The following is a 60,009-nucleotide window of genomic DNA, read 5'->3' as shown; positions in this document are numbered from 1 at the left end:
CTTCCTTTTTGTTTTATTGATGGTTTCTTTTGTTGTGAAAAAATTTTAAGTTTGATGTAATCCCATATGTTCATTTTTTCTTTTACTTCCCTAGCCCATGGGGATGTATCAGTAAAAATATTGCTCAGGGTAATGTCTGCAAATTTAGACCCTATATTTTCTTCTAGGATTTTTATGGTCTCAGGTCTTACATTTAAGTCTTTAATCCATTTTGAATTTGTTCTTGTATATGGCATAAGGAGGTGGTCCAGTTTCATTTTTTTTGCATGTGTTAGTCCAATTTTCCCAGCACCATTTAATAAATAGACTATCTTTATGCCACCGTTAATTCTTGCTTCCCTTGTCATAGACTAACTGCCCGTATATGCTTGGATTTAATTCTGGGCTCGCTATTCTGTTCCATTGATCTACATGCCTGTTTTTATGCCAGTACCATACTGTTTTGATTACTGTAGCCTTGTAGTACATTCTAATATCTGGAAGCGTGATCCCCAAGCCAGCTGCTTCCAGCCCTATTAACATTTCCTGCAATGCTGGCTTGGTGGTAATGAATTCCTTTAGCTTATTCTTTTCTGGGAAGCTCTTTATCTCTCCTTCAATTTTAAATGATAACCTTGCTGGATAAAGCAATCTAGGTTGTAGGCCTCTGTTTGTCATCATTTTGAAGACCTCCTGCCATTCCCTTCTGGCCTGCAGAGTTTCTGTAGAAAAGTCGGCTGATAATCCTATGAGGGTGCTTTTGTATGTAACTTGCTGCCTCTCCCTTGCTGCTTTTAGGATTCTGAATTTGTCTTTAACCCTGCCATTTTCACTATAATGTGTCTTGGTGTGGGTCTGTTTGGGATCATCTTGTTTGGAACTCTCTGCACTTCCTGTGCTTGTATGTCAATTTCCTTTGCCAGTTTAGGGAAGTTTTCAGACATTATTACTTCAAATATGTTCTCGATCCCTTGCTTCCTGTCTTCTCCTTCTGGTATTCCTATGATGCACATGTTGTTGCATTTGATGTTGTCGCCTAGCTCTCTTAAACTATTTTCAATGTTTTTTATTCTTTTTTCTTTTTGTTGTTCTGCTTGGATGATCTCTGCTATGTTGTCTTCTAAGTCACTGATTCGATCCTCTGCTTCATCTAATCTACTAGTAATTCCATCAAGTTTGTTATTTAATTCAGTAATTGAATTCTTTATTTCTACCTGGTTGTTTTTTCATGATTTCTCTATCCTTCTTTTCATTCTCATTAATTTCCTTGAGCATTCTAATAATCAGTGTTCTGAACTCTGTCTCCGATAGGTTGTTTACCTCTATTTCCTCTAATTCCACAGAGTCAGGAGGTTCCTTCTGTTCTTTTATTTGGGATGTGTTTCTTTGTTTCCCCATTCTGGCTTATTCTTTGTGTTTACCTCGATGAAATAGGTAGATCCCCTAGGTCTCTCAGTCTTTTCTGGGTAGACTTATGTGGTATATGTCCTTTATATTTGAATTGCTCAGACTCCCTTTTCTCTCGTGTGTGTATACCAGAGGTGTTCCTTGTGTTATGTGCCTTCTCCTGTTGAGGTCTAGTTTTGATTGCTTTCTGCTTGTCAGTAGGTGGGCTTGACTCCCAAGCTGACTAGCCATGAGGATTAGTTGTGTCCAAAGTTTATAAGCTGTTGTGTGAGGGTTGGCCCCTCTGATGAGGCTTGGCCCCTAGGGGCTCTTGTGCCTGTAGCAATTTCCCTTTGGGTGTGAATCTTGTAGGTCAGACCCTCTAATGCTCTGGTTTTATCTAAAGTTGGTCTCTGGGTGTGATGATTCTTGTGCTTCTTTGGCTGGGCCCCGCTGCAGAGTGTGCTTTAGGGTAAAACAGATCAACAAGCACAACCACAACAGCCACCAAAGGTAACCATATACTCTCTGATGTACAAAACAACCATCACCCTACACTCAACATGTACAGAAATATCAATCATACACAAGGAGAAAACAAATCAACAGAAACAAAACAACAATGAGAAAAGAAAAAAAAAGAAAAGGAACAAATAGCAGAACAAAATAAAATAAGATATAATAAACTAAAAAATAGAATGAACGTGAGAAACAAAATAGCAACACCCTTAAAACAACAACAACAACAGCAAGAAAAAAAAACTTGCAGAAAAAATGGAAAGGAGGCAAATCAAGCTGTGACAAGGAAGCAGGAAAGAAGGGAGAGAGAGAGGTTAGAAGAGAAGGAAAGAAAGAAAAAAGAGAAGTAAATATATATATATATATACACATATATATCTACACCCCCATATATATGGACATATGTATCCACATATATGCACCTTTATATATGCCTATATAAAAAACTGAAAATACTAATGAAATAGAAGAATCCAAAAACAACCAACACAAGCAATCAATGAGAAAAAAGCAACCCAAAACATCCAAGAGAACCCAATTAACAATAACAATATAACACACCAAAAGAGAAACCAAAACCGGAAACAAACAATCAAAAAAAGTATAAAAAAAGAAAAGTGAGAAAAAACAAGAAACAACCAGTGCCAATCTTGGCTGAAGTCCGCCAAGCTCTCCCCAGGTTTCCCTCTGCTATACACACACTCCTCTGTGTCTTGTCCGGGCAGACCCAGCCGCCTGACACCTAGAGTGAGCCTGGTAATGCAGGTCTATTTTAGATGAGTGGAGTTATGAGGTGTGATTGGTAGTTTTTTTACAAAGTCAGTGTTATTTCTGCTCCTGCCTATCCATAGGCACTCTGATTTCTGCACAGCCAGAGGACTGGATGTGCGTCTTTGGGTGCTGTTTTCACTGGGGCTGTTGGAGGGTAGGTGGTGGGGATTTCAGAGCTGCTGGTAGGCCTTCCTGTGTCTCAGCAGCCAAAGCTGTTCCGCTTCCCAACTGCCCAGGAGAGGTGGGGGCGGGGACAGCGAGTTTAGTAGCCCACTCCCACAGCCTCTTCTCATGCAAATTTCTCAACCCCCAGGGAGTTGAAGCACCTTTGTTCTGACTTACTCCTCTCTTGAGGGGTCAGCCTCAGGCTCTGTCAGGGAGAGGGCCTAGGTTTCTGAGGGAGGGTGGGGGTGTGCACTTATCTATGCAGTTTATTTTTCCTGTCTGAGAAAAAAGAGGAAAAAAGAAGAAAAAGGAAAAAAAAAAGGAAAAAGAAATAAACCTCCTCCAACGCTCCCGCAGAGCTCCTGCTGCTCTCCAGGAGCGCCCCCTGGCAAGGCAGCTCGTGTCTCCACAGCTGTGGGGTGCAGGCTGTGTCTCCACGCTTCTCACTTCCCTCTTCTCCTGCTCGCTGGTTTGAGGTTTCTACCTCAGAAACTGCGCACCCTGGGGCTCCTGTTGTACTCCTGGCAGGACTGTCGGCCCAGAGGCTGAGCCCTGCCCTGGTGCTGCAAGACACTCTACCTTGTGCTGGATTCCCACAGTTCCGCAGCTGCGGGCGGACTGTGCCTCTGCTCACATACTCCTCTCTGCATTCCGCTTCACGCCCAACCTGAGAATTCTGCCTTAGCGCGGGCTGGAGGTGCAGGGAGCGAGCCATGGAACACTCTCTGATCTGCTCTCGGAGACCCCGAGCCTCAGCAGCCGCGGGTGCGGGCTGCGCCTCCACGCGGTTTGCCTCCCTCTTCCCCCACTTGCCGGGTCTGCCCACCTTTAAGTACTCGTTGTGGGAGTCCCTTCGCTGCTCAGCGTGCTCAGTAGAGGTTTGTTTGCTGCACTCCAACTGTTCAAATTGCTGTGCTTTCCAGGGGAGAACTCGGGGAGTCCTCCTCACCGCAGCCATTTTTTCTGCCTCTGCAAGTTTCATATATACAGTAGTTCTTTTTCTTCACATGTTTCTTATCTCCATTCCCTCTTGCAGATTCAGACCTTTACTCTCTCCTCTTTTATGTTTTTGTTGTCATTAGTTATCCCTACTTATGCTGTGAATTGATTTGAGTTGCAGTAACAAGTTGTCTTTTTCTTCTCGTTTTCCTTTTTTTTTAATGTTTTTATCTTTTTTACCTTTTATGTTATTTTTAAGTGTATAGTGCCCTATTTTGTGTAGGGCTTGCCATTTCCTGCCTCTGTCTATTTGTAATGTTGCTCATAGTTTTGTATTCTTTTGGTTTTGTTTCAGGTTGAATAGCCTCCTTCAGTATTTCCTGTAACGCAGGTCATGTGTTAGAAATTCCCTAAGTTTCTGTATGTCTGGAAAGGTCTTTATTCCTCCTTTATATCTAAAGGGTATCTCTACTGGATATATTATTCTTGGCTCATAATCTCTGTCTTTCAATAGTTTGAATATTTGATTCCACTCTTTCCGGGCTTTGTAGAGTTTCTGCTGAAAAGTCTGATGATAATCTAATGGGCTTTCCCTTATAGATTACTGCTTTTTTTCTCCCTGGCTATTTTGAGAATTCTTTTTTTATCATTAATTTTTGACAACTTCAATACAATGTGCCTTGGAGAAGGCCTGTTAGGATTGAGGTAATTAGGTGTTATGTTTACTTCTGGGATTCAAGGATCCAGTTCTTTCCACAAGTTTGGGAAGTTCACATGGACTATTTGTTTGAATATACTCTCTGTTCCCTTTTCCTCCTCTTCTCCTTCTGGTATGCCCATTATTCTTATGTTGCTCTTTCTAATGGAGTCAGAAAGTTCTTGTAGAGTTCTTTCGTTTCTTTTAATGCTCAAGTCTCTCTCTTCTTCCATCTTCTATATCACTAATTCTTTCCTCCATCTGATTAGCTCTATTATCTAAGATGGCTATTTCATTCTTCATTTCTTTTATTGAGTTCTTCATCTCCAAAATTTCTTTTTTTAAAAAATTTTCAGTCTTTTTGGTAAAATATTCATGTTTTTTATTGATTTTGTTTCTGAGTTCATTAAACTGCCTGTCTGTGTTTTCTTGCATCTCACTGAGTATTTTCATAACTGCAATCTTGAATTCTCTGTCATTTAAATCACATATTTCCATGTCTCTAAGTTCATTTTTTGGAGAGTTTTCATTTTCTTTCTCAGCTGCCTTGTTTCCTTGGTTATTCGTGGCAATTAATGAGTTGTTCTTTCTCTTCTTGGACATCTACAGGAGTAGCTTCTTCTGCAGCAGGTTGATATGAAGAGGTCTTTCTTTTGCTTTCAAATAGTTGTTGCTGGAATATTTTGTTCTCTCTCCCACTGCAGCCTTTTATTTTCTCTTTCGCTGTACTGTTTTATTTTCTCTTGCGATGTTCCAGCTTCTCATGCGATGGAAGGTAGGCTTCTCTGTGAGCAGGTCGCCTGGGTCTCAGGGCACCGCCTCTGTGGGAGGATGTGCAGGGCAATAGAGGTCTGAGCTTCTGTAATCCCAATGCTGCCTGCAGCCCAGTGCAGAGCCTGGGTATCTCAGTGGCTGTGGTTGCCCCCGCAGGGATCTGCCAGAAAGGTGCATCAGGGTGGACCCTGGATGGACTCTTTGTGGCTCCGAGCAATGACTACTACCAGCCCATAGCTGTGTCTCCCCTACAGCTTTTTCCTTATTGCCACAATTAGTCGTGTTGTGCATTTGGGGCTGGTGGACCATCTCTCCAGTTCTCAGGGCTGTAGATACTCTATTCTTTAATCTCACACTGCTACTGTTTCTTCTGGACCCTGCTTCTAACACTGAGGGGTGGGGGGTGGGGTGGCAGGTCGGCGGGTGGAGGGGGAGGAAGCAGCCATGCTCCATGTCTTTGTTTTCTGTTTTCTCCTTGACAGTGAGGGCTTAAACTGCAGTTCTCACGTGAGATCTCGGCCCCAAACGCTCAGTTCAGCTCTGTTACATGCTGATCCCTCAGGAAGGACTGTGGGCCACAGGGAGTGTGCCTGCAGCCTGGATCCTTCCCTCTCCCAAGACTTCAGTGAGCTCCAGACTGCATCTTTTGGCCTACACTTCCCCCTTCCCTTCTCCCCTGCTTGCCAGATTTGCCCACCTTCAGGTGATTCGATGCACGGATCTCTCAGGCATGCTTGTGTGTTGCTTAAGTTATCCTTTGTCGAATTATAGCTGTTCAATTTGTTGTAACTTCCAAGGGAGATTTCAAGAAGCACTCCTCAGGTCTCCATTTCTGTGATGTTCATAGTGGACTCTTGTGATGCACCACACCAGATCCCTCAGCCTGCCCAATTTCAATGCAGCTGTGGTGGTCATGCATCATTGCTAACATCCCTCACATTTGAACATGCCACAAACATCTCTTTGGTTTGCCGCCTCAGACTTTCTCCAGAGCAGCAGAAGACTTCCTGTCCATGGGCTGGTGCAAATCAGAAGTGCTTGGGTATTCACACTACTTGTGAATAAATCACTTGTGCTTCCCAGGGTCACCTTTGTAAGCAACCACCTGTTCTAAGGCTCTGCTGTCAGGAGATCCCAAACTAAGATACTTAGTTTCTCTTATTTAATGTCATAATGACATATGAGGTAAGAGGTATTAGTCTCATTTTAAAGGCAAAGAAAGTAAAGTTTAATGAGATTAAAGTGTCTGGCTCAAGTTTACTAAGCAAATAAATGCTAAATTCAGGATTTAAATGCAAGCTTATATGAGCTCCAAATCATGTTCTCATTCCAGGAAACCACGCTGGGTGACCTTTTAAAAGCTACCTGATTGCGCTCGGTTTTAGTGTTCTCATTGGCAGGACCTATGCAGGCTTGCAGATTCAAGTGCCAACAAGGCAGTCAGGAAGTAAAGGAAGGCAGCTGGGTCTGCCTGGGCTGTGGCCAGTTGGAGGCCTGTGCCCTGTCCAAAGTCAGCAGCTGCCCCTCTGCCTCAGGCAGCTGAGCCTGTGCAGAAAAGCAGGCCCAGCACTGCTGCTTCTGCCACTTGCACAGAAAGCTAGACTCATGTGAAATCTCCCATGTTTTAAAGGGTGGCGACTAATTCAAATGTGTTTTATACCCTATTCAGACTGGAAAGGGGTACAAGGGAACTTGTAGGAGTAATGGAAATGTTGTGTATAATGATTGGGATGTATACACTGGCCAAAGCTCAAATTATGTTTAAAATAGGTGTATTTTATTAATGTTATAGCTCAATATGGTTAATTTTAAAAGAAAAAGGGAAAAAAGACCTCATGTGCAGCAATCAAAATAAGTTCTTTTGAGATTCTAGAATATTCTGTGTTTAATTACGTATAAAAAGAAGGTGGGAACAAAAATGGATCTTATTCTAGTACATAACTGAGGTTCAGTAAATAAAATCTGTCGCAAAGTTTGGCAAAGAAAAACAGCACCTCTTAGGACACATGAGCCACATCAGCATTCTGTTTCTTAGCCTCAGAATTATCCATGTGGATGAGTTTCTCTTCTTCTTTAGGATACTGGAGAAAACAATTGGATCACATATCTGCTCACCTCAGGTCTTATGCTCAGAACAATCCTGAATTCCGGGCCTTGATTTCTGAACCCAGGATGGGAAAGGTGGGTGGACTCTGAATGGAACTTCCACTCCACAGCGTCCCATGGGATCAGGCTGAAGTTACCCTTGACGGACTTCACCTGAAATTATACTTTGCTTGGTTTCTTTCCCTTTCCTGCCCTGCTTTCCACACTTCCTTACTGTTCTCCCCTGCAGGCACTGCCTTAATAAATCACTTGCACATGAGTGTTGTCTCACAGTCTGCTCCTGGGCACCTGACCTAAGACAGTAAACTGTGAACATCTCATGCTTTTAGATGCCACATGCTGTGGAGATTCTGATGGTCAGAGCTAAAATACCCAGAATAGTTTAGTCAAATTACATACTTAAAGCCTATGCTATATTAACAACAATAGTAGTCATAAGATTTAATCATTAAACAGTACACTCAGTGTCTGCATTGTGTTCATCATCTCTAGTCCTCAAAACAAACCCGCAGGGTAGGAGTATTACCATTGTGGCATTTTTAAAACATGGCCACAGATTCTTCGACAATCTTCCTTTCAAAGGAGGGAGTCTAGGCCCCTCACCTTGAATCTGGGTGGGCTTTTGACTGTTGGACTAAGAGAGTATGTCGGAAATGATGCCATGGGACTCCCAAGGGATGCTCTTTAGGTCATTGCTTCCCCTCGCTTGGCATGCTCACCTCCAACACTCCTTCTTGGAGCCCAGCCATCCAGCTATGAGAAGCCCAAGCCACATGGAGTGGCCACATGTAGGTGCACCCGCCTGCAACTCCAGATGAACCCAGTCCTTGAGTCAGCCCGACTCAGGAGCCAGGCAGATGAGTGACGAAACTGTAGGTCATTCCAGTCCCCAAACATAAAGCCATCTCTAGCCATTTGAGTCTTTCCAGCTAAGGCCTCAGACATGTGAAACAAAGACAAGCCACCCCTGCTGGGCCCCATCAGAATTCATGAACGTGATAAAATTGGGTTGTTTAATGAGACTGAGTTTGGAATTTTTTGGCACTACAGTAGATAATCAGAACAAACCTTATTTGACACCCAAGAAAACTGGCTCAGAGAGGTTTGGTGACTTGCCTAGTACCACACTGCTGGGTCTCAAAAGATTCTGGATTTGGAGCAGGTCTGTCAGATCCCAGGCCCCAGGCCCTTTCTCTGCCATTATAAAGAGGCACCTCTGTGAGGGGACCTGTTCCTCTGTTTGTCATGAGACTAGAAGGAACCTTTAAAAATCAGCATGTCTGCTCCTCTGCCATTAAATAGGCCAACATTGTCAAGTATTGCTCAATTTCCTTTGATAATCTATTTTGGTGGCTTATTTATTTATTTTTTTTACTTAATCCAGAAGTCTGCAAACTATGGTCTATGGGGCAAATCTGGTCCACCACCCAGTTTTGTAAATAAAGTTTGATTGTATCACAGCTATACTCATTCATTTACATTTTCTGTAGCTGCTTTTGTGCTACAATGGCAATGTTGAGTATTTATGACAGAGACCCTATGGCCCACAAAAGCTAAAACATTTACTATATGGTCGTTAAAGCATTTGGTGATCCCTGATTTGATCTGAGTCCCTCCCACTGCTTATAGAGAAAGCTGCTCAACTGTGATAGTTGGCCCTTGATTGCCAAGGCCTGACCCCAGGCCACCTTTTCCAACTGATGACATGTAGCCACATGGCTTGATTAAACTTAACATGTGTCTCGTATCAACAGTATAAATTTGGATCTTTCTTTCTTATCCATTCTGGCAGTCTCTGCTCTTTGATTGGGGTAATTATTTAGTTCCTTTATAATTAATGGAATTATAAGTATCACTGTATTTATGTCTGCCATTTTGCTATTTATTTTCTATTTTATTTAGTTTTTGTTTCTGTTTTCCTGCCTTCTTTTGTGTTAATAAATATTTGATTAAATTTATAGTTTAACATCTCAGAATTTTTTTGCTGTTGCTCAGGGCTCTGAGTCTCATACCCACAGTTGTGAATTCTCTCTAAAACTTTTTTTAAAGCTTATCTCTGCTACTGTCCATGAAGATGGCTATGAAGTTAGTGTCAGGCTGAATTATATTCAAGTCTCAAACAAGGTAAGTGAAACCTTCAGAAGTTACTCATTGGAGAATTGGCTGAACTAGTGAACTGTGGCTTACGATTTATTGAAATGTTTCTGTGTAATCCACAGAAAGGAAAAATTTCAAACATTATGAAACTTGGCTGTAGGCCAGCAATTTCATAGAATTAGATAAATAACTGAGCTAAGCCTCAGAGAAGCTTTCAGGCACATAATGATATATAAGAACAGGAATTATCACCCACCCCATTGGTCCTGCAGTTCTCAGGCTTATTTATACTCACTGATATCTGATGGCAGATCTGCAATACAAATTTGGGAAAAGACTGACAAAAATGTTTGCTTATATGTACTTTGACCTATTTGCCTATAAAAAAGAAATGAAACTTTGTGTCCCTTGATCTTCCTTCTTATATGGTAACTGGTGCATTACCACAGAGCCTGTAAGTGTGTAACAAACATTGATTGATATTGGCAGCTTTTGGGTGATTGGACAAGAAGTCAGAATATACAAAAGAATCAATGGATTGAGGAGATGGGTAAAGAAAGCAAAGCAAAGGAGGGAAACTAGCATTTATTAGGCCCTGGCCACAGGCCCAACAGGGTGCTAATGGTGTCTTTAAAATTAGGATAGATACATGGCCCTGCCTAACTCAAAGGGAGTTTGGGTGTATCCAGTTGGATAATGCACATGAAAGTGCTTTGAAACCAAGTCAAGCACTAAATGTCATGTTTTAGATTGTATGGCTAGAGCAGAGCTTGGGTCAGTGAGGTACTTCAGGAGAAGTGGGGTAAGGGATGCTGGACAAGGCAAGGGAAGGGACTAAATGAGCAGGTGTTCACAAGCAATGTCTAGCTTTAGCCTGATCCATGAAGAGCTCTGGAGTGTGAATGACATCATACAGTTGTTCCCAACTGAGGCAGGGAGGGGAGGGGCATAATCTCTAGGACAAAGCAGCACCCACCTAATGAGGACAGTTGACTGGAGAAGGAGATCATTGTGAGCTGTTAGCAGTCAACACAGTAGCTGGGATGGGTATGCTGACTGGTTAAGGGGAACTGGGCAGGCACCAATACCATCTACAACATGAGTAGCTACTTCAGGTTTACTATGAGGTGTGATCAAACAATATGGTGAATGTTTAAATTGAAAAAAAAAATCATTACAGTAAAAGACACATTGCCATTAATCCTCCTCAAAATGCTCTACCTCGCTTCGAACATACATATCCCACTGTTTTTGCCACTTTCTGAAGCAGTTCTGGAAGCCCTCTTTTGTGAGTTTCTTTTGTTGTGCTGTTGTGGCTGCCGTAATGTCCTGAATCATTTTTACTTTGGGGAAAAGCCAGAAGTCGCACTGTGCCAGATCCAGTGAATAAGGTGGATGAGGAAACACCATAATGTTTTTATTTGACAGAAATTGCTGTACCAGAAGTGGTGTGACACAGAGCGTTGTCATGATGGAGGATGATTTATGGCACACTTTAAAACACACATTCTCTCAACCGTAACTCACACCCAACTGAGTGCCAAACAAGTTGAAACTTGTCACACACTGTTACTAAGGTTGACACACTGCTTCCTGTACTGAAGATCTCAGCCTTTCCATTGGATGGCACTCAGCAGCAGTGTTCACCATATTTTGTGATCACACCGCAGATGTGTTTTTTCTTAGCCTGTATGTTTTAGTGTTCAGGAAGTAGCAAGTGGTTCCCTATGTCAGGAGCAGGCAGCCACATGAGGGTGGGGCAGGATGTCATGCTGTGGAATCAGTCCAGTTGGATACAGGATTCCAGCACTGGCCTGTGTATCATCTATCCTCATTTTATAAGCACCTCATTTTACTTTCACAACATCCCTTTAAGGTAGGTTATAATATTTCCACTTTACAGGTGAGTAAACTGAGGTTCAGAGAAGTTAAGCAATTTGCCTCTTTCAAAGTCCATAATCTAATAAGTGACAGAACCAGGATTGAGACTCTGAGCCTGAGCCTCCCCATCATGCCACCCTAACTCCAAGACACAGAAGGGTTTGATGCAGGGGAAGGACACAGTTATTTATAGATTGTATAAAGGTGACTAGGGCAGCCACATGGAACCTGGGATGGTAGGAACCTGTTGAGAGGCTGTTGTAATGATCCCAGTGTGAGCAAAGGGGGCTGTGGCTGTAGTGACCAAGAAGAGGGGTGAGACTGAGGAGCTGTTTAAGAGGCAAAATGAAAAAAAAATGGACAGAACATCACAGTGGGTGAAAGAGTTGTGGAAAGGATGTCCAGGTTTCAGGTTTGACTGTGCATACAGAGCTGTCATTAACAAAAAGGAGCAGATTGGCAGGGAGATCACTCTTTCTGTAGGGACACAGCAGCCTCATCATTCATGGTGCTTGAATTTTTTTTCATTGACCAGAACCTTTACTTCAACAAGGCAGTGAATTTCAGTGACCACTTTCTCAGCAGTGTCACTGAGGGTGGTACTGAGCTGTTCGGCAGCAGGTCCAGCTTGGGTAAGTTGTACCCTTCCACTGATTTTAAAGTCATTGCAAACAAAGAAACAAAAACTCATAGACATAGACAATAGTTTAGTGGTTACCAGACGGTAAGGGGGTGGGGAGTGGGAGGTGGTAGATGTTGGTAAACAGGGTCAAATGTATGGTGATGGAAGGAGAACTGACTCTGGGTGGTTCACACAATGTGATATATAGATGATGTATTACAGAATTGTACACTTGAAACCTGTGTAATTTTACTAACCATTGTCACCACCAATGGTTAAATAATTAAAATAAAATTTTTAAAAAATAAAAAATAAATGGTGAAGAACCAAAAAAAATTTTTTTAAATCGTTGACCAAGAAGAACACACTGACTTGGTAAAGATGGTCAAATTGCTTAAAATGTGCCAGCCCAACCAGACATCTTTCATGACTCAGCCAATTTATTCCTCTGGCTTCCCTAAAGGTGGAGTGAGACTTCTGAAATCTTTCACAGGCTTGGGGAGATTAATTGGAGTGGGGTGCTCTTTTGGGGCCTAAAACTGTAGTAACTTCTACTCCCATCCTTCCCACCCATCCTCTAGTCCTGGACTGAGAGAAGTGGCTCCAGGAGTCCTTCCCACCAGATTTAATCAAATAGAAATTTCTACAAAGTTGTTTTGTCCTTTAGACTTCTTAAGGGGTATGGCAGTCAACTCTAATTCTTTACACATGGGGAAAGGCAGGGGGACATCATTTTGGTCCTTGACTCTTTGTCATTCTAGTAAGTGACTGCAGCCAGAGCACCTCAGATACTACTGAAAAAGTCAAGAGGACAAAGAATTTCAAGACCAAAATATTTCAAGAAAAGAAGGAGCAGCTTACAGTATGTGTATCCCTTGGTCATTACAGCAGTCTTCTTTGGCCTATCTATTTATATGTTTTATTTTGAAATATTTTTAAATGGAAGAATACTTTTTCATTTTCTGTTCCTTTTTTATAAGTGTATTTTTATTTTTTGGAATCCTTTAAATATTTCAAGATTATTAATTAGAATTATTTCCCAGTTCTCAATAGTTTTCTGAATCACCTCTGTTTCCTCTGGGGTCAGTTTTGTGTGGCCATCTTTCCCTTTCTTGTTTTTAGTTTGTCTCAAATGTGATGATCCTTGGTTGTTAGGTCACATTGACAAATGAAGGACTAATTTGATTACCATAGGTACCTGGCATGGGTGCCCGGCATGGGTATTTAGGCCTGGGATCACTGTATGGGTAGATGGGCATGCCTGGGCAGACTTCCCTGGAGTGTTTGTGAGCAGGAGAAAGCCTTGGGTCCCTTTAGTTGCTAGTGTAAGAAGGCCTTTGCTCTGGTGGTGAGGGTGGTGCTGTGACGCTCTCTTGTCTTTCATTCCTGTATGGAGCTGTCTTCCAAACCCTTCCCTGTGTCTGTTATAGTGGTCTGGGCTCTGCCCTTCTTGGGCCCTAGTGCTCCCAGTAGAAGCCTTTGTTAGGCCAATCATGAACTCTCTGGAAATATTTATCGGGGTTTAAGCAGAGGGCAAAAGGTTCCTGTCATTCTTGCATGGAGGAGTGGGGAGGACACCAGCCATCTCAACTATTCACAGTAAAGCCCTTTAATAATACATTTGTGAACTCAGCCTGCCCCCTCGTTGATTAACTTTTGAGCTTCTGCAGGGCTCTCTGGAGACAACACACTCATCCCTCTGGTATCTTCCACTGGATTTTCTTTGCTTTGGTTTCCCTGTCAGTCAATCACATTCCATCTATTTTCAATCTCTGGGATTCCTCACAATTTCTGATCCACTCATGGTACCCTTTCAGAGTTTCCCACAGCTGTTAGAGTTTTGTTTTTTAAAGATACAGACTATGAATAATTTCAACAGGAGCTTTGCAGAAAGAGACAGTGGATACCCTTGCTGTGTCCACCTCTTTGCTTTTTAGTCAGTCCTCTGGCTACAGCAGGAAGAACAGATGTGCTTGGCAACAAGCCCAGAGCCTGGGGCCTCTGGGCCCTCAATGGAGATGGGCAGTGTCAGCTCTTCCCTCCAGCTTCAGTTAAGCCAGGCCCTTAGGGCTTCCTCAGGGGTGCACATGCAGGCCACCCTAGTTGCACTGTGATTTCTCTGGAGGCAGGGACTCTGCTCCTCATCTTGGTCAGAAAAACCAATAAATATGGGAAGAAGAACTGAAAATTGTTTTAACTTTTATTGTTTATCATTCCTTGCACTCTCCACCTTCTCCCAGTTTGAAATATTGTTAATAAGTATGAGAAGTATAGAGTTCCATAAACTTAATAACATTGTTACCATTTTGGAGACTCTACCCACTTATTCTGTATGTGACCTGAATCCCCATTGCTATGTACCTTTATTTTCTTATCTTCATTTAGGGGGTAACTAACAGAAACTGTATCATCTGTTTACTCATTCATTGATTATTTTAGAGCACAGGTATACCAGGCTCAGTTCTAGGTGTTGAAAATAAAACAAACAAAAGACAAAGACCTCCTGAAGTTGACATTCTAGTGTATTCTAGTACATTTTTCCATAAGGAATGGAGTTCAGTATAAACAAGTGCCCCCCAAGATGGGGGATTTACTGATTAGAGCACCTTGAACACAGGGTGAACCTCGCATCTTCTTTTGAAAGGCTCAGCGGCCTTGACCAATGTCCTCATCCTCATGGCTTCCCTGGGAGCCAGGGAAGGGTGGGGATTATTTCCACTTCATAAACAGAGAAATGGTGGTCCCGGGACAACCCCACAGTCACCCCTGGGATCCAGTGACAGAAACATTTAAAAGTAATGTCTCCTGCTTTCTAGACTGCTTCCTTTAGTCTTCCAGTAACCAGCATTTGAAATCCTTTGTATATAAAGAAAGATTATATAAAGATGAATTTCATTGCATTTTGAAAATATAAAAGATAAAATTTCCAACTTTCTGATGATAGATGAGAGCTTTTTTTTTTTTCCAAGCACGAGGTTGACTTTATTGGTTGGTTCACTCATGCCTCAGGTGAGCATGTTCGCTGAACTGATGTACTAAGACTGACTTTGAACACTTTATAAAGCATGCAAAATAAATTTTAGGATTCACGTGATTGTTTTTCCTAGAAATATTCATAATTAAACTAGCGTGGGTTTCTGGATTTTGGTGCGGTTTCTCATTGCATCCCTTAATAATATACAACAATGTGAGTGCTGTGTCCTTCCACAGGGCAGGGTTTCAGAGACCTGCAAGATTTACATCAGAGATGTTTATTTGTGCTGCTGGCTGTTAAAGACCACCCTCCCCTTTCCCTTTATCTGTCCCCCCCACACACACACACACAATCATTCTCATGCTCACCTGGCCCTGGACCTTAGAACTTAACTGTTGGAGAGGAAACATTTGCCTTGAGGGTTGAGCCTGGACAAGGGGGACTCAACAGTAAAAGTATTTTGTGGTGGTGGAGATGACCATATTCTGTAATCCTGCAGCCTGAAAACAGACTCCTGCTGAAGGAAGTTGGACCATCTGGGGGAGGAAGAGTCTCTGTGATTGAACAGCTGCTTGATGAAGTAAGTGCAACCAAAGAACAAGTTTCTAAGGATTTCAGCCTGTGTTCCAACTCTATCTCTTTCCGATGGAAGTTTTGTTCAATATTGCGATAATCACAGAGCCATTTAATTAAAAAATGCCTGAGAATGGATTAAATGGCTAGTCCAAAGCTTTACATGAATTGTTACCATGACCTCAAATAACATGTATGAAGGTGGACAGACTCCCTGCCCTTTGACCCCATGTTACCTTTATGTTTCCTAAAGAAGGTTGTCCGAGTGCATGCCTCTCCTGGTGTGGTAACAAGTTTTATTGCCTGAGTGACATGGCACCTTTGTCCATTATATGTTGGGTCTCCATGTTCCTGATTCTCTTCTCTTTGGATTTAAAGCAGTTGAGTTCCATCAAGGATGTTTGTTGCTGAATTGGATGGCGATTGGATGCTGCTGAGTGCAGGGTTTTGTAGTAGGTTTTTCCTTTTCCATATGCTGCAGGGAGCAGATCCTAACTGCCGTGATAATGAAGATCGACCCGTTATCACTGTGGCTGTGATCAATAAGCACCATGAAGTGATCCCAGTTCTCGTGCAGAGAGGAGCAGACATCGACCAGCAGTGGGGACCGTAAGTGAAACAATGAAAGAAGAGTTCTGGTGCCATGTCACAGCCAGCTGACAGCTCAGGGGTTCTGCTGCAGCAGAATCAGTCTATATGCGTGCCCGGTTCCATCTGATCCACTTAAGAACCACTTAAACCCACTGTGGCCTTAATAAGAGACTCAACTGCTTCTGTTTTCCAAATCTTGGTAAAACAAAATTTTTAAAATGGACTTTTGGACTGCCTAAATTTTGTAGCTTTTAGAAATGATGATACATTTTGTTAACTTATAAATTTATAATACCGTAGGTCTGACAGATCCTTAGCACTTGGGGTATTAAGCAATGTTTTCATCATGATCTGACTATTTAGGCCCATGAGAAAAGAGAGCCCCGTGGATATATACCCATGAAGTTAATGCAGGAAAAAAAACAATATATGCGGTCAGACAATTAAGTTCGCGAACTTGCCACCATGCGCTTACATTGCAGCACTGTACGAACAGCTTGATAAGGTTTCATAACCTTGTTATGTCAGTGTCTCACAGCTGTGTTCTTGTTGACATGTGGTGGTATCTTGCTGAGTGGCATTCATTATTGTTGCATGTTTTTTTCGTGTCATCATGAGTGTCTGAGCTTGAATTAGAACAATGAACGAACATTACATTTCTTGTTAAACTTGGCAAAAGTGGAAGTGCAATCAGAGACATGTTAGTCCAAGTTTATGGGGATAATGCCATGAGAAAATTGCAATGTACAAATGAATTAAACATTTCTCTAAGGGGAGAGAACACATCTGTGATGAAGAGAGGTCAGGGTGGCCAGTAATGAGCAGAACTGACAAAAACATTGCAAAAATTTGTTGAATTGTGCATCAAAATCATCAGCTGTCTGTGAGTAAATAAACCAAGTAAACATCGATAGAGAAACAGTTAGGAAAATCTTAACTGAAAATCTTGGCATGAGAAAGGTGTGTGCAAAAATGGTCCCGAAGGATCTTTTGCATCACGACAATGTACCAGCTCACACGGCACTGTCTGTGAGGGAGTTTTTAACCAGTAAACAAATAACTGTATTGGAACACCCTCCCTACTTACCCAATCTGGCCCCCAATGACTTCTTTCTTTACCCAAAGATAAAGGAAATATTGAAAGGAAGACATTTTGATGACATTCAGGGCATCAAGGGTAATATGACGACAGCTCTGATGGCCATTCCAGAAAAAGAGTTCCAAAATTGCTTTGAAGGGTGGACTAGGTACTGGCATTGTTGCATAGCTCCCCAAGCGGAGTACTTCGAAGGTGACCATAGTGATATTCAGCAATGAGGTATGGAGCACTTTTTCTAGGATGAGTTTGCAAACTTACGTAATTGTCTGACCTCGTACAGTTGTGTCTGGATGTTACTGGGGAGGAGACTGGTCCATCAGAGTTCACCACATAATCTCCTGGTACTTTGGTTTCCCCAGCTGTGAAGCAGGATGGAGAGATACAAAGTCATGTGGGATGGTTTTGTTACATACTGCATTAGTCTTGGTACTGTCCTGCCTCTTGACCTCTCCCAGCCTTGTGATTCTGTTGTTCTCTTGCAAATAGTAGGAAACCTGGGGTGGAAAGTTCCTTAAGTATGGGTCCTTCATGGGTCCTATGGTTAACTGCTTATATCCTGCTGACCAAGTTTTGAGCTAGAAGTCTGTAGGGGTATCGCAGGTGTCTAACACTACTTACTGCCTCCTGAATTATTCCTAAGATGGGGTTGAGGCCCTGGTCAGTGAGTCAGACTGCTGAGCATGTCATGCCAGCACAAGGGACAAAAGTTAAATAGCTTTGCTTCTGTTTTTGTGTTTCAAAATTTCCTCTAATGTTTTTATTCAAATCTATTCCTCTTAATTTTGAATGTGGATTTTTATGTTTTTGCCCAATAAGACAGCTATATCAACAGACACAACCCCCATTTCAGTTTTATTTTATTGCAGGATGTTTGGCATGTTGGTATAAATATTTGATGGCTGGAATTTATCTTCTCAAGTTTTCTCAGGGTTACAGTCATCATACTTTGTCAACTTCTTCATATATCCCACACTTACATTATCATTATCAATAAAAATAATGCTACCTTGTTTTGTGTTAAGTTATACTTTATATTTGCATAATTCAAACAAGCTTTAGTTATAGCATGTGATTGATACAAAAATCTCTTGAGCACATTTTAAATTGATGCCTAAGTATGATGAGTCCTGGCTTTATGAAAAGCACAGCTAAGAGTATGAAACTACTCTGGACGTGGAACAGATGAACTGTTTTTCTTCAGTGTTCCTCAGTTTTCATTTTTGCTTCATCACCATTCTATAAATTGACGTTTATCCACATATGCTGTCATGGCATTTCTACTAAGCCTAACACTGTGATTATACCAGCTGTCTGAATGGTGTATAATAGCCCCCTTGTCATTCCCGCTTCATTATCATGGTTACTATTAGCAGAATTTAGCTCACATGGAGGCAGGGGAGGAAAGCTAGATGGGAGGCCCTCCCCCCAAACAGAGCATAGAGATCTCTTTTTCCTTTTCAGTGTATGCCAATAGAGGAAAGCAGATTTTTCCGCTGAGGACCAAATTCTGCTAAGTCTTGTTTGTGTTTGTTAATTTGAAGTATTTAGGCCTTGGTCAATCTGCCCTCTGCCCCACAGCTGGACCTCTGTAGATCCAAGAACACAACCACAAGATACCATTCATCCTACTGCTCTTCAGGCATAAGCCATCCAGAGGTCTGGCTTTCCTGTAAAAGAGGCTCAGTAAATTGTCCCTCAGCACAACAGGATTAAAATGCTCTTTCCCACCCCAGGCATGTTTGGTAGTGGACAGAAGCAGCCTAGGTGTTCTCCACATGAGATAACTTCCATTAAGTAGTTTGGAAGGTAGCAAAAAGGTCCTCCCTAGTGTTTTGGTTTCCCATATTTATATCACTTCTATCAGAATAAACTCATGTTCAACAGAAAGGGAACAGCTAAGTCCGCTACCTCTTACCAGTGGACTTCAGACACACAGATTCAAGGTCTCACTGTGAGAGGGACATTTTGCTTTTGGACAATAGTTGTTTGCTTTTGGATAATAGCTGCCCTTCTTAACTGAAATTGTAAACATTTAATCTCTTAGCTCTGTTCTAGCAGTCAAGAGAGGAAAATGCAGCCATCAGTCCACTTCTTAGAGATTCAGCTATGGAGATTTATTCTATTAGGTAACCCAAGATTTACAAAGAGAGAATGTACTTTAATCCACCATGATGCTTAGATTTGAATAAATGGTTTGAATTGTTAGTGCATTAATAGAAAAATTTCTTTAAAATACAAATTGCAGTAATACCACAGTATACCTGACTAACAAAACATGTTCTAGAAGGTCTGATAACACCAGCTGCTCAGAGGAACAAACTCAGAGGGAATCACCTCTAGTCTGAAGCATGGGGATCTGAAGGTGTATTCCATTTAGCACCCCTGCCATATGTGAGCTAAGTTGTTTGATGAGCAATATACAAAGTTAGAGTTGTCAGAGTCTCCATTCATCATTGTCCAAAACTAAACTGTAAATAGAATGTACACTCTGCTCTCAGTTTAGGGAGAATTGTGAAGGAAGAAGATCATAAGTCTACTTAAGAGATGTGGTGACTCTGTGAATATATCTAAGTTCAAATGATAAAGGCCTTATAAAGACCCAAATAACTTGAGGGATGAAGTGACAAACAGTGAAGCCATATGCCACAAGGGAGGAAGAAAGATGGTGTCATTGGTATAACTGAGATATCCTTTATCAGTGTTCGCATAGCATGCTGTATCCTGAATTCACAACTGAGTCCCCTGAGCACCCTGAGAAGCTCATATGACATGGTGGCCCTGGCCCTGGCACAAATGGGGGCACCAGGCTGGCCCTCAAATATGTGCTGAATAGATGAGCAAACAGGGTGATTGAGAGCCAGGCAGAGGTAATCTGAAAGACCTTAAGAGAAATGTAAACTTTGAGGATGACCACTGGAAATTCTGTAAACAGAGAGAAGGAAAATAGACTGTTCTTTGATGACAGAGGCAGAGAGAGCAAAATGTAGAGAAAATGAATCTCTTTTTGTTAGTTCTTTTCATCTGTAAAATGGGGATAATAAGACTTATGTCATGGAATTGGTTGGAAGAGAAAATGAGATCATTTATTTATAGTTCCTATGAAGAGCCTAGTAATTGGACATTAATAAGGTAGCAATCATGATGCTATTAGGTTATGAAAGCGAAGGCCAGGCTTCGACTGCATGGTGATTGACATAGGGTATGGAGATGAGCATGAGCCGGGTCTGGGAGAATAGCCATGTGTGGGGCCTTAAGTAACAGAAGCCCAGGGTGAAAGGTGTTAGAACTGGTTAACAGAATTTAAGTTAATTTAAGTTCTATATTTTATTACTGTTAATAGATGTCACCAAGTCTTCCTAAGCCTGAGTTTTTATATTAAAGAAAGGGTGTGATATATTCTCTTATGTATCAAACGCTAAGAAGATGAACTTGATGAGTGCTTCTCATAATTTAATGTGCATATGAATAACCTAAAGATCTTGTTAAAGTGCACATTCAGTAGATCTGGAGGGAGGAGGCTGAGATTCTGCGTTTCTAACATGCTCTCAGGGTGTGCCAATGGCCAAGGTACCACAGTGTGAGTAGCAAGGATGTAGAGACTGTTCTTAATATACATTGAGCTTTGAAGAGACAATCCAACATGTCCCTTAGTAAGGAGATGGCCTCACAGTGCAGTTGGACACGGGGATTTTCCTCCATACCTGATAGGTCAGTTATGCTGATCTGATAAAACTAATAATAATATCATCACCAACAGCAACAATATGAAGGCTGGTCCCCAAATCTTAGTTGCTTGAAGGAGCAATCTATATAGAACCAATGTGCTAAACTTTGGAAATTCGAGGAAATCCTGTCACAAGTTACATTGCTTTGACATTTTCATCTACTGCCTCTGGGGGACTATGAGGAGAAACTAGCTGATCACACCATTTAGATTTGCTTGACACCAGGAGCCTTGGCCAAATAAGTTGTTTAAGTAGCTGAAATTATTTGAATGATAAGATTTAAAGGTAGGTAAGATCGGGCCGGCTGTGTGGCACGTTGGTTAAGAGTTGGCTTGGGAGCCCTGGCTCTGAGCAGCAGGGTCACGCCATGGTTCCGATACCACATAAGGGCCAGTGCGCCCTCTACAGCTAAGATGGGGAACAACAGCTCAACCTGGAGCTGGTCTGTCGTGAGTCACCAGCGATGCCGTAGGCTGCAGCGGAGCTGCAGTGGGCTGCCCTGAGCTACTGCCTGCAGCTGGCATGAGCTAGCATGAGCTGCCATGAGCCACCGTGAGCAGTCATCCCTTGGCCGGCGACCGATTGCCTCACCCTGGAAGAGCGCAATGATAATACCAACATGGGCCAGTGAAGCGACGACCTCCACAACTAGACTGAAGAACAGAAGGACAGCAACTTGTCTGTTCCCCTTCCCCAATTCCCCAACGCTGTTCCCCTGCCCCAATTCCCCAATAAAATGTTTAAAAAACTAGGTAAGTTTTAACACCATTAGGGTGGTTTGATGCTTAGAGTGCTATTGCAGTGAAATTCAGTAAAAATACTAAGTTTCTCACTGGCTTTGGAAAATGGAAAGCCATCTATTTAAAGGAACAGTTCAGATTCTGGTGCCCAAATCAGGCAGGGGATAACCCTGCCACTATTGGATAGGGAGGTTCATAGTCATATTTACCTGAAATTCTTGCAACTCATATGGGCTTCAATGTTCATTCTTTTCATTGATGTATTCATTTTACTAGTAGTAATTGAGCACATACTATGTGCCAGTCACCATTCTAGGTGATGCAGATACTGCAGTGGTGAAGACCAAATTCCTTCCATCATAGAGCTTACAGTTTAGTGGAGGATACAGACAATAAACAAGTAAGCAAATAAATAAGTAATTTCAGAGAATGAGAAGTGCTACAAAGAAAATAAAGCCAGGTAGGAGAATAGAGAGTCTGGTTGGGAAGGGCCCACCCCTACTCCTAGGACCGGAATTAGTCTGGAACAGACTTGCTTTAGGTGCAGAGCAGTATTGGAGAGGTTTATTCACCAACTTCATTCGTTTTTGGTCCAGTCAAATTGAGATTGCTTTACTTATATATAGTCTGGCAGAAATATTTTTTAAATTGTATTTGTTTATTGAAAACAATTCTTACCACATAACTTTTTCTTTTTTTAAAAAAAGATTTTATTGGGGAATTGGGGAAGGGGAACAGTGCTGGGGATCTGGGGAAGGGAAACAGCCAAGCTGCTGTCCTTCAATCCTAGTTGTGGAGGGTACAGCTAGCTCAGCTCCAGTCCAGTTGCTGTCGGCAGTTCGCAGCAGCTCAGCTCAAGATGCCATGTTCAATCTTAGTTGCGGGTGGGCATAGCCCACCATCCCATGCGGGAGTTGAATCGGCAACCTTGTTGTTAGGAGCACATGCTCTCACCAGCTGAGCCATCCTGCCACCTGTTGGCAGTTCAGCTCGGGCGCAGCTCACTGGCCCACGTGGGAATCAAACCGGCGACCCTGTTGCTCAGAGCCGTGCTCTTAACCAGCTAAGCCACTTGGCTGGCCCATCACATAACTTTTTAATTTTATCAAAGTAAGATGTGCACGTGATTAAAAAATCAAGTCCTATGGAAGGGCTTAGCAGTCCTCCTCTACCCTCACTTCTTCATCCCCATTCCTTTTCCCTAGGGACAACTACATTTAAATACTTTAAAGTTCTCCTGAGAGCCAACTAGGTATCTGTCACTAAATAATACACTGAAACTGATAATTCCTGATTTAGCATACTTAGACATTACCTATTGATTCTTACCACGATAGATGATGATTTGGCTTGCTGACCCCACCTGATCACTTCTGTCCTCACTTTCATGTTTTGATCATTCTGTTACTATTTTTGGTTCCTTTATTAATTACTCTTATAAGTATAAATAATATGCCTAAACTCCTGTCTACATTTTGACCATCGTCTTTCAAGGTATTTCTTGACTGCCTTGTTTATAAGTGCATATAACCTTATATTAGTACTCCCAACCTTTACCCCTATCTCTCCTTCCCCTTCCATGTCACAACTTCTAATAGTATATGTTTACTTTTTAAAAAAATTAGTTTCACGTGTACAAAACAATGTAATAGTTAGACGTTTACACCCCTCACAAAGTGATAACCCCCACCCCCAGTCTACTATCCCTCTGACATTGTATATGGCTGTTACAATTCCATTGACTATATTCCCTATGCTTCTTATACTCCACATCCCATGACCATGTATATGCTGGGGGTGCCAAAAAATATATAAAAGTGGACACTGGTCAACATTGCTCAAGCAGTGGTTTGCCGTAATCAGAAGTGTCTGGATGCTGATGGTAACCACTTTGAGCACCTCTTGTAATTGCAGAAGTCAAACGTGACTTATATTCATCTTTTGTTATCAGTATATATTGAGTATTACAATTTTAATAGTTTTCTCCTTTCTTACTTTTCTTGGAGATATATATATATATGTAATTAAAATTGACATTCAGTATTATTCAGCTTCAGGTGTACAGCACAGTGATCAGGCATCTACACCGTCCATCAAGGGGTCTCCCTAATAAGTCCAGTGCCCATCTGACACCCTGCAAAATCTTTACAACATTATTGATTATATTCCCCAAACTGTCTTTCATTTTCCCATGACAATATTGTAACTACTAATTTGTACTTCCTAATCCCTTTACCTTCTCCCCCATCCCCATCCCCATCCCCCTCCCATCTAGCAACCATCAGGTTTTTTTCCCTTACATCTCTGAGCCTATTTCTGTTTTGTTTGTTTGTTTATTCTGTTCTCTAGATTCCACATATAATTGATATCATATGGTATTTGTCTTTCTCCATCTGACTTATTTCACTTAGCATAATATTCTCTAGGCCTGTTCATATCATTGCAAATGGTAAGATTTCATTCTTCTTTATGGCTGAGTAATACTCCATTGTATAAATGTACCACAGTTTCTTTATCCAGTCATCTAACAGTGGGCATTTTGGTTGTTTCCATGTCTTGGCTATTGTGAATAGTGCTGCAGTAAACATAGGGGTGCATATACTTTTTCAAGTTAGTGTTTTGGATTTCTCTGGATAGATACCCAAGAGTGGAATTGCTGGGTCATGAGGTAGTTCCACTTTCAATTTTTTGAGATACCTCCATACTGTTTTCCATAGTGGCTTCGCCAGTCTGCAATCTCACCAACAATGCACAAAGGTTCCCTTTTCTCCACATTCTTGCCAGCACTTGTTGTTTGTTGATTTATTGATGACAGCCATTGGATAATAGCCATTGATGATGGACCTGAGTGAGGTGGTATCGCAGTGTGGTTTTTATTTGCATTTCTCTAATGATTAGTGATGTTGAGCTTATTTCATATTATATCTGGAATTTTCTCCCCTCTGTTTTTTTCTATTCTCGCCTAGAATTCCTGTAATTTGGATAGGGCCTCTTAAATTGATCCCCTATATCTTTTTTTTTTTTAAAGATTTTATTTGGGACTTGGGGGAGGGGAACAGCGTTGGGGAATCAGGGAAGGGGAATAGACAAGTTGCTGTCCTTTTGTTCTTCAGTCTAGTTGTGAAGGACATCGCTTCACTGGCCCATGTTGGTATTATCATTGTGCTCTTCCCGGGTGAGGCAGTCACTCACTGGCCATTGGACGGCCGCTCATGAAAGCTCATGCCAGCTGCCGACCAGCCCCACTGCAGCCAACGCCGTCGCTGGTGACTCACGGCAGCCCAGCTCCAGGTTGAGCTGTTGTTCAGCATCTTAGCTGTAGAGGGCGCAGCGTCACTGGCCCTCATGTGGGATCCAAACCGTGGCCCTGCTGCTCAGAGCTGGCATCCCAAGCCAACTCTTAACCAATGTGCCACTCGGCCAGCCCCCCTATATCTTTATATATATCTTTAAATATAGTTGGCATTCAATATTATTCCACTTAAGCTTCAGGTGCATAGCTCACTGGTCAGGAATCTATACAATTTATGAAGTGTTCTCCCTTTTTCTGTTTTAAGAGATTTTCTTAACTCTTCTATTGAATACTTTTCATTTCAACAATCATATTTTAACTTTCTATGGAGCTACTTTTTGTTTTGATTGTTTCTTCTTCATAGCCTCATGATTTTGTCTGATATTGTCTTCAGTCATTCTGAGGATACCAGTTAGGCTTTCGTCCTGTTTTAAATTTCGTATGTTGGTGTGTCTTGGTTTTTCTCTTTGATGCTGCAGGTTTTTGTCAGATGTCTGTAATCCTTTGTTGTCCATCCATGTTTGATAATAGGGAATAGGCTAGATGAGTGGGGACTCTGTGTACATGAGTGGGGCTTGCAACTGTGGAGTTTTGTAGGTAGGTGAAGCTGTTCTCCAGCTGGAACAAGTGGAAGGCTTCACTCAGCATAGCAATCACTGGCCTTGTTCTCACCAGAGACTCTGTCTTCTTCAGAAAAGAGGTCACCATCCTTTTACTCCATTGGGATAAATTTATGGCTACAGATACATTTACAGGTGCAGGGGCTCGGGTGGTGGCATTAAGGGAAAGAGCAGGGGCTGGGAGAATGAAGAAGTTCAGTTGCTCATCCCATTTTTACTCTAATCCTGACTCCACACGCATCACTCCTGCCACCTCTGATCAGGAGCCTTTCATGAGTTCTAGAATTCAGGTAATATACTATCCTCCATTTCAGCCATCCACCACTCTCTCTCTGGGCCAAACCTGACCAGGCAGGGTAGAGAGACAGTCTGCCATGCAATAAAATACGCCCTGTATGACCTCTCAGGCTTACCCTCTGGGTTTTAAGGTTGGTGTTTACTTTCATATTCTACAGGCTAAACTCACTGAAGCCAAAGTCATTTTTCCTATACAAGAATAGGAACCTCGGCCCTGAAAGATTATTATCATACAGACAATGACTGAGAGGTCCAAGGCAAGGGTAAGACTATGTCCAATATGTTCTCTAAGCTCTGGCAGAAAATTTACTAAAATAGTATTATTAGCATTTATTAAATCAACTACAAACCAGATCCTTGCGGGGTTCCTCATTTTAAAAAAGAATGTGTTTGGGCCGGCCGAGTGGCGCGATGGTTGGGAGCTGGCTCGGGACGCCAGAGGGCCCCGGTTCGGATCCCACATGTAAGGGCCGGTGACACTGCCCTCTACAGCTAAGATGCTGAACAACAGCTCAACCTGGAGCTGGGCTGCTGTGAGTCGCTGGTGATGGCAGAGGCTGCAGCCCCTGCTGCAGTGGGTTGCCATGGGCTGCCGTGTGTGGCCAGCGGCCAGCGTGAGCGGCCAGCGGCCGCAGTGAGCAGCTGTCCAGAAGCCGGCGACTAATCTGCCTCGCCAGGGAAGAGCACAATGATGGTGCCAACTTGGGCCAGTGAAGCAACTTCCTCCACAACTAGACTGAAGAACAAAATGGACAGCAACTTGTCTGTTCCCCTTCCCCCAATTCCCCAATAAAAATCTTTAAAAAAAAAAAGAATGTGTTTATAGACTTTTCACTGTCTATCTAATATCCAAACTTACCCACCATCACAGTATCCCCCCAAGGGAAGAGGCAGAGAGGGGAGACTCAGGAGATTACCCCAGGTTAGTTAGTAAGTAAGCAGGTGAAACTAAGGCCCCTTTGGTCATATGCTCCCTCTCCCATTGCTTGATGATGCTAACTAAGGATTTAGCCAAGATGATTTTTTCTCCTGAAACAGGCTCCGAAATACAGCTCTTCATGAAGCAACTCAGCTTGGCCTGGCAGGAAGGGAGTGCGTCAGTGCTTTACTGCGGTACGTTCCCTGGTCTCTGAGGGTGACTTCTGAGGGTCACAATGATCCACTTGCTGACTGAGGATGACTTCAGAGGACGCTAAACAGCTCTCAGTGAATGGGGGCCACCATCCATCCCACCATGGCTCCCAGTACGAAGGGCTTTTAAACGCACAATGAAAATGCTGCTCTCCTTAAACACACTTGGTTTTAGAACTGTGATGCAGTGGGAACCAACGGCCAGGATTGGCATTTGAACATTTGAAATCACAGAGTCCCTCAAAAGTTCTTAGGGTAGAGCCACCCTTGAGAGTGGAGGTCATAGTGCTTCTTGGGAACAGGTATGGGAAGAGGGAAAGGGGTCCAGGAGGCTTCCACACTCACCTCCGTGTTTGGGAAGAGCCAGGCCCTGAGGTCCAAGTGCCTGAGTCCTTCTCTTCACCCTCATTCCTTTCACAGATGCAGTGCAAGCATCCAAAGGAAGAACACGAGAGGCCAGACGGCCCACGACCTGGCTGTGAGAGCTGGGGATGGCCTCATCACCTCGCTCTTTGCTGCTAAGAGCGGCCTGGATGACTGTTAGTCCCCAGGGCCTCTGCGGGGCTTCACTTAAAGAATCCATCCAGTTCTGGCTGTTTGTTTGTTTCTTTCTGAAATGTGTATTTAAGGTTTAGAAATTGAGGTTGAGAGGAACTCATAAGTTGTTTTTTATATTATATGACAGTGTAAGCCACCAATACCTCATGGACATTTTCCAATGTGCCCCGGAAGATGATGAATTTACTGTATGTTTTTAAATGGCTTATCTATTTCTTTTAATTTTTAATTTATTTCTCAACAGACTATAATTGTACATGGTTCAAAGCTAAAAGGTATAAAAAAATCATGTAGTAAAAAATGTCCTTCCTGTCCATGTCCCACAGCCACCCACTTCTCCTCAGAGGCAACCAATGGTACCAGTGTTATCTGTATCCCAAAATTGTATAGGATTATATAAGCACATATATATAATATATGCATATGTACATATAGAGAGTATGCATAAGTATATAGATAACATATATTCTGTTCCCTCTTTTAAGATGAATAGTAGCAAACCACACACTGGTCTGCATCTTGTTCTTTTGCTTAAAGTATCTTGTAGGTAGTTTCAAATTACTACATAAAGATTTATTTATTTAATTTTTTTTTCTTATGTTGAACTCATCAATATTTCTATTGGTATGATTTGCTCTTTGGTAATAAATAAGCTTTGAATAAACCATTTGCAGGAGTGTGTAATTTTGACTTATTTTTTTTCAGGCTGTTATTTCAGTTTTGGGTGATTGAATCATAGAGTCCCTAAATTGTTTTCTGTTAACATATATAACTAGAATAGTCACTAATTTAGAATAATTAATTTAGCACAATAAGTAACAATCTTTGTTGAGGTGGTTGCTATCATCACCTGCGCTTTATTTCCCATGACTGCCAGTAGGGAGGACAGGTGCAGAGTCTGAATCTAAGCCCCCAATGGAGTCGGGCGCCGGCACTGGCTTCCCCTTGTCAGAACCATGGCAGTCTGTGTTGGGGGGACTCTGCAAGGGTGACCAGTGTCTGAAGAGACCCATGGAGTGTGATCGTCTGATTTGGTGTCTGGGGTGGTTTACACTGTGTCAACCTTGCTTAGCCAGGATGACCTTTCCCAGAGCCCTCTCCCTTTTATGGCTCAGTTCAGGGTTGGCTGCAAGAGAAACTATGCAGGATTGGAGATTTAGAAGGTGGAATGAAACAATGGCCTTCACGCCCAGAAGGTGGTTTAGATCACCAGCCTGCTGTGGCTCACACCCCACAGACTCTGGAATCGATGGTCAAGGAGCAGGGTCTGGAGTTCAAGATGATTTTACCTAGACCTCAGCAAGCCGAGAGGGCCCGAAAATCCCATGGGTTCCAGAAACGACCCTCTCAGAGCTCTTGTGGTAACTTTCATACTCTGAGTGCAGGAACCACATCTTTAATCTTTGGGTTTTCCACACTTCTGATGGAGGGTCCTGCCCTCCATCCCCTAGAGCAGCGGTTCTCAACCTGTGGGACGCGACCCCTTTGGGGGTCGAACAACCCTTTCACAGGGATCGCCTAAGATCATCAGAAAACACATATTTTCGATGGTCTTAGGAACCGGGACACCGCTTCTCTATCCGTCTCCAGGCGGGTCCGCCCACATGCAGATACGCCCACATACGAGTACCCGGCGTGATGACATCATTGCGCCAACCCCATCACATACACCCCATACAAATACAGGTGTATGTGACAGGGTTGGCACCATAATGTACTAATGCGGACCAGTCACACGTGTAGAGAGCAGCTACTGTGTAGAAAGCAGCTGCTGTGTTGAAAGCAGCAGTATTGGAGGTAAAAACGACACTTCATGAATTATAAATATTTCACAATATATAATTACATGTTGTTTTTGTGATTAATCACTGCTTTAATTATGTTCAATTTGTAACAATGAAAATACATCCTGCATATTGGATATTTACATTACGAATCATAACAGCAAAATTACAGTTATAGAGTAGCAACGAAAATAATTTTATGGTTAGGGGTCACCACAACATGAGGAACTGCATTAAGGGGTCGCGGCATTAGGAAGGTTGAAACCCACTGCTCTAGGTAGACAAATACTCCTTCCCCTCAGGCCGTGCCACCAGGGCCGCCCTGGTGTTGCGGTTCATCTTGAACCACCTGGTGCTGGCCGTTCCACTAAGAGTGTTGTTGGTACTGTGGGCCTTCATCTTGGGCCTTTTCAGGGTCATGCTGGGGCAGCACAATGTCACAGACGTGGCATTTGGCTTTTTTCTGGGCTACATGCAGTACAGCACTGTGGACTATTGCGGGCTCTTAGCTCACAATGAATGCTCCAGACCTCTTTGTACTGTGGAACCAACAATAACACCATCTCATTCTTTATGGCACCAGGAGACCTGAAGGTTTCCACATGCGATCATGCCAACATAAACCAGCAACCATCCCACTTGTCCCTCTTAGGACATTTCGGGCTTCCTTTGGGATTCCAGGTGTCCTACCACCTTGACGGACTGCTAGGCTGGAGCACTTGCTGGCCATTACTGATCACAGCCATATTACAGAAAGCAAAAATCCCTCTATTATATATTTATTCAACAACTGTTTGTATCTCCAGGACAACTACAAAGAAATCAAGCTGGGGTGATCATAACGTTGCTGTTTTTTAAAAATTGACATAGTAAAATTGTATTTTGTTGTAATCCTGTAAGTCAACATATCACTTGTAAATTGAACTTTTAAAAAGAAATAATCTTCATTATGTAACTATACATGCAGATAAGCCACGTACTAATCCTAGTTCTTTTCCTAAGGTAGATTTTAAATAGTTATTTAAGAGTCTAAGACATAGGTTTTCCTAGTTTACCCTGAACATCTGTTGCCACGCTGGGGAGATTTATTCCTGATTTTCTCGGTAAGCTTTTTTTAGCTTATTGTCTCTAACATCTTTGCAGACTGGTTAGTGAGAAGAAATTATAGTACATACCTTTCTCTCCTCTCCCTCTACCTCTTCAAAAGATCTTTAAATTTATATTTATTTCCCACTGTTCTCTAATATTGTCTTTTAGCATTCAGAGAACAAGCCAAGAGCTTACTTGAAGAAGAAACACTTAAAGATGGGCATATCTATAGTCCCCATAGAAAAGGAAGGATTGGACTATGGCCTCATGCTTAATTATGTTGAGAACCAATAGTATGACTCTAGAGAAGGCAGAAAAGCTAAGCTGCTGAGGAGGTCAGAGGAAGTGAGTTTGAGGATAAGCTAAACACATACTATGTCAATGGACAAGTATAGCAAGAGATGGGGCCCTGCTGCCTGTCACCTCTACTGAATAGAGAAAAATGCTCCTCTACTGAGGAAATAAAATGGAAAAATAATGTGTAAACTTTTTCATATGTACCACAAGGATATTAGTTTTGTAATTATATATGACTGTATATTAGTATATTATTAATTTTTCATATGAAATTCTGTTTCCCTGTTTACGACACACTTTATTTAGGTAACAGTATTTAATTTGAATTTCATTAGTGGAGTCTGCTGCTATACCAAGCACAAGGTATAACTAACTCCTAAATTTCCGTTTACAAGGACTTTTACATTTAAAGTAGTTTATTTATGGTGCCTCCTCAAATCACAAGACCAAAGACCACCAAATGCAGGAAAGTCCCAAAAGGTAAATGCTTCAAATGCTGCTCTAATTGCAAATAAGAACCTTTAAATTACCTATAGAATTGGTTTCTTCAGAAAATCTTAATGACCAATTATTTTGACATTTATAAATAGGATTATGGCCTTTAATCTGTCATACTGAGGTGCACATAAGAATCTGGAGGATGGCTGTGATTAGTAGCCTCTGATTGGGTGGCAACGTAAACTCTGAGTGTGAGAGGCACAATGAAAGAGGAACAGCTACGCTTCACAATAAAATGAAATCGTGTGCTTTCCTACAACATCTGGACACAGACCACCTATTCACTTGCTGCATCAGACAAACTGTGAAGCTGTAAGTGGTTTTCTTTATTGTTTAATCTTAGAGAGATCCCTTATTTTAAAACCCTTTTGCTGTGATGGTTGGGTATATCCAAATGAATATTTCCATCTGCCGACTGTGGATGGAAACTTACAGAAAGAAAGTTTAGGAAAGCAGATATACATTTTTCTATATTTTTGTGTTTTTCAAGCATGAATAACAACAGAAAATTTTTACACATAAAAATAATGTCATGTATATAAAAAACAGCTCAAATTGTTATTAAAGGCATAAAATAATCAAAATGTCAACTTTTTGCTTTTTTGTGGATTTCTGACACATTTTGAAAAAAACCTTGAAATCAGTTAATGCAGCAAAAGAGTTAATTGTAGCAATAGTCAGGCCAGATATTTGGAAGCATGATTTCCTCTTGGTGTGTCCACAAGTCTGAATATTGGCTCAAAATTAGGCTTACCTTCTGCTTCCTGGTTATACTTCTGGAATTCCCTGTCTTGGGGGGTCTGAGTTGGCTGGCTTTTAAAGCACAGATCAATTCACCCTGTTCATGGAGCACCCTAGGTACTGTAAAGTAGAAAACTGATTTCACTGTTAATTAATTGTATACTGAGGAATGCCTTTTAGAAATAAAAATAAAACTAACCAATAGTGTTAAAAAAAACATAGAAGTTAAATATTTTATGCAGATTTGGTAGAAGGTTTTCAGTACAACTTGAGTCTCATAATTTTTAGGCATAAATCTCTGGCCTCCATATCAGTCAGGGCTCAATCAGAGAAAATAGTAGGAGATGTTTATCAAAGATTATTGCAAGGGATTGGCTAACGTGATTGTGGGGGCTGGCTGAGCAAGTTTAAAATCCTCAGGGCAGGTGTCAGGAATGGCACTTCTCAGGCAGGGGCTGAAGCTGCTGCCCACCAGGGGAATGTCTTCTCCAGGGAAATCTCAGTTCTGCATTTAAGGCCTTTCAACTGATTGGATCAGGCCCACCCAGACAACCTAGGATAATCTCCCTTCTTTACAGTCAGCTGATTATAAACTTTAATCACACCTACAAAATACTTTCCAGCCACACCTAGGTTAATATTTGTTTGCATAACTAGGGATTGAAGCCTAGACAAGCTGACACATAAAACAGACCATCACAGCCTCTATTACAGTGGTGGTGTCGGTTAATTTATTATTTTTCCTACCCCCATTTGAATAAAATTGGTAATACATATGTATTTTTTCCTCTTATTTATATGAAGTTATGAAAATTTTTTGCATATAATTTTTGCCAGTTGCATGGGTTTTTGGTTCATAATATTCTCATGATCTTCCTTTTTTCGTGTTCATCTTTGATTGTTAACCTCTTATTTGCTGACTACTCTGTTGATATGTTTGAAAGTAGAGCTTGCTGGTGGTAAGCAATGGCCTCACCCTCTGCAAAAATGCTAAAATAATCAGCTGGTAAAGAACTTTATTTTTCTCTCAGGCAAAGCTGAATTCCTTCACCCTCATTCCCTCTCTCTCCCCACCACCAAACATGTCTTTTGAGGAGGACCAGAGTGACCTAAAATTCATGTCTGCATCACTATCAGTCCACTAACACAGCACCAGGATCCCTCCCAGGGTAAGAAGTCATTTTTATTTTTTTAAGAATTTTTATAGGGGAAGTGGGGGAAGGGGAACAGACAAGTTGCTATCCTTTTGTTCTTCAGTCTAGTCGTGGAGGACGTTGCTTCACTGGCCCAAGTTGGCACCATCATTGCGCTCTTCCCAGGCGAGGCAGATCAGTCGCTGGCTTCTGGACGGCCACTCACTGCGGCTGCTGGCCGCTCACGCTGGCTGCTGGCTACACACGGTAGCCCATGGCAACCCACTGCCACAGGGGCTGCAGCCTACGCCGTCGCCAGCGACTCACGGCAGCCCAGCTCCAGGTTGAGCTGTTGTTCAGCATCTTAGCTGTGGAGGGCAGTGTCACTGGCCTTCATATGTGGAATCCGAACCGGGGCCCTCTGGCATCCCAAGCCAGTTCTTAACCATCGCGCCACTCGGCTGGCCCATTTATTTTAAATGACTTGGACTGGTCGTGAGGAAGGGTCAATTAATTCATTACGTTGGTTTTCTAGAAAACATTTAGCACATATGAATTTAATACTTTTAAGTACAATTATTTATTGTGCTTTTTATGAACATCAGTTCCCACACCCCTGAACTAGAGTCCCCATGTTTCCAGTTGTGTGGTGACAAATGGCTCAAGTTTTAGATTAGTCCCTCCCAAAACAGAGAGAGCCCCAGGAATTCTACTTCTGACCCAAACACTCAACACTAGAAATTTTATTCCTTTCTACACTTCTGCTACTTTATCTTGCATCTCCTCAGTGGAGACTTCTTTCCCCCATTGAACAAAGAAGAACAGAGGGAATCCTTGATAGTATTTCCCAAACTCGAGAATTTGTAGCAGAGAGAAGCATTTTCAAATATGGTTTTCTGTAAAATTTTCACTCTCAGGCTTGACCCACATTCTCGCCCCAGGTTTTGTGGCTGCTTTTATTTCTTTTTATTTATGCCATTGTCAAATTCTCTTTTCTACTTTCTCCAAGCATGAAAAACAAACAAACAAACAAACAAAAAACCATGGATGAAAACTGATCAATTTTTTTTTTCTGAATAAGTAGTTAAAGAGAATTGCCTAATACAGAGCCATTCATATCTTCTCCCTTAGCAAATGTGTTTTCTTCCTCAATTCATTTCCCTTCAAGTTTGATGAAGTACTAGAGATTTTTTTGAATTTGACCTTTCCCATTCTTCCCCTAGGCTGCTTTGATGAGGGAGGTGTTAGCCTCATGGAGTATGAGACACATAACTTCTAGAAACTCTGTCTATCTCTGAACACCCCTTGCTCAAAGGTTTTAATAGTGTGGGTATTTTTGTGTTTTTACTTATTTTTTCATAAGTTTACTAAGTTTAGTGGAGGGGGCTTGCTCAGAGCTAGTTTAATAATGCCATTTTACACCAGCAACGCTATTCATTCACAACCCTGCTCTAGCTGACATTTTCATCAGAGTACCCATAGCTCACCAACAGACCCTCCACATCAGAGACACTACATTTGCAAGAAAACTGCTATTTCTGTTATTTCTATTTCTTGACCTAGAGCCTGGCAAACAGATGCTTGGTAAATATATAGTAATATTAGATATTTACTGCTGCATAACAAATTAATCTAAAACGTAGTTCCTTAAAATAATAAAACATTATTATCTTATAATTTCTGTGGGTTAAGAATTAAGAAGCCCCTGAGCTGGGTTGTTCTGGTTTGGGGTCTTTAACGAAATTGCAAGTAAAGGTGTTGGTCAGGGCCTTAGCCATCTGAAGGCATGGCTGGGGCCAGAGAATATGCTTCCAAGATGGTTTGCTCACATGGTGCTGATTTTTGTCAGGAGGCCTCCATTCTTCCTGGTATAGCCTCTTCATGAGCTGCTTGAGTAGCCTCACAACATGGTGGCCCACTTCCCCTCAAGTGAGCAATCCAAGAAAGAGCAAGGGCAGAAGCCACTTGTCTTTTGTCACCTTGCCTCAGGATCACACATCATCATCTCCATTACATTCTTTGTGATCAGCTCTATTCAGTGTGAGGCAACTGCACAAAGGCCTGAATACCAGGAGGTAAGGATCATGGGGGTGGGGGTGGGGATTTTGGAATTTTACTCAATGAGTAAATAAACAGATTGAATAAATAAAAGTCAATTAGTAGATTGTCTAGAGAATAAGGCTTTGCACTTCATGGTAGTTGTCAATAAGCTTCAGAAAACACCTTACTTTTTTATAGTTGGCCACCTGAAGCAAATTATTATATAGGTAAATATAAATATATAAAAAGCATTTAATAATAAAGTATTAAGAGTTAGGCACTGGCACTTTATAAGTGAGCATTTATACAACAGATATATCTGGATTTGGCTCCTCACATTACGGAAATTAAATTAAATTTAGTTTACCTGCCTCCCCTCTTCTCCTCTTTCCACTTTTCTGTGATCACTGTTCTCTTTAGATGATAATCAGAAAAAAATATACGCGGCCAGACAATTAAGTTCACAAACTCATCCCGGAAAAAGTGCCACATACCTCATTGCTGAATATCACCACAGGCACCTTCGAAGTACTTGCCTGGGAAGAAATGCACTGACACCAGCGCCTAGTCACCCTTCAAAGCAATTTTGGAACTGTTTTAGTGGAATAGCCATCAAAGCTATTGTCGTATTAACCTTGATATCCTGAATGTCATCCAAATGTCTTCCTTTCAATATTCTCTTTATCTTTGGGTAAAGAAAGAAGTCATTGGGTGCCAGATCAGGTGAGTAGGGAGAATGTTCCAAAACAGTTATTTGTTTACTTGCTAAAAACTCCCTCACAGACAGTGCCGTGTGAGCTTGTGCATTGTCCTGATGCAAGAGCCATGAATTGTTGGCGAAAAGTTTGGGTCATCTAACTTTTTCATGCAGGCTTTTTAGCACTTCCAAATAGTGAACTTGGTTAACTATTTATCCAGTTGGTACAAATTCATAATGAATAATCCCTCTGATATCAAAAAGGTTTAGTGACATCATTGCAACTAATTTGCAAAGTTAATTGTCAGACCTCATATGGATGACAACTGAGCTGTCAGGTCTCAGACTTGAGACAGAGACTGCCTTAAGGCAGAGAGTGCCTCACCAGGGGTCGGCAAACTTTTGAGACACGGAAGAGCCACCAGGGGTCAGCAAACTGCAGCTTGCGAGTGTGTGGCTCTGAAGTAAAATTGAAAATGAAAATAAAACTCTCATAGTTTCATTTATAAAATGTTTAAAGGATATTATTCACATAATGGTGATTATGTAAAAATATATTTATGGCTCTTGAATAATTTTTAAATTGTTGTGAGGGTCAGGAATGGCTCTTCCAGGGGTCGGCAAACTTTTGAGATGGAACGTACCCAAAGAGCCACATATGGCTCACGAGCCACAGTTTGCCAACCCCTGCCTCAGACTATTTACTTCTCACCAGAACAAGCAATTTCATGCTTTTATTCCGTCTAAGTCCCACCCCATGTCCTATATGTCTCTGCCTGTCCTGGACACCCACTTTCATGCCTCAAACATGGGGGTGAAGTGGGAGTTAGACAAAACCTGCGAATATTGGCCAAGACACAATCAACGTGCCCAGGGAAATATGGTTCCCTATTTACCTCATCTTAACTGTCCCTGAACCCACCCCCAAGTACCATGCTCTTTGGAGAAGCTGCTTGTGGTGGTTAATTTTATGTGTCAGCTTGACTGAGTCAAGCCTCTTGGAGTTGTGGGCCTCAGCTCTACCACTGCCAGGAACTGAGCTCTGCCAACAACCAGTGAGCTTGGAAAAGACTCCTGAGCCTCAGATGTGATCACAGCCCAGGTGACACCTTCACTGCAGCCTGTGAGACTCTGTGCAGAGGGCTCAACTAAGCTGTGCCCAGACTTTTGACCCACAGAAACCCTGAGGTAATAAATGTAGGTTGTTGTAAGAAGTTACTTTTGTGGTAATGTGTCATATAGTAGTAGAAAACTATATAATGCTCTTCAAAAGGAGTTCTGTGTGATGTTTTCTATCAATAAACTCCTATTCCAGGTCAAAAAAATCAGGATGGTGGTTTAGAACATGGAAACCCTAAGTCACAGCACATGCTTTTGCCCTTTTAACTTTGCAGCAAAACTTTCCTGATGAAGGAAGCAGTTCATTGAACTTTCTCAAGACACAAAGGCCCTGTGTGGAGAGAGGACTTGGCCAGGAGCCAGTGGTTCTTGTTGCCTCTCCTGAGTACCCTGGTGGGTAAGGAGCTGCAGGTGGCCTCTCTCCTGCCGAAGAGGTCTGGACACACTGGATTCCTTCTGCTTCCCACCAGGTAAAAATTCCTGATAGAAACACCCTCAAGCTGTCATGGGCATTCACTACTGGCACCCGCAAGACTAGTGTCTTTCTCCCTGCAACATCACTGCATGCCTGGGCTTCAGGCCAGACAAAACTCTCCCGGCTTCAGACCTAGCTAAAGAGTCAGTTCCTCTGCTGAGACTATTTCTCAAGTCCAAAGTCCTGTCACCTTCAGGGTCATAGCATTTAAGTTATTGTGTCCTATAACTTACTCCTCTACACTTGGACCAACTGTACGCAGTTTTTATTCTCTTAGTGTATAAACCAATGAATTTGACAGTTTTACTCCTTATGTCTTGTTCTCTTTCCTAGGACCTTTAACTTCAATGTTGATGGGATTTTAGAGAACTTGGCCCCCGTGAGCCATCAGCTGCACCTGTAGCAGGGACTCCCACTTTGAGCCCAGCAAGGATGCCCAGCTCTGGGGTCCCCAGCCCCGGTCTTCATACCTTCTGACCATGCACCAGCTCAGGCCCAAATCCTTTCCCTCTGAGTCCCATGCAGCCTTCTTCCTCATGTGCTGTCTGTGTCCTGTCCTTCTCCAGGTGGCCCACAATTGCCCTCATGAGAAATCCAGACACCCTTCCCTAGTTGGCTGGTAACTCCCGGGTTAGCGGTTATGACCATCACTCCAGCCTCTTCTCATCTCTTTTTTTAAAGATTTTATTATTGGGGAATTGGGGGAGGGGAACAGCATTGGGGAATCGGGGAAGGAGAACAGACAAGTTGCTGTCCTTTTGTTCTTCAGTCTAGTTGTGGAGGACGTCGCTTCACTGGCCCATGTTGGTATTATCATTGCACTCTTCCCGGGAGAGGCAGTCGCTCACCTGCCATTGGACAGTGGCTCACGGTGGCTCATGGCAGCTCACACCTGCTGCCGGCCAGCCCCACTGCAGCCTACACCATGCTGGCGACTCACAACAGCCCAGCTCCAGGTCAAGCTGTTGTTCACCATCTTAGCTGTAGAGAGCGCAGCGTCACTGGCCCCCATGTGGGATCTGAACCGGGGCCCTGCTTCCAGCCTTTTCTCTTGCTGCTCCTCACTGATATTATACTTGGGCCTGAAAAAGCGACCTGGGTGTGCTCTCTCAGCTCTGGACCCATGTAGGTGTGACTGTCCCTCCTGTTCCCCCACTGCCTGCTCCAACTGCCTCTGCTTCTCTCTCCAGCAGAAATGACCAGTCCATGTTGTACTTGCCTGGTCATGTGGCCATCTCTGGGAGACTAAACATAGTGGCCATTGAGTCTTGTGCCTAATTAATTTCTGGCACATGGTAACTTCTCAGTTAATAGTTGAGGAAATTCACTGTGTGGCTTTTGGGTATGTGCAAAAGAAGTTTGTAGCCAACCTGCAGGTTTTGCAGCAGTATCTTGGCTGTGAAGTTTGAAAAGCACATTTGTTTTTATTTTTATCTGATAATTCTGATATAATTTTGTGGATAAAAGTAAAAGGATGTATGTTAGTAGACTACAAAATATTTGAGTATCTACTCTTTCATAACCTACAAATTTCAAATTAAATGTTTTAAATTTCAAATAATATCCTGGTTACATAGGTTTATGTGTTGTTATAAGATGTAACGTTGCAGTATATTTTGCCTCTTGGACACATTAATAGTCAAAGTAGATATTCAGGCTTCATCAAATAGTGACAGATGAAATGATTTATTATTTTTCTTATTGAAATTGTTTATTGTTTTTGTAAGAAAACAATGCAGAAAATTCAAGAAGGAAGAATTGCTGAAATACCACCATCCAGAGATAGTCAGTTATCTAAACATCTCTCTAAGCACAGGGGTGTTTTTTTTTAATTTTAAATTAAATTTATTGGGGTGACAATGGTTAGTAAAATTACATAGGTTTCAAGTGTACAATTCTATAATACATCATCTATATATCACATTGTGTGTTCACCACCCAGAGTCAGTTCTTCTTCCATCACCACACATTTGACCCCCTTTTCCCTCTTCTACCACCCCTCTCTCCCCTTACCTTCTGGTAACCACTAAACTGTTGTCTGTGTCTAAAGTATAGGCTTCTTTACATAAATAATTTTGTTCATTAATATATTGAAATGTATTTTTTTATTTTAAAAAATCCTGATTTTATTCCATATACCAAGAAATATGTTTACTCTTGTGAAAGGAGAAATCTCATTTCATCTGCTACTCCTACTCTCTTCTTCCCTTAAATTCCTTAAAATCAGGATCGGCTTTTGCAAGGAAATTGAAATGACCCAATCAAAACATATTTAGTGAGCATTTAGTGTGTGCCTGCCCTTTGGGGAAAGAAAGAGTGAAACAAAGCATGAGAATTTACCATGGCATTTGGAGAGAGAATGTAGCACACACAGAATTCGATGCACACACGTATCAGTCCAGTGGATCACACAGCACCCCTAGGAGAAGGATAACTAGAATTACAGCCAGGTTCAGGTGCCTTTATCCTTTCAGCCCTGTAGCATTGCACTTGGCTGTGACTGTATCACCCTGTACTTGAATCCTGGCAACATCTTCTCTTTCTAATAAAACCTGGGCAAAGTGCACCAAACTCAAGACGATGTGCACGACGGAACACCTCTCTGAGGCTTAACAAAAGCTGGAATTTCTTACACCCCTTTGCATGTTTCTTAGATGTCACATTTCAAGTTCTGAAATAAGAATGCACTATGATTTCACATCTAATTGAAGTGTGCAGTATGCACAGTGCTTTCCACATTTGTGCCATTTTGATGACTTGGTTAGATGGCAGCACATCCAGCCTCACATTCCCACATTTCTTCATTCTCTAGGGAACAGAATAAACAGCACCACAGAGTTGTGTTGTTTTGTTGTGTTTTTTTTTTTCATTTTTTCTCTCCTCCCCTCCAAATCACAGCAAGATTGTACAAGCAAATGTGTTACCTTTTCAGCCAGGGAGGTTGCTTAGAAGTTGTGAGGTAACAATTCCTGTCTGATTTCACCCCCTTTGGGTCAAGTGTGTGTACTGAATTTATGTCAGTGGGATGCATTTATTATGGGGAAAATCGTGAAGCTACATTTTAAAGGTTTTGCAGTTTGAAAAGTTAAACCAAACTATTCAGAGCCCTTGGTAAATTTTGGAGAATCACCTACAATGAGGCTTTCCGTGCTAAGCTGTATCCCTAGGATTGAGTGAGCACTAGTCCTCAGGCCATGACTGTTATTTATTCTCTGTCTCAGCTGGTAGCACCCAAGATGCCTGACAGGCTTAGCTCCCCTTCTTTCTCCCATTCATATCCAATCACCAAGCCCTGTGACTGCATCTCCTAAATTATTTTAGGATCATTTTCCTTCTATTTCTTCCTGCAACCACTTGCTTAGCCAAGTGGTGTTCCCTGTGGTTGGTTTCCAGGTGTCCCGTGAGTCAGCTGTGCTCCCAGTGTTCCAGAAGCTCTTGTCTTATGGCACAATATACCTAAAGGTCTCTGCATTCTGAGTTCCACGCAGCTAGGACACTAGAAACATAAACACTCCAGTCTGAAACTGGCTTCTCCTGTGGATGGTGGGACTCTCTCTCTGGCTCCATCCAGTAACAGGGACTTCCCTAACTGGCGGCCAGGGCTCCAGCTTCAGGTGTCCTGGACTGGAGGCCATGAAGGTAAGTCTCTCTCTTGCTGGAGTATATCCCAAACGTCATTTACAATTTTTCTTCAGTTTACTTCTGCAGGGAGTTCCAAAAAGTCACCCCAATTGTTTCTCTCCCGTATCTATTTTTTAACGTCTCAGACCCAAGTTTCTGCTTGTCCTTGGTCAACTACAAAACTGAAAAGAGTCTCAGTTTCTCCCGAAACTCCAGTCCCTCAGATACATTCATAATAACTTCAGAAGGTTTCCATTACATAAAAGACAGGGGCAGAAAGGGCTGGGGTGTCACTTCCCAAGCTTTGCTCTAAGGATATGGACATGGAGCAGGTAGGTTGGCTATTATTCCCTTGTTCCAGACTATCCAGTGGGTAAAGGAATGTAACTTGTTTCCTCCAGGGCAAAGGTGACTTCCTTACTATTATCCTATCCATGTGCTTTGAGGTGGCCCGAGTGCCCTGTTGTTCATCTCTCTGCCTCTGAAATCCTTACATCTAGAGTAGGCTTTTTAAGATTATTATTCTATCTCTTTACTTGTTATATAGATCTGTTCAGATTTTCTATTCTTGAGGCAATTTTTTTTTATTTTTAGCAATTGAGCAGTTCTTTATGCATGAACAGTTATTTAGACTGCACTATGGATTAGCATCATGACCTGCATGCTTGTTTGCGACTGTTCTTTCTTTTTATTTTTTTAATTTAAAATTATTTTTAAATTAATTTTTTAAAATTAGTTTCAGGTGTACAACACAGTGCAATAATTATACTTTTTACCCCTCAAAGTGACAACCCCCCTCCCCCAACCCACCACCCCACTCTCTCCCCACCCCTGATATCATACATATCTATTACAATTCCATTGACTCCACTCCCACACTATACTCCACATCCCGTGACTATATATATATTCAAGTATAGTTGACATACAACATTATACAACATCAGCTTCAGATGTACAGTGCAGTGATCAAGCCTCTATGCCATTCATGAAGTAGTCTCCCTAACAAGACATGTGACCATCTGACACCCTATAAAATATTTACAACATTATTAATTATACTTTTTATCCCTCAAAGTGACAACCCCCACCCCCCAATCCACTTGAGGCAATTTCTGTAGGTCGTCTTTTTCTGGAATTTGTCCATTTCATCTAGGTTATCTAGTTTGTTGAATAGTATACAACTGTCATAATATTTCCTTATATTCCTTTTTATTTTTGTAAGATCAGTAATAATGCTCCCAGTTTCATTTCTGATATTTGTATCTTTTTCTCTTAGTTTCACTAAAGGTTTGTCAATTTTTTTTTCAAAGAACCAACTTTCAGGTTCATTGATTCTATTGTTTTTATTCTCAATTTTATTTATCTCCTCTCTAATCCTTATTATTTCCTTCCTCTGCTAGTTTTGGGTTTAATTTCTTTCCTTTTTCTAGTTTTTTAAGGTTTATGTTATTGATATGATGTCTTCTTTTTAATGTATACACTTATAGCTATAAATTTCCCTCCGAGCACTAGCTTCACTGCATTCAATACATTTTTGCAGTTTTCATTCATTTCAAAATACCTTCTGATTTCCTTTGTGATTTCTTCTTTTACCCATTGATTATATAGGAGTGTGTTGTTTAATTTCCACGATTTTGTGAATTTTCCAGTCTTCCTTCTGTTATTGATTTCTAGTTTCATTCCATTGTGATTAAAGAACATACTTGGTATGATTTCAGTCCTTTTACCTCTATTAAGACTTGATATGGCTTAATAAATAGTATGTCTGGAGAATGTTCCATGTGCACTTGAGAAAAATATGGATTCTGCTATTGGTGTGTGGCACGCTCTACAGAGCTGTATAGTCTGTTAGGTCTAGTTGGATTATAGTGTTCAGTTTCCTATTTCCTTATTGAAAATGGAGTGTTGACGTCTCCAATGATTATTGTTGAATTGTTTATTTCTCCCTCTAATCCTGTCAGTTTTGCTACATGTATTTTGAGGCTTTGTTAGGTACATGTTATGCTTACAGAAAGAGCTATCTGGGACAAGTTAATTAATCCCTTTAATTGCATTTTCTCTAAAAACTTTTCATTGAAAATACCAGTAATGATATAAATTAAAAACTCAGCAATATTGGGAGAAAACAAATTCTCAGCAGTGCCAGTCCCAACTTGGGCTCCTCTGCATCATTTATCAGTGAAACTGTCTCTTCTTGAGAATCGTATTCATGGTGGTCAGTTGCCACAGCATCCCACAGATGCCTCCTTACAGCCTTACTGATGGAACACCCAGAACGTCCTTCCATGAGGTCATGCATTCTGCGTTCCATGTTCCTTGGATACAAGGAGCACAAATACCTCAAAGTGCAGGCTACTTCTGGAGAGGCAGTGGGAGTTTTTCTAGCTGTGCTCCAGTAATGGTGATTCCCTCAACTTACAGCAAGGGTTCCATCCTCGAATATCCCATGTTTTTTCCTGTGAAGGTCAAGGCCTGTCCTTCTAGGGTAAATTGCCAGAGGAATTACTCAGTTACCCTGGAGACTTCTTTTTAGTAGGTACTATTAATATTTGATACCTTTAATAGGTACTGCAAATCTGCCTTCCCAGAATTTAAGCTGTGGAATGCTATAAAGTAGACAACTTAATTTATAAGGTATACTTGTAGATATAGCTTGTAAGAACACTTTAAAAATCTTTCCTTTTTACTACGTCTTTGAAATGCAGTATTTGTCATAAACTCAATGCCCATAGAAGGCTGTCTTATTAAGGCTCTCTAGTATGCTTTTGAAATCCCTTAGAGGAAGTTTTTCATTGTTTATAAAATTTTTCTTTGCTCTTCTCAGAAATTTTCTCTGCTAGATGAACTTTAGAATCTAAGATGGCCTGCTAAAAATCTTATTAAATTATTTTTATTTTATGGTATTTGTATGTGTGTGGTAAGAAGGGGATAAATTTACATCTCCAAAATATTTAGACTTCTTTCCAGAAATCATATTTGTATCTTTTCAATTATATGTGCCTTTTAAAATTTTATAATGTTCTTTTAAATCTTAGATATTTCTTCACAGGCTAATTGCTAATTAAAGTGTTTCTGGATGTCTAAATAATGTATACTCAATGATATTTTTTTGTTGGATTTTGCAGAAGCATGAGAATTTTTTTGTCTATGTATTTCTTATGTGGTTTTCTTATTAAAACATTTAAAAAATAATAATAGGCCTTTTGAGCATTTTGAGCCTGCTCCAAACTCTTTGGAGTGTACTTTCTTTTCTAATAATGGCCCTTGAGCCATTCTTTACTGCTCAGGCCCACTTCTGCTTCTTTGAAATGTATTTTTACTTCTAATAAACTCCTTTTCTGCAGCTTAAAAAAATAATAAAAGACTGATTTTTTAAAATAATTTTTTATTTTTTAATTACAGTTCACATACAATATTATATTACTATGTTAGTTTCAGGTGTACAGCATAGTAATTAGACATTTATATAACTTACATGGTGATCACCCTGATTATTATAGTACCCATCTAACACCATACATAGTTATTACAATATTATTAACTATATTCCTTATGCTATACACTACATCCCCATGACTATTTAGTAACTGACAATTTGCACTTCTTAATTCCTTCTCTTTTTTCACCGGTCCCCTTAATCCCTCTCTGATCTGGCAACCGTCAAAATGTTCTCTGTTTCTATGACTCTGTTTCTGTTTTGCTTGTTCGTTTAGTTTGTTCTTTAGATTCCACATATAAATGAAATCGTATGACATTTGTCTTTCTCTATCTGACTTACCCTGCTCAGTACAATACCCTCTAGGTCCATCCATGTTCTTACAGATGGCAAGATTTCATTCTTTTTTATGGCTGAGTAATAGTCCATTGCATATATGTGTTGCCAGAGGCTCACGGGGAGGCCCAAGGCAGGACTCAACCCAGAGCAGTGGTGACCAGGTTCTTGTCTTTGCACAAGAAAGAATTCAAGAGTGAGACAGATGCAGGAAAGCATAGGAATTTTATTGAAATGAAAGTACACACTTGAGAGAGAAGTGCAGCAAATTCAGAGATTGAGTTGCACCCAGGAAGTCTTGACCTCCCGGGGTATTTATACCTCCCGGGGACAGGTTTTGGTAACATCCCATTAACAAGTCTCATCAGTTTCCTCCCAGTCACTGGGATCCTCAGTTTCTTGCTCTTTCTTCCTTATTTGGCTTCTCTGGAATTGTCATGGCATCTGATGCATGCTGGGAGTATTAGTCGCAATATAAATGATATTATAATGACATTATAATTAGCTAAAGGTCAGGTCCTTGTCAAGGGGATTACCCTTGCTGGTTCAAACTGGCTCTTGTTTTTCTTCAGCTCCAGGTGATGGATAGAGTCACTTGTTACTTGTATCCCGGGCAGGGTTTGTCAATTTCCTAGGCTACCTATCCTGTCTCATATGTACCACCTCTTCTTTACCCATTCATCCATCGATGGACACCCAGGTTGCCTCTATATCTTGGCTATTGTAAATAATGCTGCAATAAACATATGGGTGCACATGTTCCATCAAAGGAGTGTTTTGGGTTTCTTCAGATAAATATCCAAGAGTGAGATTACTGGATCCTTCTTTGTCTCTTGTTATAGCCTTTGTTTTAAAGTCTATTTTCTCTGGTGTAAGTCTTGCTACCCCAGCTTTTGTTTTGTTTTGTTTCCATTTTCATGAAATAATCTTTTCCCATTCTTTTACTTTTAATCTGTGTGTGTGTCTTTCACTCTGAAGTGAGTCTCTTGTAGACAGTGTATGTAATTGTCTTTCTTATCCCTTCAGTCACTCTATGTCTTTTAGAGGATTTAATCTATTTACATTTGTAGTTGTAGATAGTAATTGTTGATAGATATGTGGTTATTGTGATTTTATTATTCATATTTTTGTTCTTCCCCTTCCTCCTCCTCTTCCTCTTCCTCTCCTTCTTCTCCTTCTTTCTTCCTTCTTGTTCCTTTAACATTTCTTGTAATGCTGGTTTGGTGGTGATGAACTCCTTTAGTTTTTTCTTGTCTGGAAAGCTCTTTTGTCCTTCAATTCTAAATGATAGCTTTGCTGAGTAATCTTAGTTCTAGGTCCTTGCTTTTCATCACTTTGAATATTTCCGGCCAATCCCTTCTGGCCTGCAAAGTTTGTGTTGAGGAATCAGCTGATAGTCTTATGGGAGCTCCCTTGTAAGTAACTAACTGCTTTTCTCTTGCTGCTTTTAAGGTTCTCTCTTTGTCTTTAACGTAGGCATTTTAATTATGGAGTGCCTTGGTGTGGGCCTCTTTGGGTTCATCTTGTTTGGTACTCTCTGCACTGCCTGGCATTGTATGTCTTATTTCCTTCACCAAGTTAGGGAAGTTTAACACCACTGTTTGCTGAAATAAGTTTTCAATCCCTTGCTCTCTCTCTTCTTCTACTACACCTCTGATATGAATGTCAGTACACTTGACGTTGTCCCAGAGGCCCCTTAAACTATCCTTATTGAATTTTTTTCTTTTTGCTGTTCTGATTGGGTTATGCTACCTTATCTTCTAAATTACTGATACAATACTCTATGTCATCTAATCTACTGTTGATTCCCTCTAACATAGCCTTTATTTTATTTATTGTACAATTCATTTTTAAAAATTAGTTTCAGGTGTAAAAAACAGTGCAATAGTTATTATACTTTTTTACCCCTCAAAAAGTGACAACTCCTCTCCCCTAAACCACCACCCCACCCCCCTCCCAATATCATACATATCTATTACATTTCCATTGACTCCACTCCCCACACTATACTCCACATCTCATGACTATATACTTATATATATACATATATATTCACTTATAGTTGACATAAAATATTATACAACATCAGCTTCAGGTGTACAGTGCAGTGGTCAAGCCTCTACATTGTCCATGAAGTGGTCTCCCTAATAAGACATGTGACCATCTGACACCCTACAAAATATTTACAACATTATTAATTATATTCCTCGGACTGTCTCTCATATCATTGTGGCAATATTGTAGTTACCAATTTATGCTGTCTAATCCTTTCCCTTTCTCCCTCATCCCCAACACCCTCCCATCTAGCAATCCCATCAGATTTTCCACTGTATCTCTGAGACTGTTTCTGTTTACTTTGCTCATTTATTCAGTTCTTTAGATTCCACGTATAAGTGAGATTATATGGTATTTGTCTTTCTCTGACTGACTTATTTCACTTAACATAATGTTCTCTAGGTCCATCCACATTGTTGCAAATAGTATGATTTCATTCTTCCTTGTTGCTGAGTACTACTCCATTGTATAAATGTACCACAGTTTCTTAATCCAGTCATCTCCCAGTGGGCATTTCAGTTGTTTCCAAGTCTTGGCTATTGTAAATAGTCCTGCAATAAACATAGGGGTGCATATATTTTTTTGAATTAGCATCTTGGGTTTGTCTGGATAGATACTTAAGAGTGGTATTGCTGGGTCATACGGTAGTTCCATTTCCAGTTTTTTGAGATACCTCCATACTGACTTCCATAATGGCTGCACTAATCTGTAGTTCCATCAACAGTGCACCAGGGTTCCCTTTTCTCCACAACCTCACCAGCACTTGTTGTTTGTTGATTTATTGATGATAGCCATTCTGACTGGAGTGAGGTGGTATCTCATTGTGGTTTTTATTTGCATTTCTTCAAAGATTAGTGAGGTTGAGCATTTTTTCATATGTCTTGGGCCATCTGTATGTCCTCTTTAGAGAAATGTCTCTTCATATCCTCTGCCCATTTTTTAATTGGGTTGTCTTTTTTGGTTTTGAGTTGAATGAGTGTTTTATAAATCTTGGATAGTAACCCCTTATCTGATAAATCATTGGCAAATATCTTCTCCCATTCAGTAGGCTGCCTTTTTGTTTTATTGACGATTTCCTTTGCTGTGAAAAAACTTTTAAGTTTGATATAATCCCATATCTTTATTTTTTCTTTTACTGCCCTTGCCCGAGGGGAAAGATAAGTAAAAATACCACTCAGGGTAATGTCTGCAAATTTAATCCCTATGTTTTCTTCTAGGAGTTTTATGGTTTCAGGTCTTACATTTAAGTCTTTAATCCATTTTTAATTTGTTCTCATATATGGTATAATTAGGTGGTCCATTTTCATTTTTTTGTATGTGTCAGTTCAATTTTTCCAGCACCATTTATTAAACAGACTGCCTTTACCCTGATGTAAATTATTGCTTCCAATGTCATAGATTAAATGACCATATATGAATGAGTTTATTTCTGGGCTCTCTATTCTGTTCCATTGGTCTATGTGTATGTTTTTATGCCCGTACCATACTGTTTTAATTACTGTAGCCTTGTAGTATGATTTGATGTCAGGTAGCGTGATACCTCCCAGTTTGTTCTTATTTTGCAAGATTGCCATGGTTATTCAGTCTTTTATGGTTCCATATAAATTCTAAGATTATATGTTCTATTTCAGAGAAAAATGTCATTGGTTGTTTGATAGGAATTGCGTTAAATCTATATATTGACTTATGTAGTATTGACATTTTAACTATATTAATTCTTCCTATCCATGAACATGGCATGTATTTCCTTTTATTTGTATCTTCTTTAATTTCTCTCTTCAGTGTCTTATAAGTTTTTGAGTACAGGTCTTTTACTTCTTTGGTTAAATTTATTCCTAAGTATTTTATTGTTATTGCAGCAATTGTAAATGGGATTGATTTCCTGATTTCTTCTTCTGATAGTTTATTATTGGTGTATACAAATGCAACTGATTTATGAATATTAATTGTACTCTTCATTTTTTACTGGTCTTTTTTTATGTTTTCTATCTCCATTTTTGTTTCTTATCTCTTTGTTGAAGGTCTCACTGATATCAATGAGCATCCTTATAACAAGTGTTGTGAACTCTACATTTGGTAGATTGCTTGTCTCTGTTCCTTTTAGTTCTTTTTCTGGTCTTTTTAGTTCTTTGTTCTGCTCTTTTATTTGGGGCATGTCTCCCCATTCAGGCTGTCTTCTTGTTTCTGTTTCTATCTATTAGGTAGAGTTGCTATGTCTCCTGATCTTAGTAGAGTGCCCTTATATAGTAGGTGTCCTGTGGGCCAAGTGGCAGTCTCCTTGGTCACCTGAACTGGGCACTCCAGATGTATCCCTTGTGTGGGTTGTGTGTGCCCACCTGTGGTAGTTAACCCTTGGTTTCTGTTTGCACATCAATGAAAGGAATTGACCCACAGGCTGATTAGCTGTGAGGACTGGCTGTGACTACCATGGAGTAGCGGTTGTGCAGGGGCTGACCCTATGCAGTAGAATTCACTTTAGTAGGGCTCTGGTACCTGCCCAGTCTGTCCTTTGGGTTTGTCATTTGTGAAGGTGGTTGGGTGGTGCTCTGAAGGTGTCTGCTGAGTGTATTGGTTCTGGGGCCTCTTGGGATGGGTTCTGTTGCAGTCCATGGTTAGCCACTGCCTGTGCCCTGCCTAAGGCCACTTGGTAGGAGCTACAAAGTGATTTGCAGATGGTTGCCACTTGTTCTGGGCTTGGAGGTGCCTGGGAGAGGCTAAGCTGGGAACTGAGGCCAGCTGCTGCTAGTGCTGGGCTCATGGATGCTTAGCAAGAGGTATGGGGCACACCAGGCCAGATGCTACTTGCTTGGGGTTTGTGAACCTTTGAGCGATTATAGTAAAGTGCACAGCATGAGCCAAGACAGTCCATTTGTATGGAAAAGCCACTGGAAGCTTTTTGGGTGGGCCTGCAAGTTGGGTGCGGTGGGATCTCAGGGAATCACCAGGGTGGAGCAAACAGTGTTAGCTAGGTTGATGGAGACTCAGATATGGCGGCCGCCTGGTGTGTAAGCTGCATTGGGCGAGGGCTCAACAAAAGAACAACAGCTTCAGCCAGCACTTGTGTCTGGGAGAAAGCTGCCTCTTCAGCCCTCAACTTGAAGCCAGACAGTTCAGTCCTTCCCCATATGTCCTCACACCTTTTGAGCTGTTTTCCCTGTGCTACAGCTCAGAGCAGGTGAGTCCGTCAGCAGTAAGTCTGTGTGCTGGCACTTTAAGAGGAAAGCCTGAGACTCCAGCAGCCCTCTGTCTCACTCAGTCACAATCTCCAGTGATTTTAACCCAGAAGTTGTGGAGACCTCTCTTTCTGGCACTGGAACCCTGGGCTGGAGAGTCTGGTGTGGGGCTGGGAGCCCTTGCTCCTCAGGGATATATCCACAGCCGAGACATCCCTCCCAATCATCACATGGGTGTAGGATCAGCTTGTTCTGCATTTCTGCCCCTCCTACCAGTCTTGATGTGGCTCTTCCTGTATATCCCCAGTAACAGGACCTCCATTTAGCCACACTTCAGGTGATTCCCAATGATGGTTGTTCTGTAATTTAGTTGCGACTTTGAGCTCATCATGACAGGAGGCAAGCACAGCATTTACCTACTCCACCATCTTGACTGAAAGCCTCTTAAGATACTTTTTTCAAAGAGCAGTTTTAGGTTTTACAGAAAATGTTGGCAGAAAGTAGAGTTCCCATATATCTCCTTCCCCTACCCTCATCAAGTACAGTTTCCCTATTGACATTTCTATTTGTTCCAATTTGTTGCAGCTTTCTTAGTGAATATGGCAAAAACAGGGTCTGTTTTAGAAATTTGATATAGAGATGTAGATTTATAAGTTCTCTTCTCAGAAAGCCTTAGTATTTATGTCACTCAGGACCTCAGAAACTTGAAATAAGTCAACAAGTTTCTCTCTTCAAGTAAGGAGCCCTGTATAAAAAATGTTTGGGATTGTATTGATTTAATATGAATAAAATATAAGAAAGGGTCATATACTCAACTAGACAACACTAAATTTTTACAAATTAGGACTTAATCATTCCTCAGTTCCCATACCACATTCTCCTATCAAAGTTCAGCACAGCACATTTTTCAGGATGAAAAATAACGTCATTTACTCAGCAGTCTGAGTGCTGGCAAGAATCTCTGCAGTTAAACATATGAAAGTGGAGAAATGTTTTTAATAAAAGCTACAGATGCAGTTGGAAGCATATGGTGGCTTTTGGGTTCAAGATAAACTACAATAGCAAAAAGTAGAAAGTATACTAGCATTAAAAGATATTTAATAGTTGATTTGAAAAAGGTCAAGCATCTTACTTTTTCTCTTCTATCCTCTATATCCAAACTCGGGTACTATCATCAGGCATATTTTCCTTTGCTCCTTTCATGAAGTTACTGTCATGGTTTAAATGCCTCAGTCTCTCTCTCTCTCTCTCTCTCTCTCTCTCTCTCTCTNCTCTCTCTCTCTCTCCCTCTCTCTCTCTCTTTCTCCCTCCCTCCCTCCCACCCTCCCTGTCTCCCGCTTTCATAATTTCAATTCTAGACTCTTCAAACTGGCTTTTGAAACCCTCCATAACTTGACCTGACCATTATTAACAAATTATTTCTCTTATTTCCCTAACACATTTCCTGAAATCCAGGCAAACAAGTCTCTGTGGACTCTCATCCATAACTGATATTTTCATACTTAAAAATTCTACTTTGCTTTTCCTAAATTCTTCTTTCACTCTTCTGCCTTTCCAAATACTTTTCATCATTGCTTGATTTCTAACTAAAGCGCTACCCCTCTTAATGAAACCTTTCTTTACTACACCTCTTCTCTGTGAAGGCATCACCTTATTTTACCAGTAACACTGAGAGATTGGGCTGTAGAAATGAGTCCTTAGCTGTGGACTGCCTCAGTGTTCCATGACAGTTGCACTGTACCTTTCTATAACATTGTATGTAGTTTGAGAATAGGGATTAGAATGCAAAAATTTGCCTCTCCTAAGAAAGGTTCCCCCGTATTTATATTACAATACCAGGCACTCATTCTGGCTGTCTTGCCAGCACAGCTACACAGCTACACCTGCTCCTGAGATGAATGCTTTCAAATTTTATGGATTGAGGAATAAGCACTTCATCGAATACATGGTAGCAGAAGGAAACTAGACTTTTGATGGTGAGCATGCAATTGAGTATATTGATATTGAATTATCACGTTGTACACCTGAAATTTATATAATGTTATTAACCAAAATTACTTCAATAAAAACATTCTAAATTTTTTTTACTAGAAAAAAAGCTTATAGAATAAGGATATAAAGAAAGGGAAAAAATAAACACTTAGAGGAATAACAACCCCAAACAATCAACTGTGAGCCACAAATAAAGCAATAGCTCTGATTTTTCAGAATGATTTCTCTCACTCATTTGATTTATTTCTAAGTATGACAAAGAATTTGTTGGACATATTAAGAAAACAATTGAAATGTTGTTGCTGCCTTAGGATTTTATCAAATGAGTAAGCTTTATTTTATATTAGTAATTTTAGTCCTCAAATATTTTTGTGACACCGAAACAGTAAATATATAGCCTTTGATTTTTTGTTGTTGTTTTCTATTCTTCCACCAATTATAGGATTTGTGTGGCAAAGCTTTTTATTTCTTAGATAAGAATTACATAATATAAAATTTAGCATTTCAACCATTTTAAAGTATGCAATTTAATGACTTTTAGCACATCCACATTGTTTTGCAACCATCATGACTATCTAATTCCAGAACATTTTTATCGCCCCACAAAGCAACCTTGTATCATTAATGGGGAGCAGTCATTCCCATTCTCCCTCCTCTTAGCCCCTGGCAAATACTATGCTTTCTGTCTCTATGGATTTGCCTGTTCTAAATATGTTGTATAAATGGAATGTATTTTTCCCCCTTCATTCTATTAATGTAGTGTTTTACATTGATCTCCAGATGTTGAACCAGGAATCCATTCAGTTATGCTGTAAAATCCTTTTAAGGTGCTGCTGGATTCAGTTGCTAGTATTTTGTTGAGGATTATTACACCTATACCTATAAGGGATATTGGTCTATAGTGGACTTTTCTTGTGATGTCTTTGTTACACTTGCTATTAGGGTAATACTGATATCATAAAATGAGTTAGAAAGTGTTCCCTTCTCTTCTACTTTTGGAAGAGTTTGAGAAGGATTGGTGTTAATTCTTCTTTAAATGTTTGGTAGAATTCGTTAGTGAAGTCATCTGGTCCTTGGATTATATCTTTGTTGGAAAGATTTTGATTACTGATTCAACCTCCTTACTCGTTATTGGTCTGTTCAGATTTTCTATTTATTCATGATTAAGTTTTTGTAATTTGTGTGTTTCTAGCAATATGTCCATCTCATCTAGGTTAATTAATTTGTTGACATACAATTTTTGATAGTATGTTCTTTTAATCCTTTTTATTTCAGTGAAGTCATTAGTAATGGCCCCACTTTAATTTCTGATTTCAGTCATTTGAGCCTCCTTTTTTTTTTTTTTTTGTCATGGTCAGTCTAGCTAAAGTTTTTTCAATTTTGTTGATTTTTTTCAAAAAACTATCTTTTGGTTTATTGATTTTCTTTATTAATTTCCATTATCTACTTTAATTTTCACTTTAGTCTTTATTATTTCTTTTCTCCTTTCTTTAGGTTGAGTTTGTGCTCTTTTTGTAGTTTCCTGAGGCCAAAGGTTAGGTTATTAAGATCATTCTTTTTTTTTTTTTTAAGATTTTTATTGGGGAATTGGGGGATGGGAACAGCACTGGGGAATTTGGGGAAGGGGAAGAGATAAGTTGCTGTCCTTTTGGTCTTCAGTCTAGTTTTGGAGGATGTCACTTCACTGGCCCATGTTGGTATTACCACTGCACTCTTCCCGGGGGAGGCAGATCGGTCGCCGGCCACTGGATGGCTGCTCACGGTGGCTCTTGGCAGCTCACGCCGGCTGCCGGCCACTCACGGCAATACAGCTCTAGGTCGAGCTGTTGTTCACCATCTTAGCCATAGAGGGCACAGCATCACTGGCCCAAATGTGGGATCTGAACCGGGGCCCTGCTGCTCAGAGCTGGCGTCCCAAGCCAACTCTTAACCAACGCGCCACTTGGCCAGACCAAAAATTTTTTTGACTTAAAGTTTATCTTGTCTGATATTAGTATAGCTACTTTAGCTCTGTTTTGGTTATTATTTACATGGAATATCTTTTTTTTCATCCATTCACTTTCAGCCTATTTGTGTTTTGGACCTTAGCCGAGTCTCTTAGAGATAACATACAATTGAATCTTTTAAAAAAAATCCATTCTTTTGGTCTCTCCCTTTTAAATGGAGAATTCAATCAATTTATATTTATAGTAATTACTGATAAAAGAAATACTTCTGCAATTTTGGTATTTATTTTCTATATAGCTTATATACTTTTATTCCCCAATTCTCCCAATACTGCCTTCTTTTGTGTTTAATTTATTTTTAAAGTGTACCATTTTGATTCTTTCTCAAAATGTATATATTCTGTATATACATATTTATATATGTACAGGATGTATTTCTGTATGTTTTTTCTAGTTATTTTATTCTGTTACCCAGGGAATTATAATTATCATCTTAAATTTATAACAAGCTACTTTGAATTAATACCAACTTAAATAATATACAAAAATTCTGCTCCTATACAATTTCATCCCCCCTTATGTTGTTATTGACACAAATGACATCTTTATACATTGTGTGCTCATTAACACGGGTTTATAATTATTGTTTATGCATATGTCTTTTAAATCACAAGGGGGGAAAAGAAGAGTTACAAGCCAAAAATACAATACTGATTTCATACTCAACTATGCAGCTACCTTTACTGACTTATTTATTTATTTATTTGGCTTCAAGTTGCTGTCTAGTGTCCCTTCATTTCAGCCTTCAGCATTTCTTGTAGGATTGGTCTAATAGCGATGAATTCCCTTAGTGTGTTTATTTGAAAATGTCTTAATTTCACCTTTAGTCTTGCCAGATACAGAATTCTTGGTCGACCGCTTTTTTCTTTCAGCACCTTAAATTTACTATCCTACCATCTTCTGGCATTCCTGGTGTCTAATGAAAAATCGGCTGTTAATCTTTTTTAGGATCTCTTGTATGTGACAAGTTTCTTTTCTCTTGCTGTTTTCAAGATTGTTTTTCTTTTGACAATCTGACTACAATCTGTTTTGATGTGGGTCTCTGCATTTATCTTACTTCAATGAGCTTCTTGACTGTGAATTTTCATGTATTTTATCACATTTGGGAGATTTGGGGTCATTATTTCTTCTAACATTTTCTCTGCCCCTTTCTCTCTTCACCTTCTGGAACTCCTATTTTGTATATTTGGTATGTGTAATGGTGTCCTATTGTTTTCTCTAAGGTTCTGTTCATTTTTCTTCAGTCTTCTTTCTGCTTCTCATATTTGATCATCTCAATTGACCTCCCTTCAAGTTTGCTGAAGTTTGCTGATTCTTTTGTATGCTGTTGAACCCCTCTAGTTAATTTTTCATCTCAGTTATTGTACTTTTCAGCTCTAGAATTTCTGATAGGTTCCTTCTTATAATTTCTGTATCTTTATTGATAGTCTCTGTTTGGTGACACTTTATTCTCCTGGTTTTATTTCTTTGTTTAGGTTTCCTTTAGCTCTCTGAGCATATTTTAATACAGTTGATTTAAAGTCTTGGTCTAGTTAAGTCCAATGTCTGGGCTGCCTTGGGGACAGTTTCTATTAATTCCTTTTTTTCCTATGAATTGTCCATAATTTCTTGGTTTCTTTGCATGCTTCGTAACTTTTTGTTGAAAACTGAACATTTTGATTACTATCATGTGGCAACTCTAAAAATCAGATTCTGCCTCCTCCCAGCCCATTTTGCTGCTTGTGATGACTTGTTTTTTTAGTGACTTTTCTAAACCATTTTTGTAAAGCCTGTATTCTTTGTCGTGTGTAACCATTGAAGTCTCTGTTCTGTTAGCTTAGTGGTCAGCTAATGACTCGACAGAGATCTCCTTAAACACCTAGAGTCAAAAATACAAAATACTCTCATTTGGTAGGTTGGTTATGTGAGGCACTCCAGTGTTTAGCCAGGCTGTCTAAAACTCTGCCTTAGCCTTTATTCCTCCTTCTATGGAGCCTAAAAGTCAGCCAAAGGTGAAAGATTATGGTCTTTTCAGGTCTTTTATGAGTTTATGTCCAGCCCTAGAATGTAGGTGGCCTTCTAAATTTCCTGGTGTATGTATACACCTTTTAAAGTCCCCATTTTCCCCCAAGTATCTCCTTTCCTAACCTCTTCCTTCTCAGACTCTTTTGGCTGTCTATTGCTTTCCCCATCTGTTATCTCTTGCCTCAGGTGCTGAGATTAATACAGTTACCTTTGAACGCTTTCAATAAATGCCACCTGAGAATCTGCTTCTTCCTTGGGAAAAGTCCAAGTTAGGTGAAACAAAGGCAAACCCTTGAGCCAATCCTTCAGGGAGTCACCAGATGGATCAAAACAGACAACCACAATTTCTTGGAAAGAAGGTCCATATTGCTTCCTCTGGTACGAACAACACACACCCAAAATATGGATGGACTGCTGTCTTCATGGCTGCCGCTAAGCTGGGGGTGGGAGATGTTAGGCAGGTAAGATTTAATGCCACAGCACTCTCTTACCAAAGTCCAACAGCTTCATTCTTCATTAGCATTCCCCTCTTTGTTTTAAGTTAAAAAAAAAGATTCCAGATCTCTGAAGAACATTGATTCTCACAGTTTTTGCCAACTTATTCTTTGCTTTTGGGGAGAGGCAGAGTTTGGAATTCCCTATTCTACCATTTTCAGTGACATCTCTCCTGTACGGCTACGTTTTATCCTGTTTACAGCAAGTAGAATTGTTATTTCCTTAAAAACAAAAGTCCAAAAATGATAGGAAGTTCAGAACCAGACACACACTTGGATAATTTGTTTTTTAATATGGTAAGCAGCCTTTTATGTTAGTACATTAGAGCCAAACTGCATTCGTTTTTTTTAGTCTCAGGTGTACAAAACAATGTAATAGACAGTTTACCCCTCACAAAGTGATAACCTCTCTCTCCCAATCTATTGTCCCTCTGACATCGTATATATCTATTACAATTCCATTGACTCTAGCCCCTGTGCTGTACTCCAAATATATATATTAAATTATAGTTGACATACAATATTATGCAGCTTCAGTTTCAGGTGTACAGTGCAGTGATCAAATATCTACACCGTCCATGAAGTGGTCTCCCTAATAAGACATATGCCCATCTGACACCCTACAGAATCTTTACAACATTATTGATTATATTCCCCAAACTGTCTTTCATGTCCCTGTGGCAATATTGTAGTTATGTATTTATGCTGTCTAACGCCTTCCCCTTCTCCCTCATCACCACCCAGTCCCAACTAGCAGCCATCAGTTGTTCCTCTATATCTTTGAGACCACTTCTGTTTACTTTGCTCCTTCATTCAGTTTTTTAGATTCCACATATAAGTGAAATCATATGGTATTTGTCTTTCTCTGACTGACTTATTTCACTTAACATAATAGTCTCCAGGTCCATACATATCGTCCCAAATGGTACGATTTCATTCTTCTTTATAGCAGAGTAATACTCCGTTGTATAAAGGTACCACAGTTTCTTTATCCAGTCATCTACCGATGGGCATTTCAGTTGTTTACAAGTCTTGGCTATTGTGAATAGTGCTGCAATAAACATAGGGGTACATATATTTTTCAAATTAGCGTCTTGGATTTCTCTGGATAGATACCCAAGAGTGGAATTGCTGGGTCATATGGTAGCTCCATTTCCAGTTTTTTGAGATACCTCCATACTGATTTCCATAATGGCTGCACCAATCTACAGTCCCACCAACAGTGCACAAGGGTTCCGTTTTCTCCACAGCTTTGTCAGAACTTGTTGTTTGTTGATTTATTGATGATAGCCATTCTGACCGTAGTAAAGTGGTATCTCATTGTGGTTTTTATTTGCATTTCTCTAATGATTAGTGAGGTTGAACATTTTTTCATATGCCTGTTGCCCATCTGTATGTCCTCTTTAGAGAAATGCCTCTTCATATCCTCTGCCCATTTTTTAATTGAGTTGTTTGTTTTTTTGGTTTTGAGTTGGATGAGTGTTTTATAAATTGTGGATATTAACCCCTTATCAGATATATCATTGGAAAATATTTTCTCCCATTCAGTAGGCTGCCTTTTTGTTTTGTTGATGATTTCCTTTGCTGTGAAAAAACTTTTAAGTTTGATGTAATCCCATATGTTAATTTGTTCTTTCATTTCCCTTGCCCAAGGGGATATCTCAGTAAAAATATTACGGAGGGTAATGTCTGCAAATTTAGTCCCTATGTTTTCTTCTAGGAGTTTTATGGCTTCAGGTCTTACATTTAAGTCTTTAGTCCATTTTGAATTTGTTCTCGTATATGGTGTAAGTAGGTGGTCCATTTTCATTTTTTTTGCACGTGTCAGTCCAATTTTCCCAGCACCATTTGTTAAATAGACTATCTTTACTCCAATGTAAATTCTTGCTTCCAATGTCATAGATTAAATGACCGTATATGGATGGGTTTATTTCTGGGCTCTCTATTCTGTTCCATTGATCTATGTGCATGTTTTTATGCCAGTACCATACTGTTTTGATTACTGTAGCCTTGTAGTATGATTTGATATCGGGTAGCATGATACCTCCCACTTTGTTCTTATTTCTCAAGATTGCTGTGGCTATTCGGGGTCTTTTATGGCTCCACATAAATTTTCGGATTACATGTTCTATTTCTGAGAAAAATGTCATTGGTAGTTTGATAGGAATTGCATTGAATCTATATATTCCCTTAGGTGGTATTGATATTTTAACTATATTCTTCCTACCCATGAACATGGTATGTGTTTCCATTTATTTGTATCTTCTTTGATTTCTCTCTTCAACGTCTTATAATTTTCTGAGTACAGGTCTTTTATTTCTTTGGTTAAATTTATTCCTACATATTTTATTGTTTTTGAAACAATTGTAAAAGTGATTGATTTCCTGATTTCTTCTTCTGATAGTTTATTATTGGTATATACAAATGCAACTGATTTCTGAGTGTTAATTTTGTATCCTGCTACCTTACTAAATTCATTTATCAGTTCTAACAGTTTTTTGGTGGAGTGTTTGGGATTCTCTATATATAATATCATGTCATCTGCATATAATGACACTTTTACTTCCTCTTTTCCAAGTTGGATGCCTTTTAATTCAATTTCTTGTCTGATTGCTGTAGCCAGAACTTCCAGAACTATGTTGAATAGAAGTGATGAAAGTGGGCAGCCATGTCTTGTTCCTGATTTTAAGAGGAAAGCTTTTAGCCTTTCCCCATTGAGTATGATGTTTGCTGTGGGCTTATCACATATGGTCTTTATTATGTTGAGATATGATCCCACTATTCCCATTTGCTAAGAGTTTTTATCATAAATGGTTGTGGGATTTTGTCAAATGCTTTTTCTGCATCTATTGATATGATAATATGATTTTTAGTTTTCATTTTGTTAATGTGATGTATTACATTAATTGATTTGCGGATATTGAACCAACCTTGCATACCAGTAATGAATCCCACTTGATCATGATGTATGATCTTGTTAATGTGACGCTGCATTTGGTTTGCTAGTATTTTGTTGAGGATTTTTGCATCTATGTTCATTAGGTATATCAGCCTGTAGTTTTCTTTTTTTGTAATATCTTTGTCTGATTTGGGGATCAGAGTAATGGTAGCCTCATAAAATGTGCTTGGGAGCCTTCCTTCCTTCTGTAATTTTTGGAGTAGTTTGAGAATAGGTATTAATTCTTTTTTGAATGTTTTGTAAAATTCACCTGTGAAGCCATCTGGTCCAGGACTTCTGTTTGTTGGAAGCTTGTTGATTACTGACTCAATTTCTTTGGTAGTAATCAGTCTGTTCAGAGTTTCTGTTTCTTCTTGGTTCAGATTTGGTAGATTGTATGCTTCTAGAAATTTATCCATTTCTTCCAGATTGTCAAATTTGTTGGCATATAGTTGCTCATAGTATTTTCTTACAATTTCCTGTATTTCTGTGGCATCTGTTGTCACTTTTCCTCTTTCATTTCTGATTTTATTAATTTGGGT

The 60,009-nt window shown here is 40.4% G+C and overlaps 1 protein-coding gene across 1 annotated transcript; it reads left to right on the top strand.

The window, feature by feature from the left end:
- Positions 1-5,724: 5,724 nt before the first annotated feature.
- LOC109376717 (double zinc ribbon and ankyrin repeat-containing protein 1-like) lies at positions 5,725-28,203 on the top strand. Its single transcript, XM_019632806.1, has 9 exons — positions 5,725-5,933; positions 7,308-7,411; positions 9,386-9,460; positions 11,850-11,946; positions 12,698-12,798; positions 15,410-15,490; positions 15,965-16,092; positions 26,886-26,960; positions 27,399-28,203. The coding sequence occupies exons 2-9, from the start codon at positions 7,403-7,405 to the stop codon at positions 27,520-27,522; spliced, it is 690 nt and encodes a 229-aa protein (XP_019488351.1). The 5' UTR covers positions 5,725-5,933; positions 7,308-7,402; the 3' UTR covers positions 27,523-28,203.
- The last annotated feature ends 31,806 nt before the right edge of the window (positions 28,204-60,009 follow it).

This window comes from Hipposideros armiger, unplaced genomic scaffold, assembly GCF_001890085.2.
Source record: "Hipposideros armiger isolate ML-2016 unplaced genomic scaffold, ASM189008v1 scaffold_1176, whole genome shotgun sequence".
In the NCBI taxonomy this organism is placed as follows: domain Eukaryota; kingdom Metazoa; phylum Chordata; class Mammalia; order Chiroptera; family Hipposideridae; genus Hipposideros; species Hipposideros armiger.
Note: the sequence above shows the minus strand (reverse complement) of the source record. Positions and strands in the feature narration are given on the sequence as shown.

Excerpts from the sequence above, each read along its gene's own strand:
- LOC109376717 (XM_019632806.1), top strand. Across the intron at positions 11,947-12,697 it reads CGGCAGCAGGTCCAGCTTGG|TAAGTGACTGCAGCCAGAGC; the intron begins GTAAGTTGTACC and ends TTGTCATTCTAG. Across the intron at positions 26,961-27,398 it reads TGCGTCAGTGCTTTACTGCG|ATGCAGTGCAAGCATCCAAA; the intron begins GTACGTTCCCTG and ends TTCCTTTCACAG.